Source organism: Wyeomyia smithii, chromosome 1, assembly GCF_029784165.1.
Source record: "Wyeomyia smithii strain HCP4-BCI-WySm-NY-G18 chromosome 1, ASM2978416v1, whole genome shotgun sequence".
NCBI classification, from domain to species: Eukaryota; Metazoa; Arthropoda; class Insecta; order Diptera; family Culicidae; genus Wyeomyia; species Wyeomyia smithii.
In genome coordinates, this window is record NC_073694.1 from 74,729,754 (window position 1) to 74,800,425 (window position 70,672).

Genomic DNA, 70,672 nt, shown 5'->3' on the forward strand with positions numbered 1-70,672 from the left:
GTACTGCACGCTCGTGAAAAGTAACACGGCGAATGAATTAGTTTTAATTCAATTTCATAAGTTGCATGGAAACGTCAAAAAATGAATACCGCATTTGGTGATTCTGTGTAATTTTTACACTGATTTTAGATTAATCAAGTATAACTCATTTTTGAATTTACCACTATAACTCAATTTTGAGTAGCAAGCATGGAAAAACGACACCATTATTTGACACGAGTGAAAAGGCGGCACCATGATTCAACATTTGTGCGCCATTATTTAGCCTTTGCGGCCGTGTTATCTATTCTTGTGGCTGTTTGAGTGATTCCAAAAAATGAGAAAATCGCTGGGAAGGTGGTCACGGACATTTTAAAAAGCTTTAAAGTACACATATAAACTTTTTTCATTATTCATTCTAAAGAACCAAAAGTTTTCATGTTGTTCGTGTCATCAGGAAAATTGTGGGAAAGTAAAATATCAAGTGATTATGCATCACAAAAAAAGAGCAAAATATACTTAAAAAATAAATATAATTAGACACCGTTCAGATTTTGTTTGTTTTGTTCTGACTGTTACCGGCACAAACCTCCCTCTCTACGCTAACATCGCATTTTAAACTGAGTGGTTTTCAATTCTTAAACTGAGTGCTTTTAAATTCTGAAAATGGTTAGTTTTAGATTCAAAAATGAATATTTTTCTATTCAAAAATTTGATGGTTCCAAAATCTAAATCTGTGTAGGTTTTAATTTTAAAACTGAGTAGTTTTAAATCCAATAAATGAATAATTTTGTACACATAAACTGATATTATTTGAGAACTAAATGAGTTTTATTAAACACGAAAAATGAGTTCAACTGTATACATCATTCTGAATAATAAATACACAGTATTTGCCCATACTATGGTTACACAATTTTGAATAACAACAGAGCTACTCAATTTTTGTGTTGTTCCACTTTTTATGAAAATGAATTGTTTTCTAATCATTTTTGAATTCATTTTAGGGAGCGTGTGGAGTTGTTGACAAAACTAAGCGTCGTTCTATTCACTATGAAAAAACTTCTGCACGGAAATTTAAATAACATATCACCTGACAAAATTCTTTCTGAACTGCACCGAAAAAGACTTTCCGCAACTCGTACAATAACGAGATCCAGACTTAACACTCGATTGGAGGTATCCAGCATCCGTTCAGCAAGTTTGATTCGTTGCTGCTGCGACTGTATTTCTTCTTTTCAGAAAATGTTTCAGAAATAGTGGCAAACTATCCTTGAATTCTTTCAGCTTAAAGCTCTTCAACCGATCGGCGATCATATTCGCAAAATTTTTGCGAAAACGCACTATAATCCGGATTGTAACCCTTTTCGGACAAACATTTAATTATGATTGTGACCATCACTCGCTGATTTTTGATGACCTATCTAACGCGGCAAGATAATCTTAGGCTCTCATGTGTATCATTTTATCACTCGTACTCATTCGTTGTTCCCGGGCCAGTTAATGCAACTGCTGCTGAGCTTTTTCGTTGCCCTTTAATACAGAACCTTCTGTACCATCGGATCCTATAAATCATCAAAATCAGAGCGCATGAGTTGTTGAGATAAAGCGACCAGACGTTCCGCATTTTGCGAGACAGTGCCGCGGCTCAACAAACTGTCTTACTTATAAAAACGTCCCGCGAAATTTCTGCCTCATTGTTTTCGGTTGCGTAAGCATTCACAGTTCTTGCTTCGAATCTCTATAGAAACTGAAACATACCTGATTTGGGAATTCAAGCTTGTTAAGCCACGATATAGAATTAACAGCATTTTGTATTCTTAAATGAACGATTTATTATGGATGACCGGTATAATATCTAATTACATCCTATCTCTCCTGTTGGCAATACATATTATAAAGCTGTTAGCGAAATTGTGCCGCTGCAATTATTAGGTACCGCTGCTGCTGTTGAAACTTGCAACGGATTCGACAACGGAAGTTGCACTCACCAGAGATGTCCCATAACTTGGATATCTGGAATTACAACATCTTCACTTGACCAACTTGAGAGTTTTAGATAATCGTTAAATACTTACAATGTTTTCGAATGTCTTATCCTTGCGGCTGCATTTTGTCGCGGGTCGAATCCATCTCGATGTTCTCCTAGCCTTCTTCAAGGTGTTTGATTTTTTTTTGTCCTGAAGATACAGTTGAGATTATTCACATATGAACCTAGGACAGGACGTGATAAGAGAAACCAAAAATCACCCAAAGTTCTGTCAAAGCGAAAGCCCTCTCTGATTGGTCGATTTTACTTAGCGCACTGTTAAATTTTATTATTGTGATTTCAGAGGAAAATTAGAATTTTGCGCTCTAACCTGAGATGCCAGACTTTTTTTTGGCAAGTCTGTATAATCCATAAAAATGTCTGTATAAGTCTGTATACCGCTGCGAAAAAAAGTTACCGATACATTGATACCTAATTATTTGTCGACCTGTCAGATTGTTTTGTTTTACTGCTCGTTTTGATTGTTCTTTTTCGAGTCTATCATAGTTGGTCGATTAATCGATAACTAATTTATCTTTTAAATCTAAGTAACACATAGAAGTAAGAGTCTTTCCCGTGATAAAAATCGTCGTTCGTCGTAATGTAGCTAAACTGATACATGATGGCAGAAGTCTCGCGGTTATAAAAATAGTACCTTCAAGGTTTGGGACATTTTAAGCAATTCTTCAACGTTGGATATTGCTCCGAATAGAACAAACGGTCTTTACACCAATATAACCTGCATGGCAATCGATCGAGACAATCAGCTGTTTGTTACTGGGGGCGAAACAGGTAGATCAGTGCCCACGGGGCCGATAAAAACCCCGATAGCCTGACTCGATTCCCGTTGTCATGATTTCACTCTCAAAAACGCAAGATTAATATGTTCAGCAAAGTGTTCAGTTCCTAGTTCACTTTTTCCAGCAACGGCTTCAGTGACTTTTGGTTTTGTGTTCGTTTTTTTGTGTATACTGGTAAAACCATTATGTAGAATATCAGATATCTGTGTAATATCTGTATTATACTAAATGTCTGTATAAAATCTGTAGGCTTATGCGTGTCTGTATCGCAACACAGAAAGACTGTATAATACAGATTTGTCTGTATATCTGGCATCTCTGGCTCTAACTGACAACCGAAAATGACAATCTCAGACAGCACCGATAAAAATGCGACTCATGAACTTGTTTGTCAAAGCGTATACACTCTTAATTTACTTCAATTGAAATTGAATAGCATTGAAGCCCCCTTGATTACTTGCTTTCGACTATGCAGCAGAGCCGCATTGATATGGTTTGCAATCAGAATGTTCTACGAAAAAACTAGTTGTAATCCATTATTTGATGTTGCTTAAACAGTATGCAATATAACATAGTTTTCATTGACTGGTGAATGACCGCCGGTTAAAACCTCAACAAAAAAATGTGTCGATGATATATATGGGAAAAAGACCTCTGAATTTCGTTCAGAGATTTAGAGGTACGGCTCAAGAGTTTCGTCTTCTCGAAAAAAGTCACTATTCTAAATTCCAGCATAATCGGACTTCGGGAAGTCGTGCGGGTAAAATTATACCTTTTTACCAATAAAAAAATGTTCGATAAAAATAAATTGTGATGCCAAATTTCTTAAAGATGCAATAAACGTTAAAATCTAGTGTTTTTTTTGTAAGATTTGGACCACTGCCATTATTTTGATCTTTTGTGGTAAAAAAAAAATTATATATTTTTCAGCTGGGAACTCTAGCTTTAATTTATTTTTCCATTGAGGACATTTTTCGAAAAACCGAAGCTTCTGAGCCCTACCGCTAAACGAAATTCGAAGGCCTAGATTCCGCATAACTTCTGTTGGTTCCAGCTTGAGAATTCCTATGCTTCAGAAAGCCTTTTTTTTTTGAAAATTTGTTTCCTGAGATAACATAAATGTCTTCCAGTACCGCAAAAGTCTACAGCGCATCGTTTCTATGTCTGTCTCCTGCATCTTCAAAATTGAGCTTTATAGACATAGTTGTCCCACAACTTTTATTTTATATATCATGGCATTGTTGTGATAAATACATCAAATCACCAAAAGCATGCGAACTTTAACAAACCCGTACCCGATGTTGTCGTATCATATTCACTAACCGATCTAAATATAGGCGAAATGGTGCCCATCGCTGATAGCAATAAATCGTACATGCCTTTGATGATGAATATGATATTCTTTGCTCGATCAAGACAAACGAAAACCTAAGAAACAAATAAAAAGACTCTAATTAACTAATGAGGTGTAGAGAATAAAACTTATTCGGTTATTTTTGTATTTCAATTACGAACATTTCACTATCCCCAGTTGAACGTGTATCGAGTGCTATTCCTTACAGCACTTTTTTACCAGTGTTTGAGATGTCTGTCAGTTGCGGGTGTTGCTTCTTCTTTTTCTTAAAAATACCCTGCATTCTTACCATACCCTTGTGAAAGGACAATATTAGTCGGTAAGGTTGGTCGTGCTGCGAAAACTATTTTTTTTGTTCACACTGTTTTTGCTTATCAAGTGAATGAACAGCTTTTGGTTCAACAATTTTTTGAAACTTTATCATACACTATACTGTGTAATGTCTATAAAAATCAACATTCGAATTGTTATTCATGTTTTTGAAACTACGTATGATAAACATTAGCAGATTCATTTCATGAAAAGCAAGAGGAACCCATAATGAATTGAAATTATGGCTGGTTCAAATAAATTTAACATATATCTTTAAATCAATTGAACTAGCATTATCAAATGAGTTAATTAAAATTAAAATCCAGGACTTGGAAAATCCTTGATATTTATATTTTGCTAATTAAACATTGTTGGCAACACTGGCAAGTGTCGTGCCGAAAAATCATAATGTTTCATGAGGGCAATTTTGAACGAAGAGAAGAATAACTCACTGAAACAAGTCGACATATATTCTCTATTAAATTTGTCCAATGAATTTAACGTACCAAAAGATCGCTCAATTTTAGATGATTCCATTGGAAATCCTTTGTAAATTAAATGTGATACAATAATTTTTACGAATCGCACAATGAAATAATTATTATCGGATTTCCATATCCATTTTATTTGATATTCGTTTACGACTAACATGTGACGCGAAAATTTAAATTTACCGGCAATATTGCGGAATACATTTCATCAAGTAGATATATAAAACTGCCATGTTTCCAAATCAACATATAAATCTTATTGATAAATCCAATGAAAAACACACGTCGCCGTGACTTTGGACTTCTTGTCAGTATACTAGTGAAGTTTTGTTCTGACGTTTGGATTTGGTATCGAATAATCCAGATTGTTATTCAAAATGGCTACACCACGAAAAGACTGCGTCGTATTGGGCGATTGGAAGGATATTTGCTTATCTCCAATGGGTAAGTTATTTTTCAATACTTCATTTGAGTTTAAACTTACATAGATATCCACAACTATAGATCACACCGAAGAAATTGTCACTTATCAAATCGTAGGGCAAACAACGAACAGACCATTGGAACTGGGATCAAGTGGTCAACGTTGAACCGGTAATTTCTTTTCAGAACCGGTAATTTTTTTTCAGGAAGTCGGTAGTGAAGTCTCTCAATAGTTGTGACCGTCACTGACCGACGTAACTCATTTTTGCCTCCTTAATTTATAGGATTGCCGTTTAACAGTCGACAACCAAGTACAAATTTGTTAAAATAATTATTTTTATAATAAATTCTTGTATCTTTCATAAACAAACACTTTGATTTGTTTTCATGTACATATCATATGAAAGAAACAGTCCTTTTAGTGAAGTTATTTCAAAGGATAATAACTAGGAATGCATGAGATTTTCCTATGAAATTGTTATTGTATGTCAAGATATAAATTATGGCATTTCCAATGAGTCTAATGGATTAAATGTTCTTTAGTTTTCAAAGGGTTTTCTAATCTATTTTAAAAGCTTGGTAGTAATGTGAGTCTATCAGACGATCCTATGAAGAATGCATCGATCACATCGTTTTGATTGGAAGTTCTAATAGTGCAAATTTATAACACTCCCATATAATATGAACAGGTGAGATTATTTCAGTGTAGAAGCCACTAAGGCAATCCACGGGTGACGTTTTTTTGCTTGTACGTTTGTTATTGTTGCTGTTTTTCAAGCTGCAAAATCAAAACACGACCAAAACCGGAATCTTTTAACGTCGGCAATAATATCAAAAGTATCATTGTTGTATTTAGGATTGGCACTCGCGATACTAGAGCTACCGATCGGATAACATTTGTTTTTCACGCTTCTGGATCCGGATTGCATCCAAGTTGAGACCGATCGAACGGATCGAACATACATAAAGCTGTCATAAGTTGAAAACAGACTGAAATCAGCTGATCGCAACTGTCTTGTGGATTGCTTTCTTGTCACGTCCTGTCCTAGATATGAACCAGTTGCCAGAAAATTGATATCAATAAAGTTATATAAGATACATGCAGGTGCGGAAAAAAAGCTCGTCAACATAAGACAGTAAATCGAAAACAATGTCATGGTTGAAAAAACAACGTGAATCGAATAACACGGTTTGTGTTTCGAGTCTGAGATCACGCCTAATTAAGTTTAGTTTATTATTGTCTTCATAAACACTATAATGGCATACTTGTAGCATTAGCGTTCTTCTCCCGCTATCTCATCACCTTTATGTGTCTCATTGAATGAAATCCACCTCTAATCTAAGAGGAAAAAGGGTAAAACGCAAAAAAGTGTATTCGGCAGGATGGGGTAAAATGTGCATTTTTCGTTTTTTTTTCAATAGTTACAAGCCCCAAAGAAAAAAAATTTAAATGAGGGTCGGTTTTTAAAATTTAAAGACATCGTTTAAGCGAATAAAAATTTTTGACGGGAAACCTCTATTACGAGTTACAATAATTACAAATACTAGTCGGATTCGATTATCGGATTAGTTTTGAAAAATAATTTACTCCGGATTTCGAGTTTTTTGGATTATCGAGCCGCTTTGTAGTTTAATGTGCACCTATCAAAATTAGTTATTTTTCTGAAAGGATTGTTGTACTTTTATCACAGATAAGCAGACGTACCACGAGATTTATCTCCGTGGATCAAAATTGTTACCGCGGCTGAATATAGAAGTTCGAAAGTGACTGAGAGACTCCCAGCGATGAGTGACTAGACGTCTATACGTCAGCATCACTGAGATATTTGTTTACCGCAAAGTTGAGCGAACGTATGAACTTGCACTATTACAAATTAAATCAATTCAAGTGAAGGAGATTCTGTGAGATATATATTGGTAATTATTATCCGCGGCCTGAAAATCTGTAAGTTAAATGTTTGAAAAAAGTGAGAATAGTGAAGAAAATATAAAATTATTAATACTTACCTGTAGGGAACCTGAAAATAAATTGATATACTGGTAACCAAATTGCCCCCAAGGAAACCGCGTGTAATCTACTGTAAGTTAATTTAGAGCGGCAAATTTACACTGAAAAACGACTAATTTGGACAATTTAAAAACAGGCAAGATACTGCGGAGATAGTTAAGATAGTGAAGAATATAGCCCAAAGCGATTCGTAAGCGAGGGAGGAAAATTGAAAGTAAAATTGTGAATCAAATCATTATAACCTAACCTAATTGATGAAACATATTATAGTTTTAGCTGTCACAAAAAACGTGCTGCTGTAAAATTCATTTGCTCGTTTGGTTGACCGAACAAACTAAAATTTCAAATTGATTCGGACCATACCACGGCACGATGAGCGATAACGAGCTAGACTTCACGACGACGGCATGCGGAAAGTGCAAGGCAGCTTCAATACAACAGGAAGGGATGGTTGCTTGCGACTGCTGCGACCAGTGGTTTCACTACTCTTGCGTTGCTGTAACCGATGCCGTTACGGAGGTGCCAAAGAAAAGCCGTATTAAGAAAAATGCGTCTAATGCTCCAAACCCGGAAGAGTCGGATGCATCTGTTAGATCGTCTGTCGGCAGGGCAACTCTTTCTATGGAAGACCGGATGAAAGCCATGGAGGAGGAACAGCAATGGTTGGAAAAAGAATGGGAAACAGAAAAAATGATCCGACAGAAAGAGATGAAATTCCGGAACGCTCTCAAGATGAAAAGTGGCTAGAAGAGCAAGCGATGCGAAAAATGGAATCACAATGGGAGGCGGAAATGCGTAATTTGGAGCTGAAGGAAAAAGCTCGCGAGCTGGAGCATCAGCTTAAGGTGAAGCAAGATCATCTACGAAGTATCCAAGAATTGGAAAGTAACTTTGAGGGACGGATGTCTGTCATTGACCACCAGCTGGGAAAAATTAAAACGGGAAGTACAGCGAAGACAAATTCAGTAGCTAGTCCGTTTGAGGCACCATCCGGCCAAATTATGAGCAAAAGCACCCCACTGCGTAATCCTGATGTGACCAATCCGGTGAAAGATAGGCCGAGGCAGCAATCAGACATTGTGGAGACAGATAGCGATAGTGCTACGGACTATGAAGACGAGAAAAGTGTGATCGAAACGGACAGCGAAATAGATAAAATATCGGATGATGAACGAATGACGAATACGTCTGGTTCCCACAAAGAGCACAGCCAACTAGCCAAGCCCCCACCGCGTTCCGGACCGACAAAGGCTCAACTTGCAGCGAGACACGGTATTAGCAAACAGCTTCCAGCATTTTCTGGTAAGCCTGAAGATTGGCCATTGTTTTATGCCGCCTACACGTCGTCGACGGAAGCCCGTGGCTTTAGCGACATTGACAATTTGTCGCGCCTGCAGCAATGCCTAAAGGGCAACGCACTCGATCTAGTTCGTGGGCAACTACTACTGCCGAAATCAGTTCCGCGAGTAATTCATAAACTTCGTCAACACCTTTGTCGACCAGAGCAACTGCTGCAGAGTCACCTTGATCGCATTCACAAGTTGGACTCTTTGAAGCCAAATAACCTGTGTGCTTTTATACCATTCAGTAATGCCGTAGAGCAGCTTTGCGAGCATCTTGAAGCGGCTGAAATGAAACAGCATCTAGTAAATCCGCTGTTGATAAAAGATATGGTGAAAAAACTTCCTGATACAGAGAAGCGACAATGGGTCGAGTTCAAAAGAGGAAGGAGGAAAGTAACATTGCGCAAGTTAACGAATTTTCTTTCGCGAATTGCGGAAGATGCGTGCGAGGCTGATGTTGATGTTGAGTTCGCTCCATCGGCCCATAATGCACTAATGCATCCCGTAAATGGCCCTTCGAATCGGATAGTTGGCATGAGCGCACACATTCGGACTAACAGTCCGGTGATGTTTCGGATCATTCCAGTAGATCTACACTGCGGTGTTAACAAACTAACCGTATTGGCCTTCCTAGACGAAGGTGCGTCAGTTACATTGGTTGAAAGCAATTTAGCGGACCGACTAGGTGTTGTCGGTGTGGGGGAAAAGCTAACTATTGATGGACAACAGATGTCTCGCGAGTCAAGGAAAAATCCAGAAAGGTAAACGTGTGGGCATCGGCCGTTGGATCCAAAGAAAAAATACTTTTACGAACGGTGCGTACAGTGGGACGTCTTATGTTGCCTCGTCAGAAACTGAATGTGAAGGATCTGGCCGAACATTATTCACATATGCGGGGATTACCAATTTCATCGTACGATGGTCACCCGGAAATCCTTATTGGATTGAAAAATGTTCATTCATTCACCCCGCTGGAAGTAAAGATGGGTTCAATGATAGAACCAATCGCCGTACGGTGTAAACTGGGTTGGACGGCATACGGTCCGAAACAAGCAGACCCAGCTGGTGGGTATGTCTGCTTTCACCAAGAGATCATTAACGAGGATATCCACGATCTCCTTAAACAACATTACGCGCTAGAAGAGTCTGTGGTTGCAAAACCGGCAGAATCAACCAATGATGCCAAAGCTAGGGAAATAATGGAGAGAACCACTAAACGCACGGAGAACGTTTTGAAACTGGCCTGCTTTGGAAATCTGACAACGTACAGTTTCCCGATAGTCGCCCGATGGCGCTGCGTAGGTTGTTACAACTTGAACGAAAGTTAGCGAAAAATCCCGAGCTGTACCAAAACGTGAGAACGCAGATCGTTGACTACCAGCAGAAGGGCTATGCGCATGTTGCCACAAAAGAAGAGCTGACTGAAACGGAAAATATTAAAGCTTGGTATCTCCCGATCAATGTCGTGATAAATCCAAAAAACCGGGTAAGGTTCGCCTGGTATGGGATGCCGCGGCTACGGTGCAAGGGGTTTCACTTAACTCGCAGCTGTTGAAAGGGTCTGATTTGCTAGTGCCTCTGGTAAATGTGATTATCGGTTTCCGAGAAAAGAGGATTGCCATAGGGGGTGATCTTAAAGAGATGTTTCATCAGCTAAAGATCATTCGAAACGACAGACAGGCTCAGCGATTTTTGTTCAGATCCAGACCCGAAGAAGAACCAACAGTCTATGTAATGGACGTTGCGACGTTTGGATCGACGTGTTCACCAAGTTCAGCCCAATACGTTAAGAATCTTAACGCAGCAGAATACGCTAGCCTATATCCGGAAGCCGTTGCTGCCGTCATCAATCGTCACTATGTCGACGACTATTTTGACGGCGAAACAGGTTACCCTTATACATAAAGGTGCTGGGTTCGAGATCAGAAACTGGGTATCTAATTCTCCGGAGGTGCTACAGAGTTTGGGCGAGAAGAAACAATCTGCTACTGTTCACTTTAACCGGGATAAGGAAACTGCTAGAGAGCGTGTCTTGGGAATAATATGGGACCCGATTCTTGATGAATTTTCTTTCTCCACTTCGCAACGTGATGAAGTCGATCAGTATCTTCACAGGGGCAAGCACCCAACGAAAAGAATAGCCATGAGCTGCGTTATGGGGTTCTTCGACCCGTTGGGCTTACTGTCTCTCTTCACGATACACGGTAAAATAATTCTTCAACTTCTTTTGCGCAAAGACTGCGATTGGGATGCAGAAATCGATTCTGAGAGTTTAAGTCTGTGGAAGAGGTGGATTAGTCTGTTGCCAGATGTCCGAGAAATCCGGATTCCACGGTGTTATATAGGAAATGCTTTGTCTGCCGATGTCGAATCGCTCGAAATTCACATATTTACTGATGCTAGTGAACACGCGTATGGTTGTGTGGCGTTTCTGAGGGCGGTGATCAACGGAATGGTTCAATGTTGCTTGGTTATGTCCCGCGCAAAGCAATTTACAAATGCTCACCTGCGCTAGACGAAGATGGTATTTTGAGAGTAGATGGTAGGTTGGTACATGCTGAAAAAATATCCTTTGAACAGAGATTCCCAGTCATTCTGTGCCGTTTCCATGATGTTACAAAGAAAATTATTCAACACTATCACGAACAGTTCGGTCATGCTGGCGGAGAAACAGTATTTAATGAATTACTAAGAAAATTTGAAATCCCAAATTTACGAACAGCTATTCAACATGTTGTAGGAGAATGTGTATGGTGCCGCGTGCATCGCTGCGTTCCGTGTGCACCAAAAATGGCCCCATTGCCTGCTCAGCGTGTAACGCCCAGTAAACGACCATTCAGCGCAGTAGGTTTGGACTATTTGGGCCCTGTTGAGGTAACTATAGGGCGGAGAAAGGAAAAACGCTGGATTGCAGTCTTCACTTGCCTAGCCGTGCGTGCCGTGCACCTAGAAGTCGTGCACTCACTATCTACGCAATCGTGTCTTATGGCTATACAAAGATTTTGCAGCAGATATGGCAAACCGGAGGAAATATTCTCTGACAACGCGACTTGTTTTCGCGGTGCGTGGAACGAAATAGTAAAGACAAAGAGGCAAATCAACAGAGAGTGCGCAGAACAAGTCATCAGTTCCTCTGCATGGCACTTTAATCCCCCAGGCACACCACATATGGGTGGTATTTGGGAACGAATGGTGAGATCGGTAAAGGAGGCAATGCGAGCGTTAGACGATGGTAAGAAACTTACAGACGAGATCCTTAGCACAACAATTGCAGATGCAGCAGACATGATAAACACTCGTCCCTTGACTTATAAATCACAGGAATTAGCAGGTGAAGAAACAATTACCCCAAACCACTTCCTCCGTGGTACAGTGTCCGGTTTGGATCTCCAAGTGAATCCAGTTAGTTCATCCGAGAATCTACAAGATGTCTACAAGCGCTCTCAATACTTGTGTGATCGGATGTGGGAAAGGTGGGTCACCGAGTACTTGCCGACAATTAATCGTGGTAGTAAATGGTTCAACGAACAGCGACAGGTGATTTAGTTTTCATGGTAGATGGTAAGAACCGCAAGAGCTGGAGACGTGGCAAGGTAACACAATTGTTTCCAGGGGCCGACGGAGTTGTCAGACAAGTCAATGTTCTGTCTGCTGATGAAAAGTTACATCTCCGCGGGGTTGTAAATCTAGCTGTACTAGAGATTCGAGATGGTAAATCCGGAACTTCTGAAGAAGGTGCCGGATGTTACGGGCGGGAGTATGTTACCGCGGCTGAATATAGAAGTTCGAAAGCGAATGAGAGACTCCCAGCGATGAGTGACTAGACGTCTATACGTCAGCATCACTGAGATATTTGTTTACCGCAAAGTTGAGCGGACGTATGAACTTGCACTATTACAAATTAAATCAATTCAAGTGAAGGAGATTCTGTGAGATATATATTGGTAATTATTATCCGCGGCCTGAAAATCTGTAAGTTAAATGTTTAAAAAAAAGTGAGAATAGTGAAGAAAATATAAAATTATTAATACTTACCTGTAGGGAACCTGAAAATAAATTGATATACTGGTAACCAAATTGCCCCCAAGGAAACCGCGTGAAATCTACTGTAAGTTAATTTAGAGCGGCAAATTGACACTGAAAAACGACTAATTTGGACAATTCAAAAACAGGCAAGATACTGCGGAGATAGTTAAGATAGTGAAGAATATAGCCCAAAGCGATTCGTAAGCGAGGGATGAAAATTGAAAGTAAAATTGTGAATCAAATCATTATAACCTAACCTAATCAATGAAACATATTATAGTTTTAGCTGTCACAAAAAAAGATGCTGCTGTAAAATTTATTTGATCGTTTGGTTGACCGAACAAAAATCACAGTCAATTCTAACGTGTTTTAGTTATGCGGAATATTCCCGCCGCCGCGGTGGTGGCGCTGATGTGCTTTTTCCCTTTGAACTCAGTAGACAGTTGTCGCAGGCCGTGCTGCCAAAACCAACAGAAAGGCTAAAAGTTTATCTTTTGCGGAATATGTCCAATAGGTGTCACACAAGTTATTTGAAGTCATAATTTTTTTAAAATTTCGTATAGAGTGGGACGTCTGTTTGGCTGTGCTTCTATCGCATGCTCGTATTATTTTAATTTAAAAACAATAACAATTACAATAACAAAACATTTAAAAAGTTGCATGAACAAGCTTTGAAACTCAGTAATATATCCTCACAAAGTTTCGGAATTTCATTACGCTTTCTAGTGCGTATGAAAAGTCATGCGAAATGAATTAACCGTGGTTGCCATAATTGTTTGAAATTAAATATTAGTAAAGGGTTGCCATATTTACTACTTTTCTCTTTGCGTATCTATTTATAACACCGTCTGTAGTCTGGGCAAAGGCAAATAACATAAACAAACAAAGCTGCAAAGTTTATCGAGATTTAGCAATTTTTACTATCGGTTGCTTTAAGAAACCCCTCGAGAAATCATTCACTTCAACCAAGCCCTATGTCACAACCCAAAGGAACGTTTTTATTGCCTAATTTTCGCTTCCAATACAGGCAAATGGTCCTGGTCCTCGAGGCAAATAACTTCCAATACAGGCGAATGGTCCTGGCCCAGCAAAAAACCTGAAATAAGAAAAAAATCTATCTGTGATTCAAAAAATTGCTCTACATACATTTAAAGAGAGTCTGCCCAAATATAAGGAGATTCTGGCAGAAAACTGCAAAAACCATGAAAAAACTTCGACTATCAGCGAAGCGCAGATTTTTAGAGTCACATTGAGTCTCCTGTTGTTCCGTATCCGCTCCTCTCACCAGCTGGATTACAGGCTTACCAGTTCTACGGATTCTTCTGTAGATCTACGGATTTGTTCACTTCTACGGATGAACATATATATAGGAAATCCATAGAAAAAAGGGGGAAATCCGTAGAATCTATGTACGTTTTTTCACGAAATAGTTCTGGCATCTCTGGCTGGATATCTTTCCACAATGAGTATAGACCATTTTACGAGACGTTTCTGAACTTAATTCATGAATGAAATTTTGACAGAAAGCTGGAAAGCTCGAAACCGCTCACAATACGCACGTAAAAGCAACATCAATATCAGCGGGATCCGTGACACCTGTCAGTTCGTAAAATGGTCTATAAAAGCGAGGTGAGGAGGAACTAACACTTGCACGCGCCCCTCTTCTCGCCCCACTCTGCCCAGTGTTGAGGCCAAATAGTGACGTATCTATTTGGGTTTACCATAGACCTTTTTACGTACGAATGTATTAGTGCACCTAGTTGAGGAAAGTATTTACAAATCGCCTTTTTGTTTGCTATGCTATGTTTTTGGCAGCTGGACAAATATTCAGTTGAATACTTATTATAAGTTCTAAACTCGTTTCTGATGAATTTTTCATTCGTGATCATGAATCGGGGGAAGCTGCTGAACATTATCGACCAAAAATGGTAAAAAGTGATAAAAAGTCGGAGCAACGAGATGCGATGATTTACAGTTTGGAGGAAACAAAAGCAACTTTACATGAGTTTACACGTTCATTAGTGTGCGTAGGTGAAAAGTCACTTATCTCTATTGAGCATAGACTAAAGAAACATAGATATCTCGACTACTTTGTGATAAGGTCGTATGCCTACACGTAAACAAAACGAGTGAGAGTTATATCCCTTGTACTTTACAAGCACAAATCATCTCTCACTCGTTTTGTTTACGTTTGGACACACGACCTTATCACAAAGTACTCCAGATATCCAAGTTGGGCTTTGCTGCATATAATCTCAAGGCAACACTATGAACCTGCCATCTGTAGGCCGTTGGGGTACTCCCTATAAAGATAGATGACTTTTCACCTACGCACACTAGTAAACGTGTAAACCCGTTTAAAGTCGCTTTTGTTTCCTCCAAAATGTAAATCATCGCATCTCGCTGCTTCGACTTTTATCACTTTTTACCATTTTTGGTCGATTATGTTCAGCAGCTTCTTCGGATTTCTGATCACGAATGAAAAAAATTATTCAGAAACAAGTTTAAAACACATAATGAGTGTTCAACTGAATATTTTTCCAGCTGCTGAAAACATAGCATTGCAAACAAAACAGCTATTTGTAAATATTTCCTCAACTAGTTGCACTATCACATTCGTACGTAAAAAGGTCTATATCATTTCAGTGGTGAGCTTAACCAGATTCGCAAACCCAGAAAAATGTCATGTTACTTCCAATCAAATTTGTACGGTTGTTTTCAATCAACTATCCTATAGAGATAAGTGACTTTCACCTACGCACACTAGTAAACGTGTACACCCGTGTAAAGTTGCTTTTGTTTCCTCCAAACTGTAAATCATCGCATCTTCTTGTTTCGACTTTTATCACTTTTTACCATTTTTGGTCGATTATGTTCAGCAGCTTCTTCCGATTTCTGATCACGAATGAAAACGTTTATCCAAAAACAAGTTTGATACACATAATGAGTGTTCAACTGAATATTTGTCCTGCTGCTAAAAACATAGCATTGCAAACAAAACAGCTATTTGTAAATATTTTCCTCAACTAATGGCACTAACACATTCGTACATAAAAAGGTCTATATGGTCTAGATGATTTGAAATTTCAATTCATCACAACAATACTAAAAGGCAAATCTCGTGTAATTTTACAAATTAGCGTGAGTCACAAAATGTAAACATCTCAAAGATACTCTCATTAAATTGGCGAAGGTGACGAAGAGAAAAAAAATGCTTCACATTCACTTAAATTATTTCAACATTGTTTATGTTGTGCTTGACGTATGTGAATTTTGACGAAATATGGTATGCTATGCTTTGCTACTCGTTGTAAGTGAGTTTTGAGGATATTAAGAGACGTATAAAACAATGATTTTCAGTCTGACACAAAATCTTGATCAATACTTTACTTTTGCTAAAAAAATAATTTCAAACAGCGCAAGAATATTCAACGCAGTAATGTAAAAACTTAGTTAAAAATAGTTTTAGCAGTATTCACCAAAATAAATATTGTTTCGTTTTTAAATAAAACCTCAAAGGATGAGTGAAAATTTCCAAATTTGATTTTCTCAGTTCTTTGCAAATGTTGATAAATCGATTTGAAAATTTAAGCAATGAATAGTGAAATTGATAATGTAGAAGATCACAAACAATAACCTGCAACGGAAGCTACAAATCGAATAGGAGAACATTCTACAGCATTCTTTGACGGCTGAGGCAGAATTATTAACCCAAGCAGTGCCGACAAGGGATTAAAGCTGTATCGCTAAGTGCTGCCATCTGATGACTTCAATGCGCCTAAAACTGTGATTATTAGCAAAATCGATTTATCGTGTTCAATCCGCCAGATGAAAACGAAAACAAGATGGCAATACCGTATAAGGATATTGAAAATTAGATGACAAGATTATTAGATTATTAGATACAATGATATTGAAAATAAGGCTTCTCCTTTCACCACCTTGTCATCACCAAATTAACAGTATACAAATTAGTTCGGTTTTCGTTCACGCGCAGCGAAACTCGTGTCTGCTGCATACTGCGAGAGTAAAGGCATGGAGCACAATGGATTATGTTTGCTTTGCGTTGACATGAATTTGACAGAAAATGTATGGACTGACTGTCAAATTGCCTCAAACCCAGCCGCAACATATCAATTATGTTTAGACCTTAAGGTATTGTGCACTAGTCATTGGTTATGCTTGAAAACATATTGTTGAAACGACTTTAAACGACTAGTCATACTATTATCAAAATAATTCAATTATATCATGGTCATCTCATACATTGAGAATTTCATCACTTGCTTTTATTCCTGTTGTAATAAATTATTAGATAGTTATTATTGTGGCGCCAGCACTAAATTAAAGTTCGGAAGTCGGACTTTCGACTTCCGAACTTTCTTCCGACTTTACAAACCTTACAAACACATAGAGTAACTGCGTGTTCACACAACATGAACTGCGGGTAGTAATGGGCAAGATCGATCCGATTTTTGCAAAATCGATCTTTTCTAGTCGATTCATCGATTTTTTGAATCGATTTTCCTGCGCGCGATTTTCTGCTGAATCGATCCTTTGGATGGCAAGATCGTTTTTTTCCGCCTGAAAAATAAATGTGTGCAAAACGGATTGAAAACAATAGTGATTGCATTTATTGTTGCTAACGTAATCTGCGGCCGAATTCCGAGAACACTTTTCTTTGAAGAGAAGAAAATTTCTTTATTGATAGTATACGAAATTTTTCTCTCTCCGAAGAAGTGTGTGCTCGGAATTCGGACACTGATCTGAAAAATGTATCAATTTTTTACCGGGATGTCCATAGTTGAAGAATGGGCTAAAATTTAATAGACATGAAACCGAGAAAAACGCATTTCAAATGTTTTTGTTGGCTCAAACAATTGTCTACGTCCATGACAACTTTTTTCATGAGTATGTCACCACCCCCATATCCAGCATATCCAGCTTTTCACGAACGGTAATGGCGTATAGTGCACGCAGCCCATTTTGACGTTTTCTGTAGGTCAAGGAAGCTGGATAACCTTGTCGTCGAGTTGAAAAAGAACAATCCGCAACCAAATTAAGTCCCTCCAGTATTTTTAACGCAGTAACCATTTTTTGCCTTTGTAAACGCGACATCAATAGACAAACCCGTATGAAATTTGGCTAATACGCTTGCGTTGTGAAATATATCAAGGATTAGGGGTGGGTGAAACGGCTCTTTTGCAAGAGCGGCTCTAAACCGACTCATGGTTCACAATGATTCACGAGCGTTGACAGTTCGTGTTGTCTCAGTAAACTTCGAGTTCGCGCGAACCAAACAGTTCTGGTGCGCCCAAAGAACCGTGGTTCTTTTTCGTGAGCCGTTCGTTCTTTCGCTCTTTCCTAAGAACCGGTTCATATGAACGGCTCGTGAGCCGTTCGCCCATACCTAGCGAGGATGAAAAGAACGACGAGACAAGACCTCGAACTGAATATAAATTACCAGACCACAAGACCGTCTCGAAAGTTTGACATATATTGTATACAATCATTACTATCTGATTGGTGTACATTGGGTGGCAATGGAAATTGACTTTGACAGTTTTATTTAGAAGTAGTGTTCAAAATATCGCCTTCACGAACAGTTAGCAAAATTTCGATTTTTTGGATAACACCCGACCTCGACGTTTTATTCATTTCTAATAACCAGTTCACATGATGTAATATTGCCCATCTTGATTTCAAATCCCATACTCCAAATTTTCCGTGAAAACTAGATGTATGTATGTATCAAGATCACGATATCACGGGATATCTGCTATAGTGTGAACAAGGCATAAGACATTTGGCACAAAAAAAAACTATTACAAACTATGCTTTTCTTCATAAGTCGAGAAAGTGAAATTTAGACCAAATACTCCTGAATTCCGATTTAGCTGAAATTTTGCATTGCATTGGATATTGAATTTACCATTTTGGATATTAGCCAACATTATTTCATATTTGCTACCTCTGCAAGTAAACTTTTTGAAAATTGGCTTCCGTAGGGACGTTGTTTACTATCTTTGTGGGTGTTTACTATCAAGCACCAATTTTTTGATTTAGGTAGAAAAGGCATATGCGCTTATTTTTCAACTTTGAGTAGCGGGGTATTCGTTAACTCAAATATTGCAAAAGTTGAATTGAATGGTCGTGTATATGCCGTGCTGTATTCTGTTCTGCATGGTGTCGCACTCGCCATTTTTGTTTATTTGAGTTTGTTCTGCGGATGTTCCGATTTTTTTTTATGAATTGGGTTGATCAGCTATATCAGTTTTTTATATCATCTGAATGATCTGAATTTTCCAAGTAAAACGTGATTTAAAAAAAATTCTATCATTGTCCTTCGCTTTTTAAATCACGATTTAAAACTTCCTGAAATCTGCTCGAAACCGCTACAATGACAGTTCGCCCATCTACCAACTGTCATTGTAACGATTTAGAGCGAATTTTTATTTTTCATTTAAAAACCGAACGCGACACCGCGCTAATTCAAAACAATTTTCGCGAATTTCCGAATTAACGTGGGTTTGGAACCAGAAACGTTTAAGTGTTTATCTAGTAAAAGACTTAGTCCAAAAAATACCCTCCGCCCACCGAAAGGTTCGGAATGACCGTCAAAGAGGACAATTTTAAATACTGGTTCTAGAGCGTCTCGGGTTTTATCTAAAGCCCTTCTTGCTGGACTACTTTTCGCGGATTTAAAAAAAAACTTGTTTTTACGCGGATTTTTAAATTAGCGAGGTTTTTTTTTACGCGGATTTTTGAATGAGTTCTTTTTTTTACGCGGATTTTCGAATTACCGCGGTTTTTATGCGTTTTTTTACGAGGTACGTATCCCCCGCGTAAAAAAAACTGACTGTATACAGGTTTGGATTGCTCTTAGTGCATCCGAAACAATAGACCATTTCACGAATTGACAGGTGTCACGGATCCTGCTGATGTTCTTGATGCCGTTTACCCGCGCATTATGTCAGCAGTTCCAAACTTTCTGTCAAAATTTCGTTCATGAATCAAGTTCCCAAACGTCTCGTGAAATGGTCTATGGGATGAGCGACAACGAAAACTTTTAGTAGAAAAAAAACGCTAAGAGTACACACGGTTAAAGAAGATGGCAATAAACTAAAAAAGCCGTATCGTTAGTAGATGTTGCGTACGAAAACTCGATGAACATGATTAATAAACCAGAAAACGCAAACAAAACAAAATCTCCATAAATATAACCAAAAATAGTCGTAAAAAGATTATACCCAAGTAACAATTTTTGTTGCCTAAACATTTACTCGATCACTTTTATTAGGCTACAGTTGAACAATAACCGAAATGGAAAATAAAAAACTACTGTTAAATGGTTGTTCAGTTGAATTTGGAGAAATTATCCGACACACAGTTGTTTAGGAACGGCGAAGAGGGTTTTGAGCAACAACAGCAGAATATTGTATTCAACAATATAAAAATATTCTGATGTTGTTGTTTAAAACCCTCTTCGCCGTTTCTGGACAACTGTGTGCCGGAAAATTTCAACTATTGAACAGAAATTTTCTATTTTCCATTTCGGTTGTTGTTCGACTGTTGTCTGATCAAAGTTATTCAATAATTATAAAATGCTGTTCCAATTTTCATAGAGTTCCTCAGTTTCCGAGAATAAAAAAAAATCTTTCGGGGCATCACTGACGTTGACGTTGCTATATCTTTTAGTGGTTTAAAAAAATGTTTATACTGCAATAAATCAACTATACGACGCATCCAGAAGAATGTTTTATTAAACCGGTGATCTAGCGTTCGCGTCTATAAGAGCTAATGAATTGCTCTTTGAAAGACTTCAAACGCTTGTATGCAGCATTTGAACAACATGTGCAGAATAGTTGCGGAGTTGCCGTTTGAAACGTTCAAATAGCTTTTATCGAGATGTGATAAGTGGAGACCTTTAAAGCGCTTCAACGCAGCACATATTTATTAGTGCTGCTGGTATTCACTTGCAAACGTTTGAACAACTTCTGTTAAGCTAGAGTTTCACTGTTGAATAAGTACATGAACAAAGATTGCTGCAATGTTTGTTCAACAAATAGTTCAACGTGTTGTTTATTCAGCATCGATTGCTTCAACACTGCTTTTGGCCACATTTGCTCTCATAACAGCTTCCAAATTGTTTCTTGCGTACCGAACAAAAATCGATTTTTTGTAAAATCGATTTTTCAGGCTCGATTTTGTTATGAATCGATTTTATTGATTTTGATTAATCGATGCAGGAGAATCGATTTTTGTTCAAAGATCGCCCATTGCTAACTGCGGGAATGACTCAATGTATTTGTTTTTGGTTGGTTGCAGTGTTGTGAGAACAACAAAAATAAGCATCGGAAGTGAGCCTGACTGCCAGTTTATCAGCGACTTTTTGATCATTTTTAATTAAATGCACAATATCTAGATCATATAGACCCTTTTACGTACGTATGTGTTAGTGCAACTAGTTGAGGAAAATATTTACAAATAGCTGTTTTGTTTGCAATGCTGTGTTTTTAGCAGCTAGACAAATATTCAGTAGAACACCCATTACATGTTTTAAACTTGTTCCTGAATAATTTTTTTCATTCGTGATCAGAAATCGGAAGAAGCTGCTGAACATTATCGACCTAAAATGGTAAAAAGTGATAAAAGTCGAAGCAACGAGATGCGATGATTTTCAGTTTGGAAGAACAAAAGCAACTTTACGCGTTTACTAGTGTGCGTAGGTGAAAAGTCACTTATCTCTATATATTAGTCTGTTAAAAACACCGCATAAATCTGACACAGCCTAAAAGATAGCAATTACCTTGATATTTTTCTGTGTGTGCGCATGAAATAGACCTTTTTACGTACGAATGTGTTAGTGCCATTAGTTGAGGAAAATATTTACAAATAGCTGTTTTGTTTGCAATGCTATGTTTTTAGCAGCAGGACAAATATTCAGTTGAACACTCATTATGTTTTTTAAACTTGTTTTTGGATAAACGTTTTCATTCGTGATCAGAAATCGGAAGAAGCTGCTGAACATAATCGACCAAAAATGGTAAAAAGTGATAAAAGTCGAAGCAAGAAGATGCGATGATTTACAGTTTAGAGGAAACAAAAGCAACTTTACACGGGTGTACACGTTTACTAGTGTGCGTAGGTGAGAAGTCACTTATCTCTATGTGGTTCACCCAATCGTCATCATACTCGGAGGGGCGCCACATATTTGTTGGTTGAGTTGGATATCTACACACTAAATTTTTATTGCTGGAAACCAGCAAAATTTTGCTGATATTCTACATGCTGAAAAATCAGCTATGATATCTTTCTCGCTGAAACGATCAGCAAATCGAAACGTCAAATTTTTGACACCATTTTGCTGAAAATCAGTTGTTTGAATAAATTGCTGCCTGTTCAGCATTTGAGCATTTGACATGATTTTGCTGATGTATCTCAGCAAAAGTTAGAAAACACACAGAACGTTCTTTTGTTTTTTGTTATTTTATTAAAACAAATGTTTTACATTGCGAATATTTATTTTAAAGTTATCTGATTTTGAATCTGAATTATCAGTATGAACTTTCAAATGTCTTTGTAGCCCATCGACACAACCTTCCACTAATTGGTAACAGAAATTGCATTACAGTATATTGCCGATATTCCCAAATTCCTAGAAAAGACTGAAAATTAACTTATCAAACATTTTTTTTATATCCCAATTATTCTATTTTAGCGCATGCAATGCTTTTTTAAATTTCACATCCATGCTACATACGCTTATAAGCTCATTTTTATTTTTCTATAGTTTTGTTAACTTTTTACGCACAAAATGGCGATTGTTCTGACAGTTTGACGGATGGAGTTGCCAGAAATTCAGCAATTACCAGCAATTTGCTGATTTCCGGTAAACAGGATTCTGAATGCTGATAATCAGCAAGAATATTTTTTACTGATTTTTTTCAGTATTTTATTTTGCTGAAAATTCTTTTCAGATTTTGGTGTGTGCAGATAAGTTCGAGTTTAAAAGTTCGCTTGTTGATTTCTCGGTTGATTGTAAAATGTCGTTGTCGAAAGAATCGTATGCATCCGTGGCCGTTGTTTTATCGGCGGCATCAATTGCTCTCGAGGAGGAAGAAGGCCCAATCAAAAGAATACGGGCACGTCGCAGTGTCTGGTTGAGCGAGTGGATAACAAAACGTGCAACAGATGGATTCTACGTGAAGCTACTGTCGGAACTACTGACAGAGTCTCCACGATTATACAAAAACTTTATCCGGATGTCCAAAAAAGATTTCGATTACGTTTTAAAGTTGGTTGGACCTCTCATCAGCAAGCAGGGCACTTATATGCGCAATTCTATTCCCGCAGGCGAGAGGTTGGCCTTAACACTACGGTTTTTGGCCACAGGAGATAGCTTCATGTCGCTTAGGTACCTTTTCAGAATTCCGGAGACTACCATCTCACGTATTATTCCTAAAGTACTGGATGCAATATGGAAAGTATTGAAGCCTTTGTATATGAAGGTAAGTTCGTCTATTTTGTTAAAATACAGAGAGGTTTTTTTACGCGGTTGGTTGTACCGCATTTAAAAGATTAAATAAGCTATACTCATATCAAACTAATTTGATACCGCGTACAAATAATCTTCCGGATCGAGTAAAAATAATCCGCGTTATTGTAAAAATATCCTGTTAAAAATAACGAGTAAAACCAACCCGCGTTAAAAGCGACTCCAGCGTATTTTTTAACCAAAGTACGTGACGGTTTCGTCAGCTATTTTCTCCGTATTTATTAAAAGATAAGGGTTTTCGAAACTTCTGATTTCTTCTTGAAACCTCTGAAATTTTTCAGAACTCGCAGGACACTTTTGGAGGCTGCTGGGTTTTATTATCCGAGGTTTAAGTTTTTTGTTTATCAAAATTTTATTTTATTTTCAAGTTTATATACACAAACGTTCCTCGAATGTGCAGTATCTGAAGTGACTTATCTCCGCTGTTGGTTTTTCAAGGCCACAGTATACATAGCCTAGATACATAGTGCGAAATGTTGCGATAATTTGTATGGCATGTTTAAATTCCTTAACCCTTAAACGCGCAGCGTTATTTCAGAAAAAAATGGGAATAATGTTTCAAAATGAATGTATTTTAATTTTTTGTACAAATATAATAGATTGGAGCAGTTATCTATGCTTTGATTTCTTTATTAAAACCTTGATGGCTGTTTATACGAATTTTATTTCTTAGGAAAACTGATTTGAAACGTTATTCGCAATGTAGTTTTAAAACAACAATGCGCATTTAAGGGTTAATTTCGTTAGAACGGCTAACACCATTTTATCCATTGATCGGGCATTGGATTAGAGTTTGTCACTGAAAATTTCCTCTTACAATTCCACTAACTGTCGTTTATCTGGAAGGAGCTCAAGTTTTGGAAATATTTGGTGGATAGGCTTGAGTGGGCGTAGAACGTGTAGTTGTAACTTAACTAGGTTTGATTGAAATCTATTTAATTTTTTATTTCGCAGGTACCGTCCACTGAAAGAGAATGGAAAGCCATTTCAACTAGTTTGATGATAACTGGAATTTTCCTAATATTCTTGGGGCTGTCGACGGTAAGCTTGTTGTCATGGTGGCACCCCCGAACTCAGGAAGCATATTTTATAACTACAAGGGCACACACAGCATAGTACTTCTCGCAATAGCTGATGCTGAGTATAAATTGGTTTACACAGATGTCGGACGTAATGGAAGAATTTCCGATGGTGGAGTTTTCAAACGTTGTAGTTTTGCACAGGCGCTGAGTGTAAACAAACTTGGAATTCCCATTCCGGAGTCACTAAAGAACAGAATTACTCCAGTTCCGTACTTCCTGATAGGTGACGACGCGTTTGCAATGAATGCGAATTTGCTGAAACCATATCCTGGAACACAGCTAACTGGTCTGCATCGCATCTTTAACTACCGGTTGTCTCGTGCTCGCCGAATAATTGAGAACGTTTTTGGAATAATGGCAGCTCGATTTCGAGTGCTTCGAAAACCTGTTCATTTGAATGCAGAGAAAAACCAGAAGTGTAGTTTTGGCATGCTGCGCGCTGCATAATTGTCTTATTCAACATAAAAGTACAGTTTATGCACCACCAGGTTCATTCGATCGGTCTAACGATGACGGAGTTATTATACCAGGAGAATGGCGAAAAGATTCTGTAGAATCGGAAGGATTCTTTTCCATAAGGGACAGCGGCCAGTACGTCAGTAACACTGCTAAGGAAATACGAGATGAACTAGCGCAGTATTTTATGAACGAGGGTGATGTAGATTGGCTATATTCGAAAATTTGAAGTAGTCTTCTAGTCTTATCTTTTCCATACATATTTCAAACTGCGTGTATCTTTGGAAATACATAACTATTAATTTCAAACTAAGTGTATTTTTGAAAATAACGAGAGTGCTTATAAACGAGTTGAAACTAAACTTATTTTTTCTGTAAATATATACCTTCAAATAATATAAAATAATTCAAATAATATAAAATCAGTCTTTGTTCACGATGCCTGAGTCAACTGGTAAGTACAACGACGGAGCCTCCTTCTGTTATAGTGTATACTTTGAAAAATTCAGTGATCAGATTGTCTCCTGCAATCATAATGGCACTTAGTACACTGAAAATTGGGCAAATGCACCGCGTTACTTACTTTACTTTTATGGTGACAGATCGTTGAGATCCTGTACCGAATCCAGAATACGTCTCCACAAAACTCGGTCTTGGGCTTCTCCTCTCCAGTCTCCCCTTACACCCGCTGTCATATGGTAAGTCCAATTCTCGCCAACTGTTCAATTTTGAGAAGCAAAATTAGTAATGGTGTGATCAACTCTAGGCAAATCCTAGAAGGGCTATAGACCCCCCTAGCTCCCACGTAGTTACGCCAATAGTTTTCTCGTCATATGAACAAACGAACATTATTTTCGACTATTATGTTTATTATACTGATAACGAAAGTACACTAGTAACAAAGGTATGCAAATCAGTCGAAAAATGCATAATAGCAATAAACGAAACAAAATTACTCCTGCTCTAACTCATCTAAGTAATCCATCAAATTTCTCGTTAGCTTTCGTTGAACCTTGTTTGCGTCCTTTTCGTTAGAAATTTTTCTCAATTCTTCTGCAACAAAGTTCCCAAATGTTTGGAAACTGTCCACACTTGCCATTCTGTCTAGTGCGGCTGTCATTCCAGCCAGTGCTACTGATCTCGTTTCCTCGCTTGAGGTGGTTTGTGTAATTCACTTTTTTTAGTGTCTTGGGTGTGATCTGCTGGTCGGAAACATTTTCGAGATCCGTATCCTAAAATAAAAAAAAAACTTATTATTGGCTCATTTGTTGGTACTGTACTGCCAATATTCGCATAAGAGTCATATGTTATATGAAATTGAATGAAAATTTGTTAAAATTCAAAGAAAAAAAAATGGGGTGAAAATGGCGTTTTTTTTCATGATTATTGACCTATTGCGGTTTAGTAAAATAGTAGCAAAATGGGTTTTTTTTAAGACCAACAAATTTTTCTTTCACAAAGTTGCCTAACATTACCGGAACCATTTACATCATTGTAGGATAAAATTAATTTCTTTCTACAAACATAAAAAAAGTTAGATTTTTTATTTCATCGGAAATTTTGGTCATCCTAATTTTGATATCATGAAAATAAATGCTTCATCGTATGTAACAATTTTCTAGAAAAAAGTTTTTCTCTAAAATATTTCTATCGAGCGCTAGATCCAAATTTACCCAATAATCAGTTCCCTGGATTATTTTCCACTGATCATGACTACTCTCATTTTATTTTGCTGTTCAACTCACCAGATTCGATTCCGTTTCCAGTGTATAATTCTCTTCGGCAGCCGACACGAAAAGCATCTGTCCGTAATGTTTCCAATAAGTTTTCGGCAGGGCAGCTTGGCCTGATTTGTCTCCTTTTTTATCCTTAGAATGGTAAGACTTAAATTGTATCCGGAGATTCGTCCACTTTGCGTTCAGTTGTGCAGTATTATATTTTTGGTGAAAAACGTTTTCAGCAATCTCTTGCCACGCAGCATCTCGCTTAACCCGATTTTTGTAGAATACATTGCCAGCGTTCCACAAACATTCGTAGCCCTCGACGGCTGATTTGAGGTTAGCTATATTCTGCTCATCCCAGGTAATGTCAACCTTCAGTCGTCTCCTTTTCTTGTATGCTGGTTCTAAAAAAGAGAAGATTAAATTACACGTTATTTATGTATTTAATATGTTGGCAGAGAAGGATTTTTTTGTTGATGTTCCGTATCCTTGATATTTGAAGTATTTCATTAAACTAGAAAGAGTAAAAGGTGTTAGCTTTACCATCCGCAACTTCGTTGCTAACATCACACAAAACTTCCAAGGGTTGTAAAGTATGTTCCTCCAGGTGTTCCTCCATTTCCGTAGCAAATTCGGAAATCTCTTGAAGGACTGCTTCTCCGCAGTCGTCCATTGCGGCAGCAGTTAGTTTGGCTCGCCATGTTGAGTCTGAAAAATATATAAAAGCAACTTCATCAAAAAACTTTCCGTAAATTGTAACGATTATAGGTTGAATCGCAACAATACCCCTTCCCGTAGTTTTATAAAATACTCACCTACTTCCAGTAGCCGCTTAGTTTTTGGAGAACAGTTCACATTGATCTGATGCTCACCATGATTGATAGTCATGCATTCGGTTTTCCTGTAGACATGATTTAAAAAATATAGAGGATATTGTTCCTTGTTCTAGAATAACTTTGATGAACGCTGTGAAAATTATGCGTAAAATGGCAGAGAAATATAACTGAATAAGGAGTAGGAACTAGTGAAATTATCAAATATTCTCGAGAAGAATCATTGTGATTTTAAAGGAAATTCACCAAAGTCATACTGCATTTGGTTCTTCCAGGAGTGTATAACCATAGAAAATGCTAAAAGACAAGAATTTTAGCAAATGTTCTTGATTTTTTCGAATGTTTTTTTATGTATTCCGTGAGTTTCAACACGATTTGAAAAATCGTAACATGTTTTGGTTGTCACTCGAGGAGGCTTTGAAAAAGCAACGAAAAATCTTGGAATACAATATTATCAACTCACCTTTGTGCCATCGAGCTACAATCAGAATAGATACAAACAAAATTCCAGGAGCTGTAGGTAGATTACAGAAAAACAATCTAGGAGTGTTGGACGCGTTAAAACTGCCTTGCTTTGACGTTTACCAAGAAAAAATTTGTCTGTTTGTCACTTCCCAATTTTCATGAGAGACAAACTCGGGCAAACAACAATCACTGAAAAAAATTTGACTAGAATACTCAACGAACGTCATTACACTGTTTGACAAACACGCTAAACATGTTTGGTCAAACAGTAACAAAATATTTGACAAGAGTGTTTGATGTCAAATAAGTTTGACCATTACACTGACGATCAAACTTTTTTTCGGAAAAACGCCAAATATTTGACCATTGGTCAAAGAGTGTACTACTGTAGGGTATAACCTACCAGGGAATTCTTCTACTAAGTATCCCTGTACGCGCATTTGGCGCGGAATCAAACCACAAGATTAATGTGGACTAACTGACTTTATTTTCGTACATCACTACTTAAACATACCCTACCGGTAACTCAGAGAGAGAGACTTTCTCCACTCTCTGTTTACCTTACTAATCTCTTAACCTAATCTAGTACTGCTGAAGTACAGGCGGCGTTTTGTTTACAACACAAAACTTGTTTATTTTGGTCGAGTTTGTTTGCCTGTGGCACAGCAGAAGGCTGCGCGAAGTTCTTTGTCACCTATTGCATAATCTGTTGATACATAGATTGTTGACAGAGCCGTTCGCGGTCCTCTGTCAAGGGAACAAAATGTTTCGCCTGACTAAAGCATAGCAGAAGGCTATGCCCTCCTGGGAACAAAATTGAACTTTTATTATAAGGCTCGTGACGGAGCATTGGGTTCTTCGCAGGGTGTGACGTCACATCTGCCACCCCGCCTAGTTGGCCATTATCTAGAAGAGACAATGGTCACATGGTCCGTCCTGACGGCCGATAGGTGTGTTTTTTTCTTTTTTATTACAATTATTCTCGCGTTTTTATACAACTATATACACCGTTGTTTTTTATAATATGCTTTTTTTTCCTCTGGCCAATGAAATTTTGTTTATCAAAACTGTAGCACCGTTTGAGTTTACATTATCATACATGACATTTTCCTTATTTAAAATTAACAATTGCTTGCTCGCCTGATGCGCTGCGTCGTGAAGATATCTGCTGTTTAGCTGTCGTGTTCAAGCGCAGGGTTGCAGGGGGTTTGAAACGGGAGGGTGCGTCTGGCAGTAGAGGTTCTCATCGGTTGGTTGTGGTGTCATCTGGTTCATTCAGTTCGCTCTTTGCTGCCTCAAATTTGACGTTCAATTTATCAGTTTCACTTAAAACGCAAGAGAGTGTCACTTTCCGGTAATGGTCTGGTAGCAGTTCGACATTCCCAATAACCGATGTTAGAAGGTGACTTTTCTCGCAATAAATACCCGGTGGGTCGTGCTTCAGGTATGTGAAATGCACGTGTAGGTGGTAAAATGTGGGTTGATAGTGAATGTAGATTCGTAATTGATCAGCGTTAATTCCGTAACGTGTTTTAATTGCTTCAATGCCACGTGTTTGAATATTTTTCATCAATGGTAAATGAGTAGCGTTTAGATCCCGCAATGACTTGATACCTCGCTGGCGCACTAAAGCGAGTAGATAAAGTTGTTCCAATGTTTTACCATCCCATTCTAAATCCGGCAACAATATGAAGCCAATTTCCTCTGACGGATCCTCAAAAACTATGCGATCCTTCTCTTTCCAATGCTCTAGTATATTGTAAAGCCACTCTAAGCTTAGCTGATCCTTTTGTATATGAGGCAATGTCACGGTTTGATAATCTTGGGCAGTTTCTCCCACCAAATATCTTTGCTGCCTCACAATATGCCTCTCAGTGAAGGCCGTCTTTTCCAACACAACGATCGCGTAATCGTCACGCGATAGGCTTACAAAATGCCCCAACAGTGAAACGCTCTTGTGTGTGCTGTTATTGTTCAGGATGCGAACAGGTACTAAGTCTGCCAAATCGTAGCTACGGCTGGTTGGATTGTTCACTCCATCTTTCACCATAGACACCCGCCGTTCAACTCCTCTCGCAACCATCTGCTTTCCTTTTCGCGCTGTACTGGGCATCATGGTATGCCCCATCTCAGCAGCCGTTGTATTAACCTCAGTCGTCTTCGATGATCGGGAACTCGTCTCGTTGTCAATTCTTAGATGCTAGCTGCCCTACTTAGCAAGTGGTGCATTTATTTTTTTGCCATTCTTTCATAAATTTTTTTTTTCGTTAATTTTTTCCATTTGCTGTTTAAAATTAATTCCACACGCGTACGGGCTCTTATGTTCTATTATTTCTTCTAATCTTCTACTTAAACACTATGCCCGTTTTTCTTTTTCTTCGGTTAACATAATTTTTCTTTTCCTACTAAAGTGTACAATATATTTTTCTCTTGATTATATAGGATGCTATTGGTTAATCAACGTTTACATTATTCATTCTCAACGAATTTTTACTTCACAATTATTTTTTTTTTTTCACTTGAACTCAATCCGATTTACAAAAAAAAATCTTTTTTTAATTCTTGTGCGTTTTTTTTCTTCTTTGTCAACCTCTGTTGCCCGTCGTGGCTCTTATCCTTTTCATTAAAACATTTCTCTTTCTCATAGCAGCTTTTTCTTTTATCGGATTTACAATTATTTTATCCAATTTACAAAAACTCTTTAGGCCACTTTAATTACGATACTGCTGTCTAAGTCCGTCATACTTACGTTCTACTTACACTTCGCCGAAAATGCAGTTGCCTGCATCTACCTCTCCCCCTACCCTTCGAAGGTGCGTCTACCTGTTGCTAGTGATTCCTGAAAGATAAGAAGGTTAGGAAATAAAAGAAAAATTTCGCACTTCCATTCATACTGGGTTGACTACTCCCTTGTCCGTTCACCTGATACGCATTCATCTCAATCGTTCCGGGTAGTCAAGCCCGTTGTTTCCACTCGCCCGATCTTAACTTACAATAGATAGGTGGTGTTCCACATCAATGGACCATAAGACGTGGGTTAGAAACGTGAAACCCGTGACACTCAAAGTTTGTTCACGATTCCCTGGCCGGATTAGTTTAGAGTGGACTGTATACGGTTGATCGATCGATGGAATACACGTGATTAACACTTAGCAAACTATCTTTATTAACTTTAAATTTAAATTTGATCGCGCGAACTACGAACTGAACACTTCAATGGTCGTACATAGAATGAATGGGAATAGCATCGATGAATCGGTGCTCACCCATCAAGCTGCTAGGTAGAGAGGGATGTATGTACTCAATTTGCCTTGTCTATGTATTCGCGTTCTTATTGTTGCTGTCGTGACGGATGGAACATTCTCCCCCCGGGTTGAAACTTCGTATCAACAAAGGACCGGGGCAGAGCAGACGTTGTCCTCGATTGGAATTATCGAGACCTTGTTGATTGGACGACGGTATGTTGCTCCGTTGGAAAATACGTCAATGGCTCGCACTAAGCCGTCGTCACCAGGATACACTCCGGTGATTCTGCCCAGTTTCCAGCTGAGCGGAGGTTGCGTCTTATCGTGGAGAAGAACGACCATGCCAGGTCGAACGTTCGACGTTGCTCTGGTATGCTTCTTACGTGGTTGGAGAGAATTAAGGTAGTCCCTTGACCACGCTCGCCAAAAATGCTCACGCATGAGCTGGAGGTGTTGCCATCTATCGAGTCGGTTCACCTTGGTGTCTTCTAAAGATGGCTCAGCTGGTGCAGACAACGGTCGACCTATGAGGTAATGAGCTGGTGTTATTACCTGTGGATCGGCAGGATCGTTGGACAAACTGAACAACGGACGAGAATTTAAAATGGCTTCTATTTCGGCTAGAATGGTTGCCATTTCTCCGTAAGTGAGGTTTGCATTCCCTACGACTCGCTTCAGGTGAGTTTTCATCGCCTTGACCGCCGCTTCCCAGAGACCACCGAACTCTGGTGCGTCTGGTGGGATGAAATGCCACTGTATCTCGCGTACTTCACAAAACTGCTGGATTTTCTTCACCTCTTGTTGATTCTGAAACTGTCGGTACAACTCGTGCAGTTGGTTGCTTGCTCCATGAAAGTTGGTCGCATTGTCAGAGTGAATTTGCTGCACCATTCCTCTCCGACTAATGAACCGTTTCAAAGACGCCAAGAAGGCATCCGTTGTTAAGTCGGACACAATCTCTAAATGTACAGCCTTTGTCGCCATACATACGTAAACTGCGACGTAGGACTTAACAAGCTTCGGACGATAAGAACCTTGCCTCACCATGAATGGACCGGCATAATCGACGCCAGTAACTGCGAACGGTGGTGATGGCACAATTCTCGAGGTAGGGAGATTTCCCATTAGCTGTTTGGTTTCAACGGGTTTTGTTCGGAAACATGTAACGCACGATCGTGTTACTTGTCGCACAGTTGATTTAGCATTTAAAAGCCAGTACCTTTGACGAATGATGCTGATCAAACCGGCCTGGCCGACGTGAAGATACTCCATATGCAAAGTTCTAATGAGTTTTTTCGTTACAGGATCTTTATCGGGAAGTATTAACTGATGTTTTGCAGCAAACGGCAGTACTGAGCGATCTAATCGCCCTCCAACTCGTAGTAAACCGTTTTCATACACTGGACGCAGGTTACCAAGACGCTTGCATGTTTGGTTGGAAATCACTCGCTTAATTTCGTCCCCAAGATGTGCTTGTTGAATCGCCTTGACGATTGCTTCGGATGCTTGACGTAGTTCTTCGATGGAAAGATGTACTTGCTTCACACGATTAGACTTTGGCCGTTTGCAATTTCGAATAAACCGTAGAACGTAGCACATGGTGCGCTGGATTTTCCGAAAAGAACTGAATTTTCCGAAGAATGGAAACGAATCGTGAGCTGACATGGTTATGACGTGGACTTTTAGTTCGGGAAGATTCTCCAAAATCTCTTCGGTGTCTTCAACGTCATATTCTACTTCACACAGGAACCTTGGACCGCTCCACCAGAGAATATTTTGTTTTAAATCTTCTGGCAGCTTTCCTCGAGAAACGATATCGGCGGGATTATTGGCCGAGCAAACATAACTCCATCGATACTCATTAGTATCCTTTCGTATCAAAGCAATCCGATTCCTTACGAACGTCTGAAGTTGATCTAACGGTTTCTTCAGCCATGCCAGAACAATGGTGCTGTCCGACCAGAGAACAACTTCTCGAAAGTTCATTCGAAGCGCGGGAACGACCTGGCTGATCAATTTCGATAGCAGCTGAGCGGCACAGAGCTCTTTACGAGGAATGGAGACATCGTCTAATGGGGCAACCTTTGACTTGCTGCATAGAAGACGTAGGTTGGCGGATCCATTGGTGAAAATACTTCTCAAGTAGACGCATGCACCGTACGCCACGTTCGATGCATCGGAAAAACCATGCAACTCATATGCAATCGCATTCGGGAACATAACACACCTTGGAACGTGAATGCGTCCAAGGTCTGGAAGGGATGCGCGCAGAGTAGCCCAATTTTCGCGGATGGTTTCGTCGATGGGATCGTCCCATCCAGCTGATATTTTCCAAAGCTGCTGTACCAAGAGTTTGGCCATGACAATTACTGGTGCAAACAGTCCGAGTGGATCGAACAATTTTGCCACCTCGGAATAAATCATTCGTTTCGTGGCTAGCTCATCATCCGGAAAAGAACATTTCGGCGGATTGGCTATCATGAGGACGTCGCCGTCAGGATCCCACAACAATCCAAGCACCTTTATTACTTCATTTGCTCCGTACTCATGAAAAGGAACCTTCCTTTCTCGGTCGGCTGGTGGAATGTGCTCTAGAAACTCTGCCGAATTGGAGCACCATTTGTGAATATGGAAACCACCTCTGGTTAGCAGTTCTTTTAATTGACGTTGGCTTTCGAGAGCTTCTTCCAACGTGTTAGCGCCAGAAAGAGCATCGTCAACGTAAAAGTCCTCAGTCAAGATTCGAGAGCCGATGGGAAACTCGGAACCTTCTTCCTTGGCAAGTTGTACCAAACACCTTGTTGCTTGGTATGGCGCACAAGCTGTTCCGTAAGTAACGGTATTAAGCTCGAGAACCCTTAATGGATGTGACGGGTCGGACCTCCAAAAGCATCGGAGGAATCGGCGTTCTTCCGGCGCAACGAACACTTGCCGGTACATTTTTTCTATATCGCTTGAAAATGCATAAGCGTACTTACGGAATCGCAGCGTAATAGAGAATATGCCATTCTGTACAACTGGTCCTACTTGAAGAACCTCATTGAGCGATAGTTTTGATGGGTCCATTTTGGCACTAGCATCGAATACGACGCGGCACTTCGTGGTTGAGCTTGACGGTCGTAATACTGCATGATGCGGCAGATAGTACGTATCCATATTACCTGGATCCTCAGCTTCCTTAACTTCTCTGCAATGGCCGAGGTCTTCATACTCCCTTATGAAATCGTTGTATTGCTGCCTCAGCTCGGGATTACGCTCCAATCGTTTTTCTAACATAAGGAATCGCTTGAGTGCCAAAGAACGGCAATTATCCAACCGGTTGAGGTTTTCTTTAAACGGTAGTTTTACAACAAACCTACCCGTTGCATCGCGCTTGTACGTCGACAGGAAATGGGCTTCACAGGACAGCTGTTCGGATGAAAATGGAGATGCGTTTGGTACTTCCTCCACCTTCCAAAATTGATGCATCATTTCCTCGATGGAATCGATCGAAGCATGGTTGACGTGTTGAATAGCCGCATTCGAAATGTACGGCTCGTTTATTACTCCAGCTACCACCCATCCAAGATGAGTTTCTCGAAGTTGTGGTAAATTGTCACCAAGACTTATTTGATCGGGCTTAAGAAGATCAAAGAACAATTCTCCCCCGATTAACATGTCAACCTTTTCTGGCTGGAAGAAATGTGGATCGGCGAGTAGAATGCCTTCAGGAAGTTCCCAGGACCTGAAATCAATCGTTCGGTTAGGAATAGTTCCAGTTACCTTGGTTGTAACCAGACACTCGATGTTGGCTTGAAAGTATCCGTAGCTCGATTGGAATTTAACGAACACCTTATCACGAGCTAGACTTCTCAGGGCATTGATTCCAGTGATTGATACATTTGCTGGCATTCTAGAACAACCGAGGCGGGTTGCCATTTTCTCGGTGACAAAGTTAACTTGAGACCCACTGTCAAGTAGGACTCGACAAGGGTGGGACTGGTTATGTTCATCAATGGCTTGAACGACAGCAGTCAACAGCAAGACGGTCTTTGATGTTGAAACGTGATTGCTTGAGCATGTAGTGGATACTGGTTTATCCACCACCGAAACAGAAGGTTGAACAACAGTTGGTTGATTATTCGCGACAGGTTGCTTTGGCGCGGCAATGTCGGCCTTTGAATCCTGACTGCTGTTCCTTTCAGCATCATCGTGGAGAATGGTGTGATGTTTGCGGCTGCATTTTCGACACGTGTTGTTAGACGTGCACTGTTTGGATTGATGTCCCTTCCGGAGGCAGTTGAAGCACAAACCCTTTGCTCGAACCTTTTCTGCCCTTTGAGTTGCTGTCAGCTGCTTGAATTCCTCACATTGGAAGTTAAGATGTGAACCTCCACAAAAGTGGCAGGAACCTGAAGACTTGCTGGAACTTGAAGTAACTGCGTTAGTCTTGAGCGATGGTATTTTGTTGTTGACTGGTGAAAACTTTGATTTTACGGCGGTTCGTTGGGAGAAAGCTTGCGACGATTCACACTGCCCCAGCACTTGACAACTGGTTTTGAGAAAGGAGATTGTTTGTTCGTATTTCGGGAGCACACCTCTTTGCTGGATACGTTCCCAAGCCATGCGGGTCGAATTATCCAAGGCACTGACGATAAGATGCACCACGATGTGCTCGGAGATACCCGTTAACTGTTGTTTTTGGTACCGTAGGCCTTCAACATGACCGGTTGCTTCAGTTAGCAAGCCATCCAATTCTTTGAATGTTGCTTGAGACATTTTTCTTAGGGTAAGCAATCCTTGAATGTGTGACTCAACGATTACACGTGTGTTTTCGTAACGGTCTGTTAGCACCTTCCACGCTTGCTTATAATTACCCTCGTTGATTATTTTTGCATCTAATATACCTGCTGCGGATCCAATCAATGCTTTGTCTAGGTGGTACAGTTTTAATGACTCTGAGTCCCTGGACTGTGCCATCAGGTCTTGGAAAATCGCCTTGAATTTTGGCCAATTAGCATAATTACCGTCAAATGTAGGAATAGGTGCTTTCAACGGCTGCTGCTGAATAATAACCTGTGGGGAAACAGATGACCTCACGGTTTGCATTTGAGTAGCAGCATTGATTCTTTCCTGGATGTGATTCGACAACTCGGTATGACGATCCTCAAAAGTGCAGTAAATTTCATCTTGCTCATCCGATGCTTCATCAGGAATCAAGGCCATGATTTCACTATGGAAGTGGCTAAACTCGCTGTAGATTACAACTAGTTTCTTCTCCGCGCACTGCAACTGGGCTAACGTCATACTACTCTGCGTCTGCAAAGTCAACTGAATCCTCACTAGCTTCTGTTCGATCTGTCCTCTTTGCCGGAACAAGCCCTTCAATTTTCGCATCGACTCCAGCTCCATTCCCTCCTCCCAATTGAATCCGTGAAATGAAGCGGACGAATTGGACCTTGAATGTTGTCCGGTTGGAGTATTACTGTTTCGGCTTCGACTCAGAAGTGGAACATTCTGACCTTCTTGCAGTTGGTCCACTTGGTTTTGATTTTCTAGCATATTTCTTACTGGTGAATGTTCTAGCGGCATTTCGAAACTTCTCACTTTACTACTTTTTTGTTCGATGGTCTTTTCTCACACAGTGTTCGTATCGAGACTCTCTTTCACACAAAAACGGCAACGTAGCACACGCGCAGCAAAACGTCCTTGAACACGTTCTCGCTTGTATCGACTCGCAATTTCACCTCGCGACGCGCACGCGACGACTGTACTTCGCGACGGCTGTACTTTTCGATCTGCTGTTTTATCACGTGTTCTTGGAATGATTCCTTCTTGGAAGGAAACCTTATATGAACTGGATACCGATCCTTTGAGTCACTTTTCATTCACTGTGCTATGATCCGGCTCGAAGGACCAATTTATGTTCCACATCAATGGACCATAAGACGTGGGTTAGAAACGTGAAACCCGTGACACTCAAAGTTTGTTCACGATTCCCTGGCCGGATTAGTTTAGAGTGGACTGTATACGGTTGATCGATCGATGGAATACACGTGATTAACACTTAGCAAACTATCTTTATTAACTTTAAATTTAAATTTGATCGCGCGAACTACGAACTGAACACTTCAATGGTCGTACATAGAATGAATGGGAATAGCATCGATGAATCGGTGCTCACCCATCAAGCTGCTAGGTAGAGAGGGATGTATGTACTCAATTTGCCTTGTCTATATATTCGCGTTCTTATTGTTGCTGTCGTGACGGATGGAACAGGTGGAATCTTTTAACGCCAGTAGTCCCCTCGTCTGGAAGGTTTAGCCTTCTTGTCCAAAGTCTCTCCTAGTTTTATTGTCGTTCGTTATTTAGGTCATCTCCAATACTTCATTAATCGGTTTTCTTCTCTCATTGGGCCATTAGCCATTTTTAATTAATCAAACCCCGTTCTCATATTCACTATATATTTTTCCCATGTTAACATTTGCATTTTACAAAACAAAAAAAAAACAAACAAATGCTGTTCTAAATTCTTTTAACTCCTTACAATCGCCCTCATTGTTACTTCCCGTCCGTCTTTTATCGGGCCATTGGCCATTTTTTCCTACGTCTGCCTCGCACTAACGGGGTCATCTGTACTCTGTCAATCTATCCCATGCTAAATTCGCATTTAATGTAAAAACGTTCCCTGTGTATTATTTACTTCTGTTTTCCGTGTTCCCACACGATAGGTCATTTTTTTTTTGTCTATAAATTCAACCACGTCTTTCCCCAAGTAAACGTCACGCCCTTTTGACACTTGTCCATCAAAGGCTTTCCATAATTTCGGCGACTATTCATATTTCTTCACGTCATTTTATTTCAGTATACTTTTTCATACAGCTTTAGGTGCTTGCTACTATAACCTATTTTATTTCATTTATTTTATAACATAGTTTAAGTTCGTATAATCAGTCATAATATCGTTTAAGTCGGTTATTATGAACTTTCTCTAAACGGTTTCCGTTTTCGATTACTGTGGTCATTTCACTTGGGAATTCCACTACTTCATAAGGTCCTTTTCACATATTCTGGAGCTTTTGACCTGATCCTGTCGGGACTGATTTCACTAAAACTAAATCGCCATACATGGGCTGCCATTCATTTGCCTTTCTGTCATAAACTTGCATGCGCTTTTCTTTTGAATCCTTTAGGTTGGCCTTCGCGTTCGCGTGGAGGTCAAAAAATATTTTTTTCATCTCTTGTGTATATGTTTCATATGTCAAATTGTCCACTTCATTCCGCTTGTAAATGGAGGTGGGAATGCGTGCTGTACGTCCATACAACAATTCGAAAGGGGTGTACCCCGTTGATGAGTTTACTGAAGTATTATACTGAAACGTAAAAAATGGGAGTAATTTATCCCACGTGTGCGGTTTTCCGCCAATAAATTGCCTTAGGTAAGTTTTTAACTCCCGAATAGATCATTCCACCAAATTTGCTTGTGGGTGGTACGGACTCGTCGTTATTTTCTTAATTTTCAAAATTTTGCACACATCTTTCATGAGTGCGCTTACAAAATTCGCACCGTTATCTGTAACTAACTCCAACGGTACGCCAAATTTGCAAATATAATTTTCTACAAAAGTCCTCGCTACCGTCTGGCTTTCTTGGTTTTCCATAGGTGCGACAGTTAAATATCTAGTTAGGTCGTCCTGCATGACCAGACCATAACGATTTCCTAAGTCGGATTCGGGTAACACCACGATATCCATATATAATTTTTCAAACGGTTCTGCTGCAGTCGTCCTGATCTGCATTGGGATCCTGTTCGACCTTCCAATCTTGTTTTTTCTGGCAGGAATCGCACTGCCGAACATAATTTTCAATATCCCGTCTCATATTCGGCCACTCAAACAGTGTACCGATCCTCTGGCGCATTCGCCGCGCTCTAACGTGTCCTCCCAAGGGCGCGTCATGAAATTCCTTTAACACAACTTCCACCTGATCTGGCGCAACTGGCGTGCGCTCGCCATCGGCGTTGTAAAGCATAATTTGTTTCTTTAGTTTTCCCCCAAAAACTGCAATATTTGTATTATTTCTCTCTGTTTAATTTTTCTAAATGAAATCACATGCACCGCTTCGGCTTCCCTTAATGCTTCCAGGCCAGTCTCAAATTGGCTTACAAGTTGATCAAAAAACTTTCGACAATCTATTAACGAGTTGTCGCTGCCGTTCAATATGATACCGGCCGTATTCTCATTTTTCAACATCAGTGCGTCACCTGTCGTGTAATCTTTCAACCCGTGTGGTAGGTCGTATAACGTCTTGAGTTCTCTGTACGCGGTCCGGCTATTCAAAATCACGAACCGTGTTCCAATTTTTTTTTGATCAACAATTTTTTTCGAGACTACCACCGTCTCGCTGGGAATTTGGTTCCGAGTTACTTCCTGCAGAAAGTCGTCATACGAAACACTGACGAGTCGCTGCTCCTCCTCGCCATTTGTGACTTCCGCTACGTCTATGGCATTGAAATCCTGTATAGTGTCATTTAGTTTGTCCTGTGCGTCTTGTTGCTGCTCTTGTAGGCGCTACTGCCGACGCGTAATCATGGCTATCTGCCTGTGGGGTGCACTTTCTTGCCCCTGACACGTCCCATCGGACAGTCGTGATAGAAAGTCGGCGACTATGTTCTCACTCCCTTGTTTATACCTGATGCTGCACTCCAAACCCTGCAGCTTCAGTCTTAACCTTGTCAGCGTTGGAGACGTCTCTTTGAGTCTCCAAATCGCTATTAGTGGCCTATGGTCCGTATATACAATGAACCTCTGCCCAAAAATGTAATGTTTGAAGTATTCCACGGCCCATACAATCGCCAGCAGCTCCTTTTCTATAATATGGTATCGCGTCTCTGCACCTACAAGTGCACGACTCGCGAATGCAATCGGCCGGTGCATGGATTTTCGGCAGGACGGCCCCAATAGCGTAATTGCTAGCGTCTGTTCTAATAACAAAAATGTCTTGATAATCTGGCCGGACTAAAACTGGCTCTGTAATCAGCGCGTTTCTAAGGAATTCGAACGCTCTCCCCACTCCTCCCTTCTTTTCCCCACACAAATTTAGCGTCTTTCTTCAATAAATCATTCAGCGGCTTGCGCTTCTCCGCGATGTTGGGGATAAACTTCCCGTAAAAATTTACTGTTCCCAAAAATGACCTTATACCTTTCACGTTTGTGGGTGGCTTAAGGCTTTGAGTAGCCTTAATATTTGCATTGGTGGGTTTTATGCCTTCTTCCATGACCCAAATACTCCAGTTCCTTTTTCAAAAACTGACACTTACACGGTTCTATTTTTAAGTTATGTTTACATAAAGCTTGTAATACCTTCCGCAAGTTATCATTATGGTCGGTGATAGTGTCACCGAAAACTATAATATCATCGAGGTAGACAAATGCTTTAACGCCCCCTATCTTAAAAAGAACAGTATTCATAAGCTTTTGGAATGTTGAGGGGCTGTTCTTTAACCCCATCGGCATTCGTGTAAATTCGAAGTGGCCTTTGGGAGTGGAAAACGCCGTTTTAGCCCCATCTCGGCGGTCGATCGGGACTTGATAGAACCCCGATTTTAAATCAATTGAGGAGAAATATTTTGCTCCTCCAACATTATCCAATATCTCATTTATAAGAGGTATTGGGTATACAAACGGCTTGGTAACTTCGTTCAATGATCTAAAGTCTACCACAAATCTGTATCTTTTATTACCGTCAGCATCCGGTTTCTTTGGTACACATAACACCGGTGCATTCCAGGGACTAGTGCTGGGTCTAATAATACCCTGCGCCCTCATTTCATCGATTTCTTTATTAATGTGCCGTTTCGTGGCCTCCGGAAATCTATATTGCCGTTTATTGATAGGCACCTCCGATGAAGTTTCTATCGTGTGTACGGCGGCGTCAGTAGTAGTTAACCTGTCGCCTTCGAAAAAGAAAATATCTGCATAGCTTTCAACCATATTCTTCACTGTCCTGAATTCTCTATCAGGCAAGTGCGCCAAATTCAGCACTTGCCGTAGTTTTTCAATCCTTGCATTTCCTTTTGACTCTGGTGTCAGCTTGTGCTCCAACAGGTCATAGTCAAGTCTCGAGTCTAGGTCTAACTCGGGCATTATAGTATTCTTCGAGTCAAGAAAATTGTTCTTCGGCTCTTCATCCCGATATGTTTGGTGCTCTCTATTTATTTCGTTTTTGTCTACGTCAGCCTCATTGCGGGCTGTGTTGCTAGTATCTCGCAACTCGTTCTGCACCATAACTGTATTACTGGCTGCCACATAAACATGTCGACTAAGGACTTTCTCTTTGGGCATACTCCACGGACTCAAGTCGTCCGGACTTCTGTTTCCGTGTTTTTTGAACACTATATAATCAAAATTATTTCCTATTTGAAGCGTATGTTTTTTTAAGAATTCTGCTCCGATTAATCCGTCGCTTGGCAAATTTTCTAATATATGAAATTGCGTCGGGATCAAAAAGTCTCCGACTATTAAATCCAACGTAATTGTACCTGAGGTTCGCACAATGTTTCGGCCGATTCCTCCAAAAGTGGTTACATCCTGTGTATTTACCGATACATTCAAAAGGTTTACAATGCGTGCATTAATTATATTCGCACATGCACCTGTATCTAAGATTAGGTTCAACGTAAATTTGACATTCTGCCTAGCCAGTAGGGCTAACATTAAGTACCCTCTGACATCGTAATATACTCGCTTAGCCACACAAGCACTGTTGTCTCTTATGTGATTGCATGCGGTCCTCCAATCAGCTATTTCTATGTTGCTGGGCTCATCGGTACATCTCCGCCAGTCAACATCTTCGCAAATTTCTGCTAAATCCTCGTTAAAATACTCCTGTGCAACAGGATCCAAAATACCTTCTTTTTGAAAATTACTACTTCTTTTATTAATGTTGGCTACCATAAGCATTTTCTGAGGCATCCGGGTATACGAATTCCTGTACCTCCTATCAGTTGGTCGATTTTGACCATAATAATTATATTTCCAACCATGGGCGTAGTCCCCTTGGCTCCGCCGGTATGAACGCGCTGTGCGATAATTGTATTTGTATCGATTACCGTCGCTAGATCCACATATATTGTTATAATTGTTTTGCTTGTAAATTATTCTATCCCTATTTTTGCAATTATAATATTTATTTCTTCCAAGACGACTGTTGCTATAATCAGCGTCTGTGTAACTTATTGTGAAAATATTTCTGTTACTGTCATATTGTCTAAGCGCATCGCGCTGTTTTTCGACCCATTCTAGGCCCTGTATTCTTTTTTCTATTTCCGAGATATGTTTACGCTCATGCTAGTAATCCTCTAAGTCATCTAACAGCTCTTCTAACTTCAATGCTCGTTTACCTTGAGCAGCTTCTTTCAATGCAGTGTCACACAAACCCGCCATAAAATGTAATCGAAGACTAACTATCATGCATGACTTCGTACAATTAGTTTCGTAGGAGTCGATTTGCTCCTTAATTTTCAATGTCCTCTTTTTATAATTAGGAAAGGTCTCATTCGCTTCCTGTTTCAATGTTTCTACTTGATTTATAACTGCCTCGATGCGTATAATATCCCCAAATTCCTTCAATAAATTCTGCTTAACCTGTGGCCAAGCGTTTGCGTTAATTCTACGTATTGCGGCAGCAGCTCTGCCTTTTAGTTTTAATAGAATAATATAAACCAGTGGAGCGTGTGATACTCCTTCTGGTATCTCCCGAGCAAAATGCTCGATATGATAAACGAACGCTTCTAGTTCGTCTAGCGATCCATCAAATTCTGGGATACACTGCATGGCATCTGCTTTTGGAAACGTGCACTCCATTATGAATATAAAATTTTATATATATTTCTTAAAAAACAATAAAAGGTACTGCGAAATAAATACTATATGACTATAAATGGCTTATGCAGCCTTCTTCCTCTTTTTCCTGGGTATGACTAACGATTCTGTTGACCAGATGTGATAGCGTAGCGTGACCGACTCTAATTTCTTTGTCGCGCCATCAAAAAATCTGGACACCGAGGTTCGAACCATTTGGTGTCAAAGCTTCAACGTTTATCTTTATCTCCTTTTTCTTTTTTTTATGTGGCTACGGCGGCCATTAAAATTGTCTCGTATTTGTCAACATATATCACATATGCCCCGCCCATTCGCGACGCTTAGCTCCTGGTATGAAATTCCCACGTCCTCAATATTGACCTAGGCCTTTGTTGTGTATATTTTACTTTTTTGTTACTCCACCTGTGTCACCTTGACTTTGGAACCGCAGGCTTGACCAACAAACATCGTTGAGTATTGTTGATACCCGCGAGTGCCCCCCGACTTAGTGAGCGCTGCAACTTTATGTGCTTAAAGAGAGGAAAAACAAAACAAGACCCTCGCGCAGTTGAATACTGCTACTAGCGCGTGTCTCTCCCGCGGTTAGTTTGCCCCCCGGTTTGTCGCTTCATTTGTTAGGCAAGTGAACAAGAATCGCTAGCGTGCACTTTGTCGTGTCGAGAGCTTTATTGCTTGCTGTTTGAAAAAAATAAAATCACCCGCGCAGCCGCGGCGTGAATTGATTGTTATACGAACTGGCCCAGTAAATCCAAATAATTATGGCCCAATGACGAACCTCGTTTTAATTATGGGAATAATCTGACACGATGTATTTCACCTAATGTAATGTCGGAGGTCACTTATGCTTCTTAATGTGTGTCTTCCCGTCGTTCTCTCCTATCGTCACTAGCTCCGTAATGGCCTATACTTGACTGAAATAATTCATAAATTCTCTTTCGTTGAACGATATATTACGTGTTCATTGGACAGCCATTCAATTTGAATATTGCATGTCCCGTTGTTAAAAAAAATATTCTCCTGTTTAAATTTCAGGTGCTTCTAACGTACCCTGATTATTTTTTACTAACTATGTGCGAAATTATTTAAACTTTAATTTTTTCTTACTATGTGCTACTGGGGAAATTACACCCGCTTTTTTTTTTTTTTATAAAAAACAACTCTATTCAGCTCTTGCAATATGCCGCACAGTAAAAAAAAGGAAAAGACTCACTCACACGAGTATCCTTGGAACAGAGCCGGTCATCTACGTTGACATCTCTACTTCAATTTCCACTACGTAACTTCGGCACCTTCTTAATACGATAGTTGTCTGGCTATTCCAATATGTCTGGCTGTTCCAATATGTAGAGGCCGTAGAGGTGTTAATAAGTCACTTACTGCATGTGTTTCTTTTTTTTCCGGCCGTTATCATTAACTGGCTAATTGCGAGATTTGGCCTCTCTTTTTTTTCGGTCTTCTTCACTTAAGACATAAAAAAACACAATAGGGCACTTTTAGTTTTTTCCGTTTTTTTAACACTTATTGAAAGATGGAGTTAGAATTAATTACTTGCAAAAACACTGTAATTGTTCACCGTTTTATCAAACCGACAGAACCGATAACCATATGCGCATTCAACAAACCATACAAAACACAGAAAATGCTCACTTGATACTTATTAAAATCAGTTTCCGGCGTGGGACGACCGCTTCTCACCAAATGCGTTAACCACGAATGTCCTTGCAGGGTTCTTTTCCCGAACCGCCTGTCACCAAATGTGTGTACTCCTATCCTCACGATTTTCTAATTGAATTTTAAGTCCACTCGGTCTTTATATCCACTCAGTCAGAACTGGCGTTTGTTTTTCTTTAGCTGTCACCACTCATGTAGGGTATAACCTACCAGGGAATTCTTCTACTAAGTATCCCTGTACGCGCATTTGGCGCGGAATCAAACCACAAGATTAACGTGGACTAACTGACTTAATTTTCGTACATCACTACTTAAATATACCCTACCTGTAACTCAGAGAGAGAGACTTTCTCCACTCTCTGTTTACCTTATTAATCTCTTAACCTAATCTAGTACTGCTAAAGTACAGGCGGCGTTTTGTTTACAACACAAAACTTGTTTATTTTGGTCGAGTTTGTTTGCCTGTGGCACAGCAGAAGGCTGCGCGTAGTTCTTTGTCACCTATTGCATAATCTGTTGATACATAGAGTGTTGACAGAGCCGTTCGCGGTCCTCTGTCAAGGGAACAAAATGTTTCGCCTGACTAAAGCATAGCAGAAGGCTATGCCCTCCTGGAAACAAAGATGAACTTTAATTATAAGGCTCGTGACGGAGCATTGGGTTCTTCGCAGGGTGTGACGTCACACTACAGGCTTAATACATTCGTACGTGAAAAGGTCTATAGATCATTGCACGATGACGTCACAAAACAAGAAGAAAAAAGAGACTTGACAGTTGTCGCGGGTTTACATAGAAAAATTTTCGGCTCGAATAGAAAAGCGGAAGTTTCTTGTTAAAAATTGCGTTCTTAAAATAAACCAAAAGAAAACAGTAACGAATTCGCATAGGCGGAGCGTTTTCCCATCTTTTTCGTACTCGTATCATTCATTTTCACTCCGATCACATGAAAAGTGAATAGAACACCTTGTAAACAAACCCGTGGGAAGTTTCAGAAAAGTGAGATTATTTTTCGTGTGCAATGATCTATTTGGCAGATTTTTGTAGACTGCCTGTTCAAATTTCGAGCAAATTTTTTCGAGTAGTTTCAAATTTCTCAAAACAATCTGGCACCTCTGAATTAAACATTGCGCGAAAAAACAGTGTTAACGTGAGTTCTTGTTAGTGATGGGAAATATCGCCCAAAACGTACATCGATAACAATCGATAATTCCGGGGGTTTTATCGATATTATCGATAAGTATCGATAATTTGACAGCTAACGTTTGCGGTAAAAAAATTTTTTTTCAGATGATGAAAAAAAAGCTATTTCAGATGGGGATGAAAAAGAAACTATGACAGATAATTGAGTTGGATGAATTTCCCATGCAAGGTTATCATGTTAGTTTCCTCGCAAAAAAATATTACGTCCTTGCGTGCGGCCTTCCGGCAGTTAACCGTAACATGCGCCATGGCGGACGAAAACATGCGTGTAGCCATGTTTTTAAGCTCTTTTATTCGTTTTTTTTTTATTTATTCCTCCTCCGTTTTCGCGACAAAATTGTTGGAATAGATCTTGCGCTTCAAGTTTGCCCAGAAATTCTCGATGGGAAGCAGGTGGGGGACATTGGGCGGATTCGCCGACTTCGGTACCACATCGATATTCAGCCGCTCCATCTCCTCCTACGATCGCTTCGAGTAGTTGGCCGACGCCAAATCTGGCCAAAACACCGTGTCTTCGCGCTTATGGTATTTCTTGATGAACGACGCAACGTCTGTCAGGCACTTCGTACTATAAATTTCCCCGTTCACGGCCAGCCCGGAGCGAAAGAAGAGTAACTTTGACATCCCTTTCTCGCTGATTGTCAGCCACAGCCGCACCTTCTTGGGGAACTTGGTCTGTGAAATAAACAACCGCTGTCGCTGCGTCATTGCCTGCAGCTCCGAGACCAGTGGTCGGGACTGCAGCTTCTTGTATGCATGTTCATGTTCTCCAGATACTTTTTCACTGTTTTAGAGCATGCACCAACCTCTCGGCCAAGTGCACGCAGCGATTTAGCCTCTTTTCCCTCGGTCTTCCTCTTCAGCATCCTTTGAAGCTTCTTGTCACTCAGGGTCGTTGGCCGTCCAGAACCGGGTTTTCTTTCGATGCTCTGATCATTGTCCAATAGTGTCAAAAAGTTGTAGATGCCAGAACCGGCATACCCGGCGTCCACAAAGTGCCGCACGATGTCTGTTTTTGACGCCATTTTGAAACCCATGAAATCGGCAATTTTTGTCTATTTTTTTACCGACAACGTTATTGCGGTTATAGTAACGGCCCAAACAGAATGGATACGTTTGCGTTGCGTTGGCGACAATTTGACAGTAAATGTATGGGCTAACTGTCAAATTGCCGCAAACGCAGCCGCAACGTATCCATTGTGTTAAGGCCTCGAATGACAAATCTTACGATACTGCGAATGATAATTCAAACTACCGGACGAGTTAAACAGTTTGTTTTGGAAAGTCTTTGAGTTTTACGCCTGAAGTGCTTTCTACGGAGTAGTTTCAAGCCGAAGTTCATTTTGAAGGTTGTGTAATAAGGGAAATAATTGAAGCAGGCAAAATTCTGTCAATTTTTAAATGGCCAAAACTTTACGAAAAATGAATCAATTCAGACAAAACAGGTTTCATTTTACTGGAAAACAATCCTAGATTCCTAGTATAACTTGAAAACTGGACGTGACCAAGGGTCACTGGAAATGTTTCAGATTTCCGGAGTGTGTGCCAAAGTGTACATTTTTGCAACGCGTAGAACTTTTTCTGACATTCTGTTTCACATAGGTTTATATGTTGTCAATAAATCAGAATTTATTTCAGGTTCATTGGTAGCCAAAGATTGAAAATTCACCAAGGAATCATCGAGGTATGAATTTATTAAATATGGGTGTTGGTTTTGGCGGTTTTTTCCCTGTTGGGTACTAATTTTCTTTGAGCTTGCAGCACTCTAGCAGAATTCAATCGAACATTGTGGGTGTGTAGGTCTTAATAAACCAAGCAACTTTGCAAACTTGCGTTTGAAAATTTATCTGGATTAACATTTAAAAAGGTCAGATTGAAAGTTGAGACCATGATAATTGTTAGTCAAAATTTCGATCATCATGTGACAAATTTCAGGAACTCATTGCTGAAAATTGCACTCTTCAGGATGGGGTAAGTTCATCGAAGCAGTCCCAATTGTTTGCATGCTTTGGTTGGAAAAAAAATTCAAAAATAAATATTAACATGTGTACTGTTTTTTGAACCCGTTTGTCCCGTTTTTATCCCGAGAAAATCTGGTCAGCCCACTTCAATAATATAAAAAAATAAGTTTAAGATCCTACTCTGAAAAAAATATAATTTTAAAAACAAAAAATGATTTTAGAAAATATCGGTGATCTCAGATTTTTTAAATGAAGTATTTTAGATAGACAATTTAGTTGCCTAAAACGTTCTATGCGTTGCAAAAATGTACACTTTGACACACACTCTTGAAATCCGAAACATATTCGGTGTAGGATGGTCACACCAAGTTCCCAAGTAATACTGTTTGCCAGTGGAATGAAACTGGTTATCAAAATTGATTCATTTTTTGTAAAGTTCTGGCCATTTAAAATTCGAGAGAATTTTTTTTATCTCAATTATTTTTCTCACCCCCTGTATAAATCAGGATACTTTTTTGGCGCAACAATTTCGTTGTTTTGGATTTTTAGTGGAACTAAAAATTGTTTGTTGGGTAACAGATACTTTAAACTTAAACAGTTCCAAGTTAAACTAAACAATTACCAGAGAATTAACAATAGACTGCCGCTATGCATGTCCATCATATTATAAGAGTTGGCAAGTCAAAGAAAATGCATTTTATTACAATTTCGTTTCATTGCTTTTTATGAGATGGTGCGAAAAGTTTGGATATTTTTTTAAAGTTCTCCAGTACTGAGTTGTCGAATTCATCTGTTCATAGGAAACTAAAAACTATAAATACCTTTTTAGTTACCATTATTTCTCAGAAACTCAGTGACATCCGGGGCGAACCTTTACACCACCCCCAACAATGCTAAATCTTGTCGAATAGCAACAAATACCCAGCGGCAAAAGCAACTCCTGGGGAAGGGTAGGAGTCTCCTTCTTTTGGGTCTCCTCCAGTAACCAGCCGCACTGACTTGTGCTCACCCTTATAATATCGATAATTATCGTTAACGTCAAAAAATTAACGATAATATCGATGTCAAGCACTTATCGATATCATCGATAAGTATCGATAAGTTTCCCATCACTAGTTCTTGTTTATCAAAGAAGTTTTACAAGTTCGAAACATCAGATACCGCTGAGTGACTAAATAAATTTCACGAAATTTCATGCTGAGGTTGGAAAAGTTTTATTCTTATCTGCAATGCCTGATTATACCATTAATGGTATCCCGGTCAACTTTCCATTTGAACCGTACCAGATACAAAAGGATTATATGGCGAAAGTGATAGAATGTTTGCAAACTAGCACTAACGGAGTTTTAGAATCACCTACTGGAACCGGAAAAACGTTGAGTTTGTTATGCTCATCGCTGGCATGGCTATTCTACAAGAAAAAGCATATGCAGGCCGACATGCGAACCAACATAGCTGAGTTGAAGGAATTTGAGTTGGTAACAAAATATAAACTTACTGGTTCGGCATCCAGAGCAACAACAGATAAGGCAGACTTGGTGAAAAACGTCAATGATGGAACAGGTGTCCTAACAGAACTTAAAATAATTTATGCGTCGCGCACTCATTCGCAGCTTACCCAGGCTATGCAAGAAATGAAGAATAGTAACTATAGTTTCATGCGCGCAATTATTCTTGGTTCTCGAGATCAATTATGCATCCATCCTGATATCTCAAAAGAGCAAGACAATTCCTCAAAAACAAATCTCTGTAAAGCAAAGATACAGTCGCGAAGCTGCTCATTTTATAACAGAGTTGAAAATTGCAAGGATCGTCCAGATGTAGTCGGTTGTCCTATTCTAGATATCGAAGATTTGATCAAAACAGGAACCAAAGCTAAGGCCTGCCCATTTTATCTATCTAAAGAACTTACCGACAAGGCCGACATTATCTTCATGCCATATAACTATCTCTTAGACCCAAAAGCGCGCAAGGCCAACAATCTGCAGTTATCGAATACAATAATTATACTTGATGAAGCACATAATGTGGAGAAGATGTGTGAGGAATCCTCTTCTACTCAGATAAAATCGTCCGATATTGCGCTTTGTATTGACGACATCACGTCCATTATGAGCGTCATGGATAAATCGGTCGCTATCGCGGAAGACGATGAAGGGAAAAAAGATTTCACTATCGACGATTTGGCTCTGTTAAAAGAAATGATGCTTGCTCTAGAAAAGGCTGTGGACAATGTTCCGATGATGTTTTCACAAAATGAAGTTACCTTACCTGGAACATACATTTTTGATGTTTTGAACAAAGCTAACGTGAGTTATAATATGATAGTCATATTAAGTTAATTAAAATTATCATTTTTTCAGATTAATGACGGAAACTTTCACATTATTGCCCAGTTGATTGATAACATTATACAGTATATTTCCACGATATCGGGGAAAAACAACTTTGTTCGCCGTGGAGGCGGTCTGCAAACATTAGCTGAGGCACTATCAATTATCTTTGCTGGTACTGGTGCAGAATATCGCGAATCTGTCTCCAAATGCTATAGAGTACACGTTGATTACGAAGAGACTAAAAAAGTTCGTGGAAATGTACACCAAGCGGACGGTTGGACAGCGACTAAACAGCAAGTACAATCGGTGAACGGGAATGCCAAAATTTTAAATTTCTGGTGCTTTAATCCGGGCTTTAGCATGCGTCAACTGTTAGGCCATCACGTGAGGAGTATAATTCTTACAAGTGGCACTTTGTCTCCCTTGAAACCGCTGATTAGTGAATTGGATATTCCAGTCGCTGTAAGACTTGAAAATCCTCATATAATCGATGGAAGTCAGGTATGCGTAAAAATCGTTACTCGTGGTCCAGATAGAGTAAACCTAAATTCAAGTTATGTCAATCGAGATAATCCAGCATATATTCAAAGTCTCGGACGCACAATTCTCTCCTTTTGTCCTATCATAAACGGTGGTCTGCTCGTTTTCTTCCCATCGTACCCAGTTCTAAACAAATGCCAAGGATCGTGGCAAGAGTCAGGTGTTTGGGCCCAGATTACACGCACCAAGCCGATATTTGTTGAGCCTCGTGGAAAGGATCAATTTCTTAACACGATGGCGGAATATTATCAGAGAATCAATGAACCCGGAAGTAGAGGCGCAGTGTTTATGGCCGTGTGCAGAGGAAAAGTATCGGAAGGATTAGACTTTGCCGATATGAATGGTCGCGCGGTTATCATCACTGGGCTTCCGTTTCCTCCGCTTAAGGATGCCAGAATAATACTTAAAAAAAAATATTTGGAGGAGGTGCGGAACCCGCAAAATGAGATTATAACCGGTGATGAATGGTAAGCTTATTAAAAAAGCAATAAACATGAGTTTCATAGTGCGATCCATTTAAATGTGATATTATGCAAGGTATCACTCTTGCATCAATAAGTCCAATTACCTTTTTGTAGGTCCGAACTAATTAATTGAGTGATTAGCCTTGTTTCGAGGATATTTTCTAACTCTCTAAAAAATAGTTTCACATGTTCAAAGCCCTCATTTTTTTTAACACGATTGATAATTTAATGATTAAAATGATTAATAATAATTTTTTTTTTTTTAACAGGTACTCTCTAGAAGCATCTCGTGCCGTCAACCAAGCCATCGGTCGAGTAATTCGTCATAAGAACGATTACGGTGTCATTTTGTTGTGTGATGATCGTTTTCGCAATCCACGTCTAAAAGCTCAGCTTTCTTCCTGGATTCAGCCACATCTCAATTCTAGGCAGTATGACACTTTCGGTCCCATAATCGGCGAGTTATCGAAATTTTTTCGCAATGCGGAAAAAAATATTCCACTGACAAAGCTGACCCGAACACTAACTCCGGCTTCATCAGAACCGTCAGCAACGTCTGTCAACTCAAATTGCAGTAATTTGACAATGAACCCCGGTACCAAAAAAATACTGGAAGATATCAAAATTAATTTCAACACAATAGATATGTCGAACGATTCATCGGCTTTCAAAATTTTAGACTATCAGAATGATCATAGTTCCCCACCCCGAGATAAACCGATAGATTTTTTTAGTCGCCTTAATACACACGCAAAGTCTATTGATTTCAATGAGATGATTACAAATGTGAAGCCAAGCTCTTCACAGCATAACGAGGTTGCTATCAACAAACGAGTGCGCTCACCTCTAATTAAAAGTTATGAACCGATGTCTGTAAATGAAATCGTTAAAAAGAAACGTAAACTGGTACTTGTTCCTGAAGCCAAGATAAGTCCTCTAGATTCTCCAGACGATGAACTTATTAGTCAGTCAGTTAGAGAACAATCAGAAGATGATCGTACTCGAGTGGCCTCAACAGATCGTGTTGAACTACTGAAAGAGATTAAAACGTCTATCAGTTCGGCAAAGTATAAATTGTTTCTGACATGTGTTACGAATTATAAAAGCGACAAAAGGTTCGATGTATTTATAGACGGAATGTTGGAAGCATTTGACAGACCGGAATTGTATTACTTGCTTCGAAGTAAGTTATTGAGTTAAAATTAATGGAAAGTGGTAGCCTAATTTAAATTCTTTTTTAGCAATGCGTCGATTCGTGAATAAAGAGCATGAAGATCAATTTGATATCAAAATTGCAGAAGTCTGTGGTTAAGTTTTTTAGGTACTGAAAACGTGATAATTTTAATGTTTAAGAAATAAAGTCATTTTCATACACGTTTATGTAACGTTTAACTCGTTTTGCATACTCCCTGGGCAAAAGTAAAACCTTGAGGGTGCTTAATTGTACTCTAGGTCCCAGGGCTTGTTTGTATCTTTACATATCAATGAAAGATGCACACGAGTGTTACTTATTTGTGACGTTGTGGAACAAGAGGTAATTGAATTATAACTAGAATTCTTCATAGCGAACATGAGAATAAGAGACGGGTCCAAAATATTTACCATGTTTCACATTAAAGACTAATAATAGGTAAAGTGTAAAAAATATGTAAAATTTTAGAACTGATAGCAATACTAATTCGGAGTTTTGTGAAACAACATCGCAAAGATGCTGCGTTTTGATCTGGCTTTATTTAGTGTGATAGAGAAGCGACTTTGTTTTTTTTTGCAGGCTTACGTTTTTATTACAGACTAAAAGATATTCACCCACACAAAACACATTCTAGAGGTATTTTTTTTTTTGCTCTGTATGCCTGAAGGGCACTGGGTACTGAAATGCCACTGCGACATTCTTGCTGATTGTCTTTTGTGGCGGGCCCCGATTGCTGTGCACAGGTTACGGATTGTTCGTACTCATTGATGGAGTAGAACTGTTTTGTTGTAAGCCTGTACCCCAATTAGGTACAACATAGTTGATGAAACTAATGACCTGCTTGGGATTGGAGCTCCATGCTTGGTATGGAGTTAAAAGGTAACTTCCTAAGAAGTTGTACCTAGAGGAAGCAAGAGCTTCGCAAGAGCAAAGCAAATGCTCTGAACTCTCTGGTTCAGATTTGCAGAATCGGCAGGTGTCGTTCAACACTACGCCGATTTTCTTTAAATGATAAAAAGCGGGACAGTGTCCGGTGAGGAGTCCCGTGATTATCCGTAGGTCACTACGATTTAGACTAAGTAGCTTTCTGGCGGTTCCAGGGTTCGGATAGATAAACTGTTTGCCTTGTCTACAACCCTGTGCCTGTTGCCATTGGGATACTATTTCTAGCCTTTCCCAAGTTAATAGTTCGCTTTTGATAGCGGACATGGACGTACCCAGAAACGGCTCGGGACCAATACACCGCTGAGCTGATCCCTGTCTTGCTAGGTAGTCAGCGTGTTCATTACCCTCGACTCCGCAGTGTCCGGGCACCCAAAACAGAAAAACTGAATTCTGTCGGGAAAGTTCCCGTAGAGTTTCAATGCATTCCCAAACAAGTTTGGAAGCGCATTTGACGGACTTAAGTGCTAGTAGTGCTGCTTGACTGTCCGAGAATATACCGATTTTCGCATGTCTGTAGTTGCGTTGCAGACATATTTTTGCGCAGATATATATGGCATATACCTCTGCTTGAAAAACGGTGGGCCATTTTCCCAGGGAAAACGTTTCCCTGATACCGGGTCCGTATATACCAGATCTCGTTAGGGATCCCATTTTCGAGCCGTCCGTATAAAAATTGACGATGCCAGGTGGAAGATTAGGCCCTCCATTGTTCCACATAGAGCGGTTTGTTTCAATCACTCTATATGGAATATCCATGTTGGACCTAACGTCCATCCAGTCGGAGACTGTGGTTAATAGCGGAGTTAGTTTGAACTCCCTAAGTATGCGAAGGTGGCCGATTTGGTCCCCTTCAAGTATGGTTTTCCTCCTTTGCAACCTTAGAGCGCCAAGCTCTGCTTCCTTTTTCACATGAAGATGTAGAGGTAGTAGGCAAAGCATTGCTTCCATGGCTGCAGTTGGAGTTGTTCGCATAGCGCTGGTAACCGAAAGACATGCAAGTCTTTGAACTTTTTTGAGTTTGGCTTGCGCAGTCACTTCGTTCACCTTAGGCCACCACACTAGAGCAGCATAGGTGATTCTTGGTCGGGCAATGGTCTTGTAAGACCAGAGTGCCAAGTCTGGTTTCAGTCCCCAGGTCTTACCGAAGAGAGTTCTGCAGGCCCAGATCGCTGAGATCGCTTTCTTAGCGGCATGATCCAGTTGTGCAGACCAGTTCAGTTTCTTGTCCAGAATAATTCCGAGATATTTGACTTCATTGCTGAAGCCCAGTCTAACTCCACTCAGTATTGGAGGAGTGATGGAGATCGTCCTTCGTCTGCCGAATGGAACTAGGACTGTTTTTAAGGGGTTTATGTTTAGACCCTCCTGTAAACACCATGACATGGTGGTATTCAGAGCCGTTTGCATTCGGCTCGACAGAGTTGCGTCATCTTTACCTCTGACGATGAGGACGATGTCATCGGCGTATCCAATGACCTCGTAACCAAGCTGTGAAAGCTTGTTGAGAAGTGCGTCGACAACTAGTGACCATAACAAGGGCGAGAGAACTCCTCCTTGCGGACACCCCTTGATCACTGACATTGTTACAGACGAATCTCCCAAGGTTGCTGTGATCACTCTGCTAGAGAGCATTGCGTGTATCCAGTTCCTTGAAGTTTGGTCGATTCCCTTATGAGAAAGAGCCGTATCGATTGATGCAATGGACGTGTTATCGAAGGCCCCTTCAATATCAAGAAAGGCACATAGCGCCGTCTCCTGATAACTTAGGGACTTTTCAATCAACGTCACTAAGCTGTGAAGAGCAGTTTCTGTTGACTTGCCGCTTTGATAGGCATGTTGGTTCCTGTTCAGCGGGGAGTCTTTAAGAAACTCATCACGGATATATTTATCCATTATTTTCTCCATCAACTTGAGAAGCGATGAAGTCAGACTTATGGGTCTGAAAGTTTTAGGTAGGGTTTTGTCCTTTCTTCAAACTTTGGGGATAAACACTACCTTCACCTTCAGCCAGTTATCCGGAATATGGCCCAGGATAAAGCTGGCTCTGAAGAGGTTGATGAGTTCGGACATGATAACTGCGGCCGATTTTTGTAGAAAGATGGGTAGTATGCCGTCTGGACCAGGAGACTTCATAGGGTCGAATGAGCTTAGAGCCCAACCTATTGAAGCTTCCGTGAACAGTCGACGGGCCAGCAGGATGGACTCCCGAGACGCCATATGTCTCGAATTGTCCTGCCGCGACCCATCACTATTCAGTTCTTCGGTCTCTGTCGATCCAGGAAAGTGGGTGTTTATAAGAACCTCCAGCGTTTCCTTGGTAGTGACAGTGAGGCATCCATCCTCTTTCCTCACCTGTCCTAAACCGTTAGTATGGTCTTTGGACATCGCCTTTTGGAGCCGCGTAGCTTCCGGCAGAGTTTGGATTCTTTCACAGAAACTAACTCTGGATTTCCGTTTAGCCTTGCGTAGCTCGGCGTTGTATTTAGTGAGGGACGCCCTGTAGTCGTCCCAGTTAGACGTGACTTTTGCCCTGTTGAACAACCGCCTAGTTTCCCGACGAAGGTCACTAAGTTGATCATTCCACCAGGGTACGTCACGGCATACTGACCGCTGTGTTAGTGGACAGTTAGCGTCGAAAGCATCCATGATTCTGTTTTGTAGATCATTTGCTGCCGAATTCAGGTCAACAGAATTTCGAATGTTGCTGTAACTGAAAGTTCGTGAATCGATCAGGCGTTCCTTAAAGGATTCCCAATCTGTATTCTTAGGATTTCTGAACAGCTCTCTTTTCAGAGGGTTAGCCTCTATATTAAAAACGATGTGTCTGTGGTCCGACAAACTAGTTTCATCGGAGACATACCAATTTTTAATCCTTTCAGAAATAGAGGCGCTACACAGAGTGAGATCAAGGACCTCCTGTCTAATAGCGTTGATAAACGTGGGGTTATTCCCTACATTACATACATTGACATCGTTAGAAGTAAGGTATTCAAGTAGGTACTCACCCCTGGTGTTGGTGTCCGAGCTGCCCCAGATCGTGTGGTGAGCGTTGGCATCGCAGCCTATCAGAAACGGCTTGTTGATGGCCTTGCAGTACCGCACGAGCGCAGCAACTTCGGGTGGCGGTATATCACCTTGGTCGCCCGGGAAGTAGGCCGACGCGACAACCATTTCCTGCTTTCCTCTGGTTGTCGGTACTTCAACCGTGACGGCAACGACGTCGCGTTGGATTAATTCTGTAATAGGTAAAAATTTTAGTTCTCTATTTAGCAGAATTGCAGTCCTTGGTTTGGACTGCGTGTCACAGTAGATTAACCTACCGTTAGGAGCGTTAAGTCCGAGAACTTTGGATTCGTTGATCCACGGCTCCTGGATGAAAGCAGCCGCTAGCTGCTCTTTGGCGAATCTCCTGCAAAGAACACCCGAGGCGCCTTTTGCGTGATGGAGATTCGCTTGCACGCAGCGAAGGCTGCTCACTTTGCAGTGAAGTTGCCGTCTTTGTCAGGATCGAAAGATGATCCTGGTATTGGCTGACGGCTGCCAACAGCGGTTTGGCTGGTTGATGGAAGTTGCTCTTCCTCACTGTTCGGCTTCGGTTGCAGCAGTCGATTGGCAACAGAAGGTCGTCGCGCACACTGTGGCGGTTTTTGACTCCGGGGGGTGCGACTTTTCGGTGGTTGATGCTTCACACTCTTGCGAGTCTTCGGCGGAACCGTCCGAGCAGCCGCGGGGTTGCGTTTTTTGGGTGGTGACAGGGCACTCACGGGGGAGCATCCTGCGCGTACCTTCCCAATCGCAGGGTTGCGTTTGGGTGGTTGTGGGGCACTCCCGGAGGAGTTTCCCACGCGAACCTTTAGCCCATTCGCTGGATCGTTTTGCCTGGGTGGTGGCAGAGTACTCCCGGAGGAGTTACCCGCACGTACCTTCCCTGACATTGCGACGGAGTCTTTCCCGCCTGTGACGTTCGGCCTTCCGCTTACCTTTCGGATGCGTGCTTTGCCGAAACCGTAGTGCAGTTCATAATTTCTACTCTCAACGAGTTTGGCCGATTCTTCGTCAATATCCAGAACTAGTTCGACCAAGGTCTTTACCAATTTGCGGTTACAGACTCGCTACATTTTGGTAGAGAGATGGTCGTTCTGATTCTGGAGTGAACGAAGAATCTTCTCGTCCGGAGAGTTCGCACTGTCCGCGAAGTAACCGACATACCGTCTGGCCTTCGGCAGATCCTTCATGTGGTATACACGAAGTTGTGCTCCCTCCCATGGTACGAGAGAAGGTACCTCCCTTCCCAACCACTGCACTGTGTCGTTGTCGGCACAGGCAAGTTGCAGGAAGCCATTTTTTAGATGGCAACCGTTAAACTTGGGCTTGGTGGTTGGATTTTCCTGGTCCGCAATGTGATCGAGGATGGAGGTCCGGACAGCCTGAAGCTGGTCCGTTGTGAGTAGGGAGCTGGGGTGGGTAGCAGAAGTAACCGCAAGGCTTATAGCTCCCACCATGTCCCTATATGTGGCCTTCGGGAGCGGCTTCGAACCCGATGACCCCAAACCAGTGCCGTTCCGCAGTTTTTTAGGCTGTGGACACTTAGTACTGGTGTTTGGTGACACCAAGTCGTCCGACCGCTGTCGCTTGACGGCAACTTGGTTCGATTGAGCAGGCTGCTCTGTTGGAAGGAGGGCCAGCTTCCTGGCTTCTTCGTACGAGAGACCGGAGCGAAGATTTTTGCTCAGTCGCCGCCTTTGCGCATTTGAAAGTCGCTTGACAAGGGGTGCCGATGATTCGGGTTTCCCTTCGTCATCGGGCCTTGTCTGTGGACCGGGAACTAAGTCCATTTGACTTTCGTCATTCCCTTGTGGAGAAAGTAGGATTAAGGATGAAGCCGAGGGTCCTCCGTCCAGCGATTCGCTGTCGAGGTTGAAATCATCCTCATGCTCCATCTCCTCCGTTCTGCCCGGTGCGTTTGTTTTTATTGGACTACGCTCCGATGAGTCCATGGGTTCCGGCAAAGAAAGGCTGCCGGTGGCCGAATTTTGTGAAGTTTTGTCGTTCATAAAATTCCCACGAGTCGCTGGGTAAAGAAGAGTCCGCTGCATCAGTGACCCGCGTGATGCAGTAAGGGCTAATTACTGTGAAGGGTGCCCTGGTACTCCACAGGCTCCGTTAGAGGCTGGGTATTTCTTAAACCCCCCCCACCACGTCATCCATCGGCACGGGTCGCATAACACCTTAGCTTAGGGGTTTTAACCATTGGATTTTACGCAACAGCCATGGTTAAGAGCTGTTGCAACCATCCTCCTTTACAGGGGCTTTGGACCCTCTGCTACAGTTCTCAATAATTCAAGTCTATTCGTAAAGGCTAAACTGAACCAAGAGAATCGTAACAGGCGGAGTTGATTTCTAGAGGTAAGTGGAATCATTCATGTTTTAAACATCATCCGAGCTTACATCTTTATCAACAACTAACATAAGGTAAGAGTAAGTTAAACATTGGGTAAACGGAATCATTGATATTATTACAAACAGTACACAAATACATCCTATCGGTGAGAGAGAAAGTGTGGTGGAAGGGACTACTTCGGCTGCGGTTAAGTTGAGCGAGAGTAAGAGTAATACACTGTCATTTAGTTTTATTTTCAATAAAAGAATCATGTTCATTAGTCAAATGAGTACGAATAGATGAGAACTATTCGCTTTGTGGACAACTGACGGATAACCCCGATGCTCTGCTGGATACGGCGCGGCGCGAACTGCGTCTTTTCTCACGGTGAGCAATAGTATCAGCAATAAAAACTGACGCACGTCTCACGCACAGATCCCGAATAGACCATCGCATGAAATCACTTTAACCTCACTTTCATGACAGATAGTGGTAACTTTGTTTACGTCCTGAACTTTGCTTTTTTCTGGTGGAGCAATCGTGTGCGTAGTGGAAATGCAGCTCAATTAATAATTGTTCTTAGTGCACTGGCACCTCACGCACAACATTTAAAGGAAATTTTGGTCACAGTTGAAATGATCTGCTATAATTGAGTACAAAACTGCACCGCTCGAAGGTAAACAAAGTTACCAGTAGCTGTCAAACTCAGATGCGTGACGTCACCGTGCGATGGTCTATTGTGTCGACGCAGTTCGCGCCGCGCGCATCCAGCATAGCATGGGCCTAACAAACCGCAACTAAACTTGAATTCTCTCAACCCAGAGGTTTTTGAAAGAAAACGGACACATTAGACTACATCAGCCCTGAGAAGCCCCAGGTCAATACTGCACACTTAGATTTTATCACCGAGTACGGTAAAATAAATAACCGAGATTTCAACAGCTGAGATCTCGGTAATACATCAAAACACCGAGATTCTATAGAAGCAATAATCAAAATCCTGTCAACTTTAACGAGATTCTCGGTAATGTTCAATTGTCAAAGTATTACGAGAACTTCGGTAAAATTTACAAAGGTACGTATTTTGCGATATTTGTTCGTCAGATAACCCAGAATATGATTAAAACGATCAAATGAACAAATTAATTTAATAATTACTAAGTCAACTGATTCAACTTAACACAGCTTTGGTAAAAACTGGAGTGTTATATTGCTTCCAGGAAATAAAGTAACATCTATCACTTTGCAACTTCCATCCTACGAGCGAGTTGGTAACCTACAAAATTGATTGGAGAAAGAATAAATCGTTTTCTTCAAATATTCTTTGTAGCAAAAAAACGAGATCTGAGGAAAAATAGGGTATACTCACTTAATATTTTAGTTAATCTGAACTTTGCAGATTTCTCCATAATAATAATTGGCCGCAAAACCTGCTCCTTTTCTTTCTACACCGAAACACGAAAAAACCGTTAGTGAAGCACTCGTTATTTTGACAGTTCATTTTTTCGGAATCTCGGTAACGGTTTTTTTTTTGTTCGACGAAATCTCAGTTAAATGATGTCAGGGTTCCGAGATTCGGTATTTTAGTTTAATGAACTCGAAAACTTTTGGTTTTATGAGTTTTTTCGGTAAAAGAATTTACGGTATTCCGGTAAACACTTACAGTTTCCGATTTCTCAGTACTTTTCTTACTGAACAACGGTAAACTAAAATGTTTTCAGGTAGTTCGCTATTTTACTTTACCGAGAGCACATTACGCAGTTAAGTGTGTGGGTCAAAATCGGGCGAATAAAGAAGGGTTTTAACCATGGGCGCAACTACGGGGGGGCTAAAGGGGGCTTCAGCCCCCCTAGAAAGTGTTTAGCCCCCCCTAGAATTTTCCAGAGAATGATTGTATTCAATATAAATACATTTCATACTACTTTTCAGAGCATCAAAATCAACACAAATTGAGATGTCGTCATTCATTGGCTAAGAACTAGTTCTGCACCCAGGATCGATTCTCAAACCTAGCTCTCTTACTCATCTTACCAGTCAGACAAGAGCTGTAGTAACTCGTGCTGTATCAAGAAGTTGTCGCCGTTTTACTCGGTTTTGGGCTGTGTTTCACCAGTTCCCCAGACGTCTTATCACTCGCAAGTCTCTTTCGATCTGGTCGATTCATCATGCACGCTGCGCTTCTTACTTTTTGGTGCCGGTAGGGTTTGCTGAAGAGAAGTGATTTCACAGGGTTGTCGTCCGGCATCCTTACGACGTGACCGGTCCACCTCAACCTATTGTCTTTCGCCAGGTGTGCAATGGGGTTCTCTCCAAGCAGCGCTTGTAGCTAATGGCTCATGCGCTGTCGTCGTTATCCGTCGTCCGTTTGTACTCCATCGTAGATAGTCCACAGCACCTTCCGTTCGTAAACACCAAGAGGACTTCTATAGAGGACTACCGGTTATATCAGGGTTTCGTAGTTTTTTGTATCGGAGTGGTCATGTCCGATCAGCACTGTGATTGGTGCGTACGTATGTAATGTCTGAGAAGAACGGGCCGTCGATGAGAACGTGGTCAATCGTTTTGCTGTACGTTGGTCGAGGAAAGAAGGGACTTTGGACTGCCATCCCGCGGGAAGCTGCGAAGTTGGTGCATAGCTGGCCGTTGTTATTCGTCACGGTGTGCAGGCTGTGCGGGCCGATCACTGGCTTATATAAGTCTTTCCTTCCGTTCATGTCCCCAACGACGATCTTGATGTCTCTACGCGAGCAGCTATCGTAAAGTTTCTCCAGCTGTGCGTAGAACGTTTCTTTCTCTGCATCAGGTCTCTCTTCGTGAGGACAGTGCAGATTGGGAATAGTGTAGTTGTAGAACCAACCTTTTATTCTAAACAAACACAACCTGCCACTTCATCACATGACTCTGCATCCTGCCCAGCACTATAAAACCGCTACCAAGCTCATTGGTTGTGCCACCGCTTTGGTGGTACTCTGCCTTGCGGTCACAAATCCACCAAACCTTCTCTCCTTCCAGGCAAAGCTCCTGGAGCGCAACGATGTCGAAGTGGCGGGATTCTAGCTGATCCAGCAGAATCCAGTCGACATCCGGGGCGTTGAGCGATCTACTGTTACATGTCCCGAGCTTTTAATCGTCGTCCTTATTTCGTCGGTTGGGTCATTCCCTTTTGTTCCGGTTCATTTTGAATTCTTGATTCTTCGTAGTATGTTTATTTTAGTATGCTGCCTTACTAGGGCTGCGATGCCTAGTCTCGTGACGGGGCTGCCGCCTTAAGTGTAGCTGGCGAGACACCGCATTTCATAGTTCAGCCGTTCGGTTCAGATCAGTCGCTGTTTGAGCCGCCCCTAGCCTGTGGGGTCTCTAAAGAGAACAACTACCCCTTTCCTGTCAGCATACGTCCAAGTTCCCACCGGTCAGGCATGTCTAAACCCACCACACCACCCGCGTGTGTGTTTCAAGCGATGCCACGGAGGGTATTCAGATTGCCCTTCAGTGCGTATACAAAACGAAAAACTCGCAGTGTTCTAGATAAAACAGCCCTTCAAAAGATTCGGCAAACACAAACCCGAGTGTTCTCAACTTCGTGAGCCCTCGAGAGCCCGCATGCCTACACGTGTTTTCTCAAACGCTTCAGTTTTTCAAAAGTACATATGAAAAAAATATTACAGGTGGTTGTAAGCGATGGCTAACATCCAACTATCCAATATTGTTCCATTGTCAATCTCTTCGTGGCGACTAATGCTTGTGTGTTTCCCGAAACTGCAAGCCCTCGTTTGCCTCATGTGCCGAAGTTAAAAATCCTCAGTTGGCGTGTTTACGAATGGCTCTCCAGTGTTTTGTCTTGAGCTCGCGACGAAGAGTAATACGAAATGCCCTGCGTGGTGTGTTTATCAGCAGATGGGCCACATGCGCATTGGAGTGCTGTGGTTTTCCCATGCTTGCCACCGGTTCACCGGTTTTCCCTTGGTTGCTCGTATCCCAGTCGGTAACACGTGAAGGTAGGAATAGGGCAACCACACTGGGGTCTATTTTATTCCAGCTAGTACGGATATGCTGTTGAAAAGCACTGCCCAGCCGTTTACCAAACCTGGCTCTCCTCAATATCAAATCAGTGTTGCTGAAAGAGGTTGGCGTTGACGCTGTGTACAAGATATTCAGTACATCTTCGGAGATTCTATCCCGAAGTGATTTTTTCTGCTGTTGCGACAATATTTTAAGCGTTATTAAAAAAGCATATTAAAACTCCTTTTTCTGTTTTTAAAATTACATACCTGAAAACTAGCCCCCCCTAGAAATTTTCCTTAGTTGCGCCCATGGTTTTAACAGCAGTTAGGTTGCTTCCAGATCAAAACGAGGTGAATTGGTGGAATAAAGAAATTCGCTATGAGTAGCAGCAGAGCTGTGGTGCGTTGAGGGAAAGTGTGGTGGAAAGTGTGGTGGAAGGGACAACTTCGGCAGCGGTTAAGTTGAGCGAGAGTAGGAGAGCATACACTGTCATTTACTTTCTCTTTTTGACAGAAAATCATATTCATTAGCTTAGATTACTGAAACATAGATATCCAACTCAACCAACAAAAATGTTCTGCCCCTCCGAGTATGACGGCGGTTGGGTGAACTTTTGTTTCTTCAGTCTATGCCAGGGCGTAGTCGATATGAGAAGCGCATGTCTGCAGACCATATCCAAATCTAGTGGAGCGATGTTCCTGTCCTGTCTGCATCGCAGCAAGACTTCTGTCAAAAATACTAAGAGAACTGAACCTTTCAATAGCGCGTCGTTGAACGACATTTCCTTTGATCGAGCCTAAGCGTCCCAGATTAGCCGCAAATTGTCCTGTTTTTGACGTAGGACTATGTCTAACCGCACTATATTGAGATACATTCTGCGGAAAACTAAAACCAAGGTGTAACGTTGGAATGAAAGATTTCAAACGGTGATATTGATGTAACCACATGACGGATCATAGTAATCAATATGCCGTTGTAATGATAAAATGATGGACAATTTTGTGATTCTTCATATATCATGGTTACTCGATTGTTAAACAGTGAAAATTGATGAAAAGTTTCAAGGTCGTATTTTCACGAACAATGTACCGATCACATGCGAGCACGCCTGGCACAGACTTCATGAGTGGATACCAACTGCCTGCTATGACAACCTCTACAAGTGGCAAAAAAAATTGGACAGAATCTCCCCGTCCCAACAGGTCAACTAATATTTGCTTCTATGAACCTAGACTATTTTGATGTCTTGAAAGTGAAGCTTTTTCGGAAAGTTCGTAACAACCTCCTTTATCAGACACGATAAACGATCTGATGTGAGAATGTTTTTAAAACTGATGTCTTGAAGGAAAACACGCTGGCACAGGCAACAGTACTGCACCGAGCCATGTATGAGAAGACGGTCGCTCGTCGTCAGTGCAGTAGCACTCGATTGCCATTTGTGTGCAGTCAAGCCAAGTGGAAACAACCCAAGTAACAATCGAAATGCTTCCAAGGCTTAAGACTGTTTTGTTTTCGTTTTATGTTAACTTACATTAAAGTCTTTCATTATAATCTGGTTTTATTTGATAGCCACAAAATATGATCCGCAAGTATTCTTTACAGCCATCCTATGCCAACCGTCATATGCATTAAGTTGTACGATAGTCCCTCTGATGACCAAATAAAACTAAAAACCTGTAGACTTTAATGGTGGCTGGAAAAAAACCTGATGATCGTAACTTAGACAAATGAAAACCATGATAGGCATGTTGGGTTTAATATACGCTATGTTCTGATCAAATTAGGAGAATCTGTTATGATGAGGGATTTTGGGAGCGTTCGAGGGTTTTCCGAAAACAACTTTATTCTACAACATCACCGATACCAAAGAGTAGTTTTGAAATTTGAATGATAGATAAAGTCATACAATTGATATAAAATGACAAATCATGGCATTTATTCAATTATCGCCTTAGTTGAGAGGAATTAAATTTTGATTAAATAGTCATTTTCTACAGAATTACGGCGGCGAGCGGTAATTACGGTAAAATTCGTGGCCGGTTTTACCATAAATATTTCACGGCATGTGTTTTTACATGCACGAAAACGATTCAAATGACAATAATAATCAATCAATATAGTAAGAAAACTAACACATTTCTGTTTTTCACGACACTGTCCGAATATAATGTTGTCATTGAGGGATGAAACCAAGATAAACTTCATTACTTCACGCTTAATATGGAGAATATATCTCAGTTAAAATTTAGTGGCCATTCTATGGCGAGCAAATCGGCCTGCTAAAAACATCTGGTCCTATGATGGAGCGCATATGAAGTTTTGATGACTGCAATAAACCTGGGCCAACTAGCCATGACACATGTATATAGCTGTTGTTAATAGGTTGTTATAGTCGCGTGGTCGGCATTGAAGGTTTTATGTTTTGGTTCTATTTAGCACTAAAAAACTTAGATATAACCTATTTTGTTACTTGGGAATGTAGCTGCTGTCGACGTACAGTGGTGCGTGTTCGCACACTACGCTGTGCGGCCGGGGATGAAATAATTATGTACGCAAGAGTATATCACGATGTTGGATGTTGCATCCAATATGTGATTACAACTGAACGGATTTTGACCACCAATGCTCTGATCGAACGACGAAGGTTGCCAAAGCTTGTGATACAATAATTGGCATATTATTGAATAGTAGATTAGTAAAAAGTTCAGTTGAAATTCACTTTTTCTAGTTCAGTTTCGCAAATGTTTTCTCATCGTTTTAAAGTGGTTATTGTATTACTACCCCTGAACAGATATCAAACACCGATGTCTTAATCGACAAGTAGAATATTGCGAAAGATTGTAATAGTATAATAATTAAAATATTTTTTCAACAAAAGTTGGGTTAAAAATCGAGTAGATGGCATTTGAACTGCAACCGTGGTGATATTCATATCCATGTTTAAAAACTTCTTTCAAATTCCTAAAATTTGAAGTTGCATTGGGTTGCTGTCTTTTTGAATTTTACACTCTGGTTGTTCTCAGATAAATTCGAATGGCCAATAGGCTATTTAAAAGACAATAGAAAACCAATATGCTTCGTTAAGATTTTTAAACAGATAGTCCAGATAGCTCGTTTAAGCTGTACTGATGGTTAAATTTTTCCAAATTTTTTAAATAAATATGACAATCCCAGTAGCATTACCCGGTTGTGGTATAGAGAAAAACCAAATTATATGCATCTTGACGTTAGGTTTTAAACATTCATATTCGTATTTTTCAATTACAAAAATATTACATCAGCATCTGCAAGAAACTATTTAGATACTAAAAATATAAACACAACCTTTCATTGCCGGACTTGTAATTGAACAACATTATGCAAACATCAGTTGGAGAGGTTAATGTTGTTTATTAAACTGAGCTAGGTTTATTTTTGAAGGAAACAGATGACTTTCAAATATGGCATTTTGTTGTTTGTTTTTTTTTTTTCTTATTGGTATCTTAAAACTGATTTTTTTTCTGGTTCTGCTTAATGAATAAACGTTTCAGTTGGCCTAAACTAAAAATAAAAAGAATGTTAACATGCTCATAAATTTAAATGTCAGTTTCAAAATTTTTGTAAATCTAGATTTTCCATTAAAAATTGCAACTCTTTATCGTTATATTTCCAACTAACTTGTAAATACAGGATTTTTTTATGTGACATCTTTGCTAAACAGTTGTAAGAAACTGACAATGATGCTGCTTTGGAATCGGTGAGTGAGCTATCTTTCACAAGCGCAATTGAAGATGGAAGGAAATTTACTTCCTACTAAATCGTTCTTAATTAAGACCTTTATAAAAAATTGCCTTTTCGCGTGTTGAAGAAAATTGATTGCATTAGTATGAAAGGTATTCATTAATGTTGAAAACAGTATTTTTTTTCTTCTCAAATAGAGGTCTGCAAATAAATAATCAGCATTTTCTCAGATGTCAAAATCGAACCATGTTAAAAATAAACGCTTTTCTTTTTATGACTTTCTGGTGGCATATGACCTTAACAATATGTGGCCACCAATGAACTAGTTTTAGAATTGTAAATCGTAAGAGGTGTCGCTTGATGGATTTAGGCTCAAAAATCTGGAAGTATTCGGAACGCAAAGGGGACAGGTCCGCATGAAGCCTTTAACGACCTAGACACTTGATTTGACCCTTCCGAGTAATTAGAGGTATAGCATGTCTATAAATTACCGGAACTTGTTCCGGTCATATCTCCAGAACCGTCTTACTGATTCCGGTATTCCGTTTCGGCATTATAATGGACAAAATGCCTTTCTTTTGGTGGTTGTTGAGCTTGAATTGGCTAAAAGCAAAACAAGAAAACTATAAATTATGATTAAACATAACCGCTCGTTTTTGGCTTATGTGTGCCAAAGTCGAACCGTACCAAAATTGAACCGTGCCGAACAGTCTTAATTCTCAAAATGAAATATAAAACTATCGTAGTCCTACGTCAAACATGCGGTCGTGTCTTGGATACCACCCTCGTACTATTTTTTAGGTTCTGAGCTACCCCGTGGGTAGGTACCAGACCTTGCTAGAATCTGTAGGTTGAATTTCTTCTGGCGTAATACGGTGGGCATATCTTTCGGCCTCGTACTATCTGTTTGCTCACTCTTGTTCCGAATAAAGGATCCTTACTTAACCGTTCCTCCCCATCTCGAAGTCATTTTTGATTCGCCGGATCGTAGCTTCCATTACTGCCGCTCCAATCATAACTGTCCCAGCGTCCATAAGGTTTGCACAGAATATGGGACAGTTATGCTTGGAGCGGCAGATTATTCCCTGCGCTCGCTTGTCTTTTGACTTCGGATTTACCGTTACGCTGGAATGCGAAGGACTGCTTCATCCATTCCTGTTGTTTACGATTATCAATATCGTCAGCTTGATGAAGATTCAACTGCTTTACTACGTTTCCTTCGTCAGAGTTTTTTCCGAAAATACACTAACATAGATGCGTTGTTGTCGCCACCAGTTCGTTATCGCTTCCTTTTCAAGCGCGCAATGTAGTTAGCAACCAAATATGCTCTATAGCGAAGATGGTCACCCGTGTAGCTCAGGACTGGTAGAGCGTTCAGATGACGATACGTACGAGCCAGATCTATATAGCACATCGTCTGCGTTGGCAGCTGGAGCTACTGCACAATCCACAATCCACGTTGACCTTCTTGCCATCCCCGGAGATCATCACGCAGACTCGCTGGGATTCTTTTTCCTCTCTCGAGATGGTGCCTGTCCAACTCAAACAGAAGCCATGCATCGATGGTCCCTTGATATCAAGAGCTTTCGCAATGCTGCATTCCAACTGAATTGAATTTGAACCGTCATTTAAAACCGCAAACGTGTTGATGTGTTTGTCGTTTCTATGGATAGTAACCGGCAGGTACCGTAACAAGGAGAACGATGTCGAACGGTGTAGGTGTTGCTGCATGACGGTGTTCGCATTCGCTGTAGCAGTCGAGATTCCAGCTTTCTCCGAAATGTTTGCTAAATGCAGGAGATTATGATGAAATATTTTGCATTCGCACTCTTTTTTCGTGCGACAGAGCCACTTCCGATGCGAAACAAGACAGCTTCTGTACATGTTTCTTTGTTTGACCGCCTTCCATTCCATTTACCGTTGATATCGAGTGCCTCGAACAGCTTACAGTTCGCGATCTCGTGCTGTTCGTTACCGCAATACACACAAACCTTTTTCGTATGTTCCGTTGATGTCGAGGGTTTTCCGCTGGCATCAGATGATTTGCTGTTCTTCCGCGTGCATGTATAATTTTGGTTCTCTTCTCTTGATTGCACAGACTTTGAGCTTGAAACCTAAGACAAGACGCGACAGCTGGTCACCGTTACATGCAACCAATTTGAACCGGCTGCTGATTGGCTGAATCCGATAACGCAATCGTCACGTAGAAAATACAACGAGGTTACTTTTCACTGTAAAGCAGTGATGCTGGAGAGTCATAATTTAGCTATTATAATTGTTCATATAATGATGCAAAAGTATGCAAGGTACATGATATTACCGAGTAATGTATTTCACTGTTATAACTTTAAAAATGCATTGATTAATCGTTTTTTACTATTTCGGTTAAAGTCCAAGAAACTTGGGAGGAAAAAATTTGGGTACCAAGAAACTTAGGAAGAAAAAATTTTATAGTAGAAGTATATTTTATTGAACATAAAATCATAAATAAAAATTGAGTATTATTCGCCTATATATTGCAATTTTAATTTGTTTTATTTTCATTGACCTGCAGAAGTTGTTAAAAATAATCATTCTGGCATCAACGGTATGGAACGTTCAAAAAAATTTCGACGGGGATGACGGCCGTTACGAAAAGAAAAATAAGAAGCCAGCTGTCGCGTCTTGTCTTAGCTTGAAACCAGGGTGTCCACTAGATTCGTAACGTACAAAGCCATCACAATCAGCTGCGGCGGAGAGCTCCGTAGCCGCAAGGTTACAGAGTCCGCCTTGGTAAGCGGATGGTCGTGGGTTCGAATCTTAGTAGAATCAGGCCATTTGGTGGTTGCCAAAGGACTTTAGCATGGGTTTATTCTCAGGCTTCCCACCAAGTACCTTTCCTCCAATCTAAATTCTACAGTACCTCTGTTGACTCCCCTTCTAACAAAAATAAGTCCCTGTTATAATAAAACTGGTGTGAGTAACGTATAAAAGTTCTCTCCAGGGAATTGTAATTAGGCGATTTGTTAGGAGGAGGGACTCGGTATAGTAGAGTAGTAAGCTTGAAACGGATAGGTAAAACTTACATACAAGCACGGATATGAATGATAAGCGTATCACTTACTATCAATTGTGATACTGCCAATAATATGAAGTGCGGAATACAGAAAACACTTGGGCAATATCACAATAGATCTAATCTCTGGTCGCAGTGATGAGCCTACACAGGAAAAAAAATCAGCTCGGACATGAAGGCACTAAAAGTCACCAGGTTGGCAATTGCGCATCTGATTTTGTAGTAGGACTATAGCTGGATTCAGGGTGGTCATGGCTCCCGGGCCCCCACAATAGTTCACTTCTAATAACTCACGACACAAAAAATATCGTGACACTTTAATTTCTTCAACTTAGATTTTTATATGACATGTTCCTTTATTGAAATTTTGATAACTGGGAAGGGCTTCCAACATGTTACTTGACCTCCACAAGTTCTTATCCGGCCCTGAGTAGGACCACTACATTTTGAGCTTTTCTACCAGATGATCTGTAAGATTTGCGATCATCACATGATCTGCGACTGCAAATTTTCCATTTTGGAGTGGGAATCGATCGCAGCTTTTGAAGTAAGAATAGAGTGTATAAGGATCTTCGGATGCACGTGCAACCTACGCAGTGTATCCACAACCAAGAGCATCGTTTGTTGCAAAAGCAACCGGCTTTTCACCGCTTCCAACGCGCTCTTTAAACATCGATGCAGCCTTACCAAGTTTTCCGTATCGGTGTAGCCGCACGCCTCGGTTGTGTTGCAAAAGGAACTGTAGAATAGCACCAGTCTTGAGCAGCGATGGAAACAAATCACTTTTAGCGATTTTGAATACATATAAATCAAGCCTAAGTTCTTTGTACATATGTCGGCCTAGTAACGGGGCACTGACCGAGTAGGTATCATTTTAAGTCGGTGCAGGTATCTGGTCACTCAACAATAGCGGTCATTGTATTTTGCAAGGGACAAATGACTAGGATGTATTACAGAAGTTCACATCAATGGACAACGTAATTCTAATTCCCTAAGCCTAAGGCCTTTGCCATGCTGAACGCCAACGCGAGCGATCGGGCGAGGGCATTGACGTAGGGTAATGAACAGCCGTAAGTAGAGCCTTACACGTCAGGAGTTGTGCATATCGAGATTAAAAGACGATTGCATCATATTCGTCTCATTTCCATCACTGCTCACAAGCAGAATTCGATATTCGTAACTTTTGCGCGAATTCATATGAAGTTCTGGCGAGTATTGGA

General features: G+C 40.5%; 5 protein-coding genes and 1 long non-coding RNA gene across 9 annotated transcripts; 2 read left to right on the forward strand and 4 right to left on the reverse strand.

Annotated features, from left to right (window-relative positions):
- Window positions 1-1,789: 1,789 nt before the first annotated feature.
- LOC129729643 (uncharacterized) lies at window positions 1,790-3,109 on the reverse strand. 3 transcript variants are annotated; one of them, XR_008728716.1, is made up of 3 exons: window positions 2,664-3,109; window positions 2,058-2,193; window positions 1,790-1,995 (listed from the first exon to the last, which is right to left on the reverse strand). It is a non-coding gene; the product is annotated as an uncharacterized LOC129729643 (long non-coding RNA). The 3 variants fall into 3 exon arrangements; XR_008728715.1 differs by lacking the exon at window positions 2,664-3,109 and adding an exon at window positions 2,340-2,643 and having other exon boundaries at window positions 2,058-2,284; XR_008728713.1 differs by lacking the exon at window positions 2,664-3,109 and having other exon boundaries at window positions 2,058-2,657.
- An 18,981-nt stretch (window positions 3,110-22,090) lies between these two features.
- Window positions 22,091-25,144, forward strand: LOC129717141 (uncharacterized). The gene is made up of 2 exons (XM_055666986.1): window positions 22,091-23,276; window positions 24,278-25,144. Exons 1-2 carry the CDS (start codon window positions 22,812-22,814, stop codon window positions 24,437-24,439), a joined length of 627 nt encoding a protein of 208 aa, XP_055522961.1. The 5' UTR covers window positions 22,091-22,811; the 3' UTR covers window positions 24,440-25,144.
- A 579-nt stretch (window positions 25,145-25,723) lies between these two features.
- Window positions 25,724-28,058, reverse strand: LOC129717584 (uncharacterized). Of its 2 annotated transcripts, none has more exons than XM_055667598.1 (5): window positions 27,879-28,058; window positions 27,398-27,483; window positions 27,126-27,290; window positions 26,607-26,986; window positions 25,724-26,093 (listed from the first exon to the last, which is right to left on the reverse strand). In XM_055667598.1, exons 1-5 carry the CDS (start codon window positions 27,887-27,889, stop codon window positions 25,893-25,895), a joined length of 843 nt encoding a protein of 280 aa, XP_055523573.1. In that variant the 5' UTR covers window positions 27,890-28,058; the 3' UTR covers window positions 25,724-25,892. The 2 variants fall into 2 exon arrangements, with proteins under 2 accessions (XP_055523573.1, XP_055523572.1); XM_055667597.1 differs by having other exon boundaries at window positions 27,126-27,311.
- Window positions 28,059-29,123: 1,065 nt separating this feature from the next.
- Window positions 29,124-29,993, reverse strand: LOC129716830 (m7GpppX diphosphatase-like). The gene has a single exon (XM_055666668.1). The coding sequence runs from the start codon at window positions 29,991-29,993 to the stop codon at window positions 29,124-29,126; it is 870 nt and encodes a 289-aa protein (XP_055522643.1).
- Window positions 29,994-31,266: 1,273 nt separating this feature from the next.
- On the reverse strand, window positions 31,267-36,696 carry LOC129716831 (uncharacterized). Its single transcript, XM_055666669.1, has one exon. It carries the CDS (start codon window positions 36,694-36,696, stop codon window positions 31,267-31,269), a length of 5,430 nt encoding a protein of 1,809 aa, XP_055522644.1.
- A 12,226-nt stretch (window positions 36,697-48,922) lies between these two features.
- On the forward strand, window positions 48,923-52,538 carry LOC129722247 (regulator of telomere elongation helicase 1 homolog). The gene is made up of 4 exons (XM_055675557.1): window positions 48,923-50,127; window positions 50,182-51,161; window positions 51,428-52,341; window positions 52,400-52,538. The coding sequence occupies exons 1-4, from the start codon at window positions 49,048-49,050 to the stop codon at window positions 52,468-52,470; spliced, it is 3,045 nt and encodes a 1,014-aa protein (XP_055531532.1). The 5' UTR covers window positions 48,923-49,047; the 3' UTR covers window positions 52,471-52,538.
- The last annotated feature ends 18,134 nt before the right edge of the window (window positions 52,539-70,672 follow it).

Bases quoted from the DNA above. Each gene is read 5' to 3' on its own strand.
- LOC129717141 (XM_055666986.1), top strand. From the start codon at position 22,812: ATGTCGTTGTCGAAAGAATCGTATGCATCCGTGGCCGTTGTTTTATCG. The intron at 23,277-24,277 runs GTAAGTTCGTCT...TTTATTTCGCAG, and splicing joins TGAAGCCTTTGTATATGAAG to GTACCGTCCACTGAAAGAGA.
- LOC129717584 (XM_055667597.1), bottom strand. The intron at 27,312-27,397 runs GTGAGTATTTTA...TTTTTGATGAAG, and splicing joins TAAGCGGCTACTGGAAGTAG to TTGCTTTTATATATTTTTCA. The intron at 26,094-26,606 runs GTGAGTTGAACA...TTTTTATTTTAG, and splicing joins TGGAAACGGAATCGAATCTG to GATACGGATCTCGAAAATGT.
- LOC129716830 (XM_055666668.1), bottom strand. From the start codon at position 29,993: ATGCCCAGTACAGCGCGAAAAGGAAAGCAGATGGTTGCGAGAGGAGTT.
- LOC129716831 (XM_055666669.1), bottom strand. From the start codon at position 36,696: ATGCCGCTAGAACATTCACCAGTAAGAAATATGCTAGAAAATCAAAAC.
- LOC129722247 (XM_055675557.1), top strand. From the start codon at position 49,048: ATGCCTGATTATACCATTAATGGTATCCCGGTCAACTTTCCATTTGAA. The intron at 50,128-50,181 runs GTGAGTTATAAT...TCATTTTTTCAG, and splicing joins ATGTTTTGAACAAAGCTAAC to ATTAATGACGGAAACTTTCA. The intron at 52,342-52,399 runs GTAAGTTATTGA...ATTCTTTTTTAG, and splicing joins ATTGTATTACTTGCTTCGAA to CAATGCGTCGATTCGTGAAT.